Source organism: Ursus maritimus, unplaced genomic scaffold (assembly GCF_017311325.1).
Source record: "Ursus maritimus isolate PB19 unplaced genomic scaffold, ASM1731132v1 scaffold_14, whole genome shotgun sequence".
Lineage (NCBI taxonomy): Eukaryota > Metazoa > Chordata > Mammalia > Carnivora > Ursidae > Ursus > Ursus maritimus.
Window position 1 is genome coordinate 9,434,136 of NW_024423786.1, and position 62,127 is coordinate 9,496,262.

The 62,127-nt window shown below is 46.4% G+C and overlaps 1 protein-coding gene across 1 annotated transcript; it reads right to left on the reverse strand.

Moving 5' to 3' along the window:
• Nucleotides 1-2,488: 2,488 nt before the first annotated feature.
• LMCD1 (LIM and cysteine rich domains 1) lies at nt 2,489-60,716 on the reverse strand. Its single transcript, XM_008697934.2, has 6 exons — nt 60,561-60,716; nt 31,606-31,694; nt 25,458-25,713; nt 18,314-18,643; nt 5,161-5,376; nt 2,489-3,150 (listed from the first exon to the last, which is right to left on the reverse strand). The coding sequence occupies exons 1-6, from the start codon at nt 60,600-60,602 to the stop codon at nt 2,992-2,994; spliced, it is 1,092 nt and encodes a 363-aa protein (XP_008696156.1). The 5' UTR covers nt 60,603-60,716; the 3' UTR covers nt 2,489-2,991.
• Nucleotides 60,717-62,127: the final 1,411 nt, after the last annotated feature.

The window sequence follows — 62,127 nt, forward strand, 5'->3', positions numbered from 1 at the left end:
AAGGTAACACTGTAGGCTTTGAAAGCATACCACCTCCCGGTTCTGCTCTAGAATGCCACTCAGCTCTGGCGGTTCCACAGACGAGGCAGCAGTTGAGCTCAGTGTGGGGAACTCTGGGGAAAGGGAACAGCCTGGGCAATGGTGCAGAGGCAGGGAAAGCCTGGAGCATGTCTAGGGCCCGGCAAGCTGTTCACCTGACTTCTGAGTGGGGAGCAGGAAGCAAGGTGGTTCGGGGCCAGGAAAATTAAGCTTGATTGTAAGGCTAAAAAGTTTTGACTTTCTTCCGGGTGTGCCACAGGAAGCCCCTGACTGTTTTAGAAGAGGCTTGTGTTTCTGAGCAGTTCATGTGGGCAGCGCGTGGAGAAGGGTAAGTCCGTGGTAGGGAGACTCACTAGGAGACTGTTGTCAGTCTGGGCAGAAAATGTCCAAGGTGAAATATGGCCTCGGGGATGGAGGGAAGGCGATGACAGAGAGAAAAGACTGCGCTGAGTGACCCATCTGACAACAGGGGAGTTTCAGAGAGGATTTAGGTGTTCCAAGTGCAGGCATGGTGTGTCATTAGTAGACATGGGGATGACAGGAGCGTGTCTGGTGGGGTCTGTCAGGGGACATCACTCCTACGCACAGTGGTGTGGGCAAAAAAACCAGGACAAAATCAGTCAGGCATCATGCTGGGGTTTCAACAGAGGAGAGAGAATGTATCCAATAATCTCTCTGTCTAGTCATTACCACTGTTGCTTAAAACTCTCTGAAGGCTCCCCATTGCTCTTAGGACAGAGACTGTTTTTTTCTGTTGTCCACAAAATTGGTGCACCTCCTGCATCTCACACCATCCTCCCTCTCTGTAGGCACCACACTAGTTTTCTTTCAGTCCCATCCATGGGCCATGGTCACCACTGTATTTCCAACACTAGTAAATACGTATTGAATAAACTGATGTTACTTCAGCCACAGGACCTTTGCACATGCCATCTGCCCATCCATCCTTAAACACCTTCCTTTCCCTCTTTGGCTGCTCAGAGTTTATTCACCCTTTAAATCTCAGTTCAAGTGTCAGTTTTCCAGGAGCACCTCTCCTGACATCCCTGACTAGGTCCAATCTCTTTCATATGCTTTATAGAGGCATGTACCTCCCCTTTCTGTAATTTTACATTGACTTGTAGGAATATTTGCTAAGGCCCATCTCCCCCACAGACTGTAAAATCCAGGGGGTAGTGGGCACTGTTCTTTCTGTGAACACTCTATCTCCTGTACTCAGCATGGGTAATGGAACTCTGTAATGCCCAGTGGATATCTGCAGAATGAATTAGTGAGTAAGCGAATGAATGAGTGAATATTCCATTGGTGCCTCTGGGAAGGGATTGAGAAGCAGGTTATGTTTGAGAAGCACCTTATAGGATAGACAGAATTTCAACAGATAGTGTTGGTCTTCAAGAAACCAGCACAAATCTAGCAAAAGCACTGAAGAGGGCTTGATCAAAGGCAGTTGGTGAATGTCTAGGAGAAACAGGGAAATGGAAATCAAGAGAAACGAAGAGTTCCAAGACCAGAAAAACAATTAAGCCAGATTTTGGAAAGATCCAAATGTCGGGGAGGTCTTGGTTCTTAACTTGAGACACGGGGGAGCCATGTCTCAAGAAGATGACACCCCCAAAGCTTCTCCCTGGGGAGATGGACATAACAGGGAAGCAGGTAGCTGGAGACAGGAACTGGAAACAGAAAACCACCAGGCAATTGCAATACCTTTAGCCAAACGTGCGAAGTTGGGGTATTGTAGGTGAGAGATGAGCAGAGTGAAATTCGGGTGGGGAAATGAAAGAAACTTGGCAACAGATGGGAAGTTTAAGAATGAATGAAAGCCACAGGTGACTGGGCTGTGAGCTTGTAAGACTCATGTCTTTTTGTCTTTGGATCCCCCCATAGAAAAAGAGATTCCTTTTCTTAGAAGTCGTGGAAAGGAAACTAATCTGGGAGCTGCAAATGCTCAGAGAGGCCGTAAAAAGAGAGGAAATCTGGCCCAAAGACTTATTCTATTTGGCTCATTCAGTGTTCAGTTGGCAACATTTAAAAGCAGAGAGATTTCTCATAAACAGCCCATATTTCTTCAAGACTGCCCTCACTGGTCACCATGTCCCCCAGGGCACCCTTGGTTGAGCTCAGGTGGCCTTGTGTGGCTGCTCCCCAACACTCCCCCTGGCCTTACTCCCAGAGGAGTTCCCTCACTACCTGTGAGGGCAGCTGACCAGCTCCCAGACACCGCTCTTCACTGTAGCAGGAAACATGACGCGTTCCATCACAGATCTGGGGCTTCCGGGAATTGGGGTCAGGAGTTCTGCCCCGAGGACCTACACTCTCGAAATCTGATGAGACAAAGAGGCACGCTGGCACTTACGGCGCCTCCTGCCACCACTAGACGCTCAGGGTCACAGGGATCACCGGACACCACAAGGTCACTGCCACGGTGTAAATAACTACACCAGGGCGTATGTGGACTTGATCAAACTTTTATTGATACGTTTATCATGCCAAAAAAGTTTTTTAAAATTCAAATTCCATTTGAAAAGGAGGCCACAAATGATTGTTGGGGTCCCAGCCTGCTCCGGGACGAGGCCCCACGTTCATGAGAAAGCACGCACATGCTACAGCTACGTGATCTGATCACCGAGAACCATGGTCTGGGAAACTCCTGGCGATCCCTTGCAGGATGCCAGCTGTGTCTTTAGTTGGTAGCTGGGAAACAACAACAAAATAACTCCATTCTAAGACTTCTCAGAACATCGCTGGCTTTGAAACTATTGACCCTCAAGGATCTACCACCACCCAACCTAGAATATATGTATGTATGTGTGTGTATATATATATATTCCCACTAAAAAAATCACTGTTTTTGTTGCTTGCTGCTGGCACATCAGACCCTTAGTATGGCCTCAGCACTCCTGGCCTTCCTTCTTGGTGGGACCCCATGGATTCCGGCTGTGGATGGGTGGCCCTTCAGGAGCGCTTGGACTTGCTGCAAGTCGGGCACAGAAGCTGCCCCTTGGTGACGATGTACGCCCGGCCACTCAGCTGCTGCTCACAGCCCTCACAGACAAAGTGCTTTCGGTGCCAGGCCAGGTCTTCCACACGCTGGTAGTCCTCCGAGAATATGATCTGGGGAGGGGAGCAGAGGAAATGTACGACTCAGGTTCTGTCCCTAGTAGAGACAGTGAGTGGAGGACGAGTTATAGATGGTGGTTCGTCTTCCCCATTCTCCTCTTGACCTTTAAATGCGTCCCTGGAGGATTCTGACCTAAATCTCAGGCAGTAAGTACAATATCTGGCACAGGTCATGACTGCATCTTAGCTTCTTAGATGGAAAAAAAAAATTCTCTGCCACAGACAAGTTTTACTCTTTGGCCCAAATCCAAAGCCCAGGTGTGTTCTGAGATGGGATCACATACCCCATTGAAGACAGCCCAACGATAGCTAAGGGCCAATGGCCAGTCTTCAACAGCAAGGTCACACAGGGTCACGTGGGCTTGGAATAAAGTAACACTTTGGAATGTGTATATATACACTGAGGAGTCCCTGAGGAGAGCAGAAAAGCAGACTTATTAAATGTATTTTATGATTTGGGGGGTCAAACAGGAATCAGGGAACCAGCTGCATGACGTTGGGCAAATCACTTCATCTTTCTGTGCCTCAGTTTCCATATCTGTGGAATGGGGACATAAAAACTACCCATCCCACGGGGTTTTACGAGTGCTCTGTGTGTTACTACATATGCAGTACTTGGCATAGTGGCTGAGACATAGCCGATGCGATGTGATTGTCACTGACCTCTCTGAGCTGTTCTCGTCTCAAATGTAAAATGGAGATAATGACAGTCTCTCCCTAAGGGACCGTGGTGAGGTGTAAATGGCACATCACATGTAAAGTATGGAGCAAAGGGCTGACCCACTGTAAGCCCTTAATATTGGGTGGAGTGTTGCGACTCTAAATATACTGTTGTCCTCACAAAAATGAAGTTGTGGGAGAGGGGTGCCTGGGTGGCTCAGTCGGTCCAGCCTCTGACTTCAGCTCGGTCATGATCTCAGGGTCCTGGGATCGAGCCCCAGTCATCAGGCTCTGTGCTCAGCGGGGAGTCTGCTGCTTCCTCTCCCTTTGCCCCTCCTCTGCTCATGTTCTCTTTCTCTCTCCAATAAAATTTAAAAATCGTAAAAAATAAGGTTGTGGGGCAGGCCTGCTGACAGTCCTTTTCCCTCTTAACCTCTCTTGATCACACAGTATTAGATAAGACAGTCGTAGGGTTTCAACTTCATATAGAGAGCAACACGAGGGGAGGTGGGAGGAGGGAGGAGGCAGCTACTGGCTCAGAAAGAAGACGTTTCTAACTGTCGTATGTGCCAACGATGAAGGGAGTGAGTTTCCTGTCGTCACAGGCATGCAGACAGTAGTTACCATGATCATAATTATCACTGTCACTGTTAATATACCTTAGAGTTCCTCTAGCCTGAACTCATATTGGAGAGTCCAAGCCCTTTCATGGCATCTCTATTGTAACGAACTATAGAAGTGATCCTGAAAGTACAGGCTGATGGCATCTCTACTGTATTAAGCTAATGTTGTAGTACTATATCATAGCATATTATATTACATTGTAAGACTGCTAGAAGCTCCTGTTTATTAATTACGTAGGCCCTGTGCCAAACGTTTTCATGCATTATTCCATTTTATCCTCATAGCAACCCCTTGGGATGGGCCTATTTTCCTCCCATTTTATGAGTGGTACACTGAGGCACGGGAGTCAGGTAACCACACCACTAACTGTGCAGAGCCAGGTCTGAATGTGGGCAGTCTGCTTTCTGGCACGCCTCCCCCCACCATCGTGTTCTTCCGAGTACTTACTAAGTGCCGGGCATTGTGCCAAGGATCAGACCTGACAAGAACGATGTGTCCGACCCATCCCGAACAACCCCATGCGTGTGAACTAATTTCTGCCCCACTTTGCAAATGAGGAAACAGAGGCCAAGCGCAGGACGTGAGCTCTGAGCCTCAGTTTTCCTATCTGTGGATCACATTCTCAATGAAGCCACACTCACCCTGGCCTCTGGGTCCTCTCCCACAGTAGAGGGAGTACCCACCTCACCGCCCAGACCTCCCCCCACCCCCGGCTCTCACCTCATCGCAGCCAGAGCACCGGGGCCGCAGGCTCTCGCAGTAATGGCGGCCACACCAGGGTGCACCGTCCTTCCAGAAGTAGATGAGGTCCACCAGTGGCTCAGAGCACTTGACACACACAAAGCAGGTAGGGTGCCACTGCTTGCTGTAGCCTGCCCTGTCTGAGTAGACCACAGGGCTGTCAGCAGGCGCCGCTCCCTTGCAGAACTCACAGAACTAGAAGGGGAGGAGGACACCATGGATACGAGATGGTCAGAACATTTTGACACAGGTTCGAGTTTCCATGCATCTCTTTAATCCTGAGGGCCCTCCAGCAAGTTACTGTACCTCTCTGTTCCTCAGTTTTCTCATCTTCAAAGTGGGATAACAACATTGCCTACCTAGTAGGTTGTTGTGAGAACTGAATAAAGTAGTTGTTTAGGTCAGTGAGTCTCACACTTTTTATCCTCCAGGACCCTTTATATTCTTACAAATTATTAAGAACCACAAAGAGTTTTTGCTCATATGGGTAATAGCTGCTGAGATTTATCGTAAGAAAAATTAAAGCTGAATAAAAATTAAGTAATTATTTATGCATTTAAAAATAATAAATCAACATGTTAACATAAACATTCACAATTAAAAATAACTGTTTTCCCAAACAGAAAAATGTAGTGAGAAGAGAGGCACTGCTTTATATTGTTGCAAATCTCCCTACGGACTGGCTCACTAGAGGACTGTGGGATTCTCATAACTGCCAGAGCTCCTCATCGCTTGCATTATGTTGTTTTCTTTGAAGTATATGAAGGAAATCTGACCTCACACTGGTATGAAGTCGGTTAAAGGAAGGGAGAAGTATTTTAACAGCCTTTTCAGATAACTCTGGAGCTTCTTCCTTACTCTAAATCAAAACTGGGCAAGTGATAGTTTCTCAAAAGTCAATGTGGAGTCTGAACCGTATCAATCAACCTTTCATCCTGGTTACAGTAAAACCCACCGGATCATCTTGCACTTTGAATGGATCTTTTATCCACATATAATTATTTTTAATGAACTTTAAGTTTTAGAAGAGTTCTAGATTTACAGAAAAATAGTGAAGATAGTACAGAGAGTTCTCATATACCCCATACCTAATTTCCTTTGTTCTTAATGTCTTAGAGTAATAATGATATATTTGTCACAATTAACCAATATTGATATGTTATTCACTAAAGTACCAACTTTATTTAGATGTTCTTAGATTTTACCTAATGTCCTTTTTCTATTCTAGGATACATTACATTTAGTCCTCATATCTCCTTAGGCTCCTCTTGGCTGTGACTTCTCAGTCTCCCCTCATCTTTTTTATGGTTGTTTTGTTTTGGGTTTTTGTTTTTTTGAGAGAGAGAGAGAGAGAGTGCGTATGAGTGTGGGGGTGGGGAGCAGAGGGAGACGGAGAGAGGGAATCCCAAGCAGGCTCCGTGCTGATGTGGGACTTGATCTCACGACCCTGAGATCATGACCTGAGCCGAAACCAAGAGTCAGACACTCAACAAAATGAGCTACCCAGGCGCCCCTAGACTGCCCTTGGTTTTGATGACCTTGACAGTTGGCAGAAGCACTGGTCAGGTGTTTTGTAGAGTGTCCCCAATTGGGATCTGATGTTACTGTCATGATTACATCAGGAGGAAAACCACAGAGGTTAATTGCCATTCTCATGACATTGTATCCAGAGTACATACTTAATCCATCAAATCTTTTGAATCATTTTGGAGTTATGTCCTGCTCCTCAAAACTCTGGTGATGCTGACGCTTGGTGGCTCTAACATTTCCTTAAGACACATCTACGTCCAGCACTACGCTCAGGACTGTGCACGCCTTACTAATACCCCTTACAGAAACCCTGGAGAATTACTTCCCCTTCTAATTTAGCTCCCTTTTAAGGAAATCATTATTTCCCTCCAGACATGGCAAAACTGAGGTTCAGAGAGAGTCAGTGGTTGCTCAGTAATGTACAGCTGATAGGAGGCAAAGCTGGGATTTGAACACGGGCCAAGCCTGCCCCGGAAGCCAAGGTTCTTTCTACTCCACTGCGTGTAGGCGTCAGCAGACTGTAGCCACAGCCAAACCGGGCTGCTGCATATACTTGTAAGACCCACCAGCTAAGAATGGATTTTATGTTTGAACTCCAATTCAGTGAAATGTTTTTGCCCAAAAAAGAATTCCATTTTTTCTCATTAGTGGACCTGTATTATGGACTGAATTATGTCCCCCCACCCCCAAATTCCTGTGTTCAAGTCCTAACTTCCAATGTGACTGTATTTGGCCATAGGGCCTTTTAGAAGGTTATTAAGGTTAAATGAGGTCATAAGGGTGGGGCCCTAGTCAGACAGGACTGGTGTCCTTGTGAGAGAGCAATCACCTTCTCGCCCACCCTGCGTGCGCACAGTGGAAAGGTAGTGTGAAGACATAGTGGGAAGGTAGCTACGTACAAGCCAGGAGGGAAGGCCTCATCAGAAACCTATAGCACCTGGGGCGCCTGGGTGGCTCAGCCCTTAAGTGTCTGCTTTCGGCTCAGGTCATGATCCCAGGGTCCTGGGATCGAGCCCCGCAGCGTGCTCCCTGCTCGGCGGGAAGCCTGCTTCTCCCTCTCACACTACCCTGCTGGCGTTCCCTCTCCCGCTGTCTCTGTCAAATAAATAAGTAAGATCTTAAAAAAAAAACAAAAAAAAAAAACAAAAAAAAAAACCCAAAAAAACAACCTATAGCACCTGCACTTTGATCTTGGACTTGTAGCCTCCAGAATGAGGAGAAAATAAATTTCTGTTATTTAAGCCACCCAGTCTGTGGCATTCTGTTATGACAGCCTGAGCTGACCAATATAACCCGTATTACAAAAACCTATGCTTAATGCTTTTATCCTATGCTTAATTCTATTTTGAATTTCAGAAGTAGAAAACTTGGTGGAAATTTGTTTTCTCTCTTGTTACATAAAGTACCTACATGATATCATCTGTTTTAGCTCTTGGCCTACAACACCTGAAATATTTGCTACCTGGCCCTCCACAGAAACTGTTTGCAGAGCCTGGCTTTAGATGAGAACTTGATCTGACGAAGCACCAATTATAGGTCAGCCCAAACAGAAATACTATTTTGCCATGCAAAGACAAGTAGGCATATGTTAAGAGCCTAAACACTTGGTATCCTTAAGTTATAGACTTGAATTACATACTTAATATATATTTTTGCATATGAAGATGAAATAAAGGTTATGATGACGAAAAGTAGGGAAAGAAAACCAAACGACGAGGAACGCCCATGTACTAATAGGGGTCCCCAAGCACCGTAGTTGTTGAATGAATGGCTAGATAAAAAATGTGCTTGCTAATTGATTTGGACAGCCTGACGATGGTCCTTAGAATGTGCTGGACTTGTTTCAGTTATGCCCCCGAGAATGAACAGGGTGAGTCCTTTACCACAATGAAAACCCTGTTCCCCTGCACATGACTGAGTCCCAGCTCCCATGGAGCTCATCAGAGGGTCTAAACCAAAAACAAGTGATGAATCATCATTCACTTATTTTCACCCTCCCTTCGGCACAGCTGGGAAGTGTAAACTCTTTGGCAAGCGCTGTATGAGTACCAAGTGAGTTTTCTGTCTGGCTGGCTTTCTGTAGTTCACGGGATGAAATTTCCAGCCCTTTACCTCCCGCACAGAAGGGACTTAGTGTCAATCCACCACCCAGTTGGGTATCACTGGGATACACCAGTGGGGCTCCCAACTCCAGATTTCCCAGATGTTGCTTAACATGGAAGCAGGGAAAGGGATGAAAGCGCACCCGGGTGCGTCGGGGGCATCGGAAGGCGGCCACAACCCACAGAAGGAGACAGAGCGATGGGAGGTCACAGAGGCAGTTTGGGGGGCCGTGAGCCCAGGTTATGGTTGTGACTTCTGGAGGTAATGAGGAGCCATTACTGGTTCTTGAGGCTGGGGGCACTGTTTGGTTCACACTGTAGCGCGATAATTCTCGTGGCAACAGCAGTGTGGAGGGGGAAGGAAGAGAAATCCGTAATCGCAGAGATTCGTCCCCAGCATGTCCGAAAGTGCTGTCTCAAGGGCCTCCCTCAGTGAGGAGTATCCCTTCCCTCATTGTTCCCCCAGCATCCCTGGCTCATGGCCTCATTACTACCAGTAGCCTGCCCTTTTCAAAGCAAACAGTGTCACTGCCATTTTATGAAAACAAGATGTCTGGGTAATGAGCCCTGTCAGCATGTGTCAGGAACCAATTTCCTTCTCTGGACTCTGAGTTATTTTCTGTGCTCCTTTCCCTGTCATCTCAAAGGATAGTAGACTTGACAGTGTCCTGGTTCTGTCAGCCTGGTGGTCCTTCAGACATGAGGGGCAGGCTGGCAACCAAGAGTCAGAATGCCTAGCCTTTTTGGCTCCTATGATCCTGACCCTGCCTTTCTCTGCACAAACTTATTCTCCTACGACCTTGGTACTGAAATTGACAAATTGTAAACTGCAGTGGACGGTTGAGAGTGGGGCTAGCTGTGTGACTCTGGGCATGTTACCCAACCTCTCTATGCCTTAGTTTTTTTCACCCATCAAGTGAGGACACTAATAATATTAACATCATATAGTTGTTCTTTGGATTAAATGAGATAATTGAGTTAAAATCTCCTGTTATCCCTTCCCCAGTCCTCTTTATAGATGAGAGACCTGTGGCACAGAGGGGTTAAATCACTTTCCCAAGATGACAAAGACATGTTGAAGACAGGATGTGCTTTTGGTTCGGAGGCCTGGGGTTGCTTTCCATAACTCCAAGATCACTTAGGTCTACAGGAGGTCATTCCTCCTATCAGTGAGCTTTGTTTTCCCCATCTCCATTTTTCCCATCTGTGCATGGCCAGAGGATAGAGTTATGTGAATTGCATTGTCAGTCGCTACCCCAGACTCAACTACGGTCAGTCCCTTCTCCCAAACCACCCCCTATAAGACAGTGGTTCTCAGACCTGAGTCCACCCCAGCATGCCGTAAAGGGCTCGTTAAAGCAGACCATTGTGCGGAACCCCAGAGTGTCTGATTCGGACAGGTCTGGGAGGAGCACAGGAATCCGCAAGCTCCCGGGGATGCTGGTGTGGTCAGAGGACTCAGTTTGAGAACCACTACCATAGAGTGTTTAAAGATGAACTTAAAAATAAGCTCAGCAAACATGATACCACCAATTCTGTTCGGTTACAGCAAAAGCCAATTTGAATTCCTGAGATGCTTAAATTCTAGACAATTTTTAAGAAAGCCCACTGTGGTCATTCTCAGGCTACTTTCCCTGTGAAGAAGATAGTGTGGCCAAGTAAAAGTCCCTTGGGACTATGTTAAAAGGCATAGAGAAGAACATTTATCATTAGCATATCAGTTGGTTCTTATTCATACTCTCAACCATCTAAAATCAGAGCTTGCCCTTGAGAATCTGTCTAACATTTGCCAGATAGCTTAGTTTGCAGACTATTTCCCCCTGGGGGCAGGAGGTGTGGCACAAAAAAGGTGAAGTTTCTCCTTGTGCCACTGAAGTTTGGCCCTGGCCCTGTTCAAATAGAGATTCTGAATGAAAAGGGTCTAAATGAAAGGGTTTGAAAATTCTGTACTTTGGGCCTTTTGTGATGTGTAAAAACACCTGTTTGGAGAAAGCTGAGAAACATTTTAGATTTCGGTGCCTTGGGAGGTAAGACCCCGTAGGGAAATGATGTTGGCAAATTCTTGGACACACCTCCAACCAATGTATCTAAGTCCCTTCCTTTGATTGTGGCCCCTCCTTAATGACTTGCTTCTATTGAATAGAATATAGTGTGAGGGATGTTACGGATTCCTGAGGTTGGTCTTAAAGACAACACAGTCTCTTCCACTGGGGTCTCTCTCTATACACACACCTCGGGAGCCCTGAGCAGGCAGGAAAGGAATCCCGAGACCTCTTTGCCTGGGCAACCCTGTGGAGAAACCACACAGAGAGAGGGGAAGAGGCCCAAGGAGCCCCTCCCTGGCTGGTCCAGCCCAGCTATTTGTGTCTTCCTAACCTAAGCCACAGACCAGTGAGACAACGAGCTTCACAAGCCTCCAGCTCCCAGCCTGCAAGCTGCTCCAAATGATACCACATGGACAGAGATGACCTATCCCCACTGAACCCGGCCCAGATTGCTGATCTGTGAGCAGGACAGATGTTATTTTTTTTAAGCCTCTATACCTTGGGGTGGTTTGATATGTAGCATTAGGTGAGAAGAACAACCAATGTGGGCACACAGAATTATTAAGACTTCTGAAATGGGAGTAACCGAGACACAAAGTGTTTTAGGCAAGCAACAGTAGATTAGGGATAGTGGCCAAGGGTTACGTGGCCAAAGAATGATCTCTAAGGACGGAGCTGTGTTGGCCTTCAGAGAATGATCAACAGATATGGAGAACCCTCTGAACCAGCAATAATCTCTCTCTTAGGGTTGCCAGAAGTTCTGTCCCAATCATTCCGTTCTTTTCTGGAAGGCTCTTATCCAAAGGCCTACTCAGTCTAAACCCAGAGTGCCTTGTGAAAATCTCACTATTACAATATAGTAAATATTAACACAAGGGCCTTGAATTCAGGCGTTGGGTTCTTTCCAACACAAATACTCAACAATTTATTTATAAACAGCATCTCCCCATTTCCTCTTATGGTGATTATTCACCATCTTTGCTTAGCAGCCTCATGTATCGCAGAGTTTTTTTTTTTTTTTTTTTTTCATATTTTCTTTCCTTTTTTGGCCCAGTGTCATTTCTGGCATCTTTAGACTCTGCCTTCTATTCCTCCCCACACTGTCATCCTTCTGAGACTTGCCGTACAGACTGGGCAGGCTGGATGCAGTGGTTAGGGTGACGGGCTTTGGAATGAGATCACTGCCATTGCTTCATCACCGGTGAGCCCTCAGACAAGTCACCCACCTCTTTGAGCCTCAGTTTCCTCATTAGTAACATATGGCAGGCCCTGATTCATGGGAGATGCTTTACATATGGTGGTCACCGTTGTTAGTCAACCATTTCACCTCACGCTTCTTCTTGGGGCAGATAACTGAATATGGGGCTCTCTGCCGAGCTAGGTATTATGTTAGGCATTTCTAACTGACTCTCCCTTACCGCTTATCTGCTAAAGGGGGAACATGGAGCCAGGAAGGCCCTCGGAAGAGAGGCAGTCAGCCTGGGGTGTTCTCAAATCCAGCTCTGACTAGTGTGTAGGCAAGGACTGCTTCCCATCAAAGGAAAAAGACTGACATGGGATCATCTCTGTTGTAATGGCCATGCTTGGTGCCTGCAACTGCATGGGGGCTGTGGAAATAGAAGGTTCCATTCACTGGAGTCTTGGTGGGGTTTGGGGTAAGGTAGGCCTTAGTTTAGTTCTAGCTTAACTATTCATAAGCTAGATGACTAGAAAAAGGGGAAATTATATTTTGTAGGAGAATTCTTAGAATTCAGTAAAAACTATGTGAAGCCATTGGCATAGTGCTGGGCACAATCTAGACAGTTAAGGGATGGCAGCAGACATCGTCATCATCATCCTATTAACCTATAATAGCAAAATGAAGTTGGATAAAACCAAACTAATTCATAAAAAGCTAATAACCATCTTTTACAGTGGTTCTAGTTCTGGGGTGAGCAAACTACATCTGTGGGCCAAATCCAGCCCACCACTTGTTTTTACAAATAAAGTTTTACTGGCACACAGCCATAGTCATCTGTTTAGATCCCGTCTGTGGCTGCGTTAGGGCTACAAGGCCAGAGTGAGTGGCTGCGACAGAGACTGTATGGCTTGCAAAGCCTAAAATATTCACCATCTGCCTTTTACAGGAAAAATTTGCCAGCTCCTGTTTTAGTCAATGGAATATGACGCAGCCCACTCCAGAAAAAAAAAAAAAAAAAGATGCTTGTGAAGCTTATGTGGCAACATGGAAAAGTATTTATAGCATAAAAAGTGGGATAAAGGGAATTTTCTGTGGAAAAAAAAATCCCTTTAATGTCATTAAAATATCCCCATTGTAAAGGAGGGAGGCAGATGTTGAGAAGCTTGGTAACCATGGTGATTTTCTGGGCCTTTTGGCCTGGGTCCTCCAGCTCAGACAGAGCTCAGGATTCGGGGGTGGGGCGCTGGTTTCAAATTCCCAGAGAGGGGCTGGCAGGAAAGCCAGCCTGCCGAGCCCACAAGCCAAACATCTGCTGCACAAAGCTTTGGAAGTCCCTCGCCCACAAATATGTCCCTTGTTGGGGCAGGAGTCGGGCTGAGCAGCCAGCTGCTGTAAGTTTCCATCTGAGAGGCAGACCTTGATGGGAGGGGCGCTGCGGGGAAGGGGCTGGGTGGGGGGCACCCGGCAGGGATGATAAATACTAAAGGGTGGAGATTACACCCAGTGCTATGTTCTGGCTCTCTTTCCCCTTTCTTCAGTTACAAGTTTGGGGTGTAGGGAGAGGCGGAAATTCCACGCCCAGGAAATCCGTGTATTTCATTTCTGAGAAAATACCAAGTAAGCATTCTAAGGGCGGGGAAATGGTTTGGTGGGGCTGTTAACAATCAGAGCATTGAGGTCATTGCCCTCGCAGCCCAGGCGCTCATAGGTTCCATCCAGGTGGGAGAGGTGGGGAGCAGAGGGCCTGGAAAGTGGATACGGGGCTTTGCCATTCTGGAGTGAATATTCCAGGTTGCTGGCATTGGCAGGTCCCTGGCCATGGAGCCCTCTGAAGCCCTCCAAACCCATGGGTGGGATTGGGGTGTGGTGGGAAGGTCCTTCCATTGTTTTTGGCACGCAGACAAGAGGCCCCCAGATTCTTCACTGGACTGGGCTGTGGGTGACTCCAAACATTGCCGCTCATCTAGCAAACCCAAATACATGCACCTTTGTGGCATTGTCCCCACCAGCCCAGGGCCCCACCCCAGGGCTGCTCAGACCCCTCAGGACCGGTGACACACAAGGACCTGGGATGGAGTCTCAGCCCCACCTCTTATCAGCAAGCCTCTTATCCTCTCTCTGCATCAGGTTCCACATCTGTGAAATGGGTTAACAACCCCCTGACCTCTCCAGCTAGTTGTTAGGAGGGTTCGAAGACATGAATGAGTCTGCTGGGCAGTAACAGGCCCTCTCCCTCCTGCCCCCCCTTCCTTGCCAGCACATATACCTGGGGCAAGTAAAGAGAGGGAGGTGAAATATTTTGGGTTTTTAACTGGCATCACTGATTCAAAGGGCATGCTTTGGGAGTGACAGCAGCTGAGTTAGCCCCTGGGATTCTTCTCCTCATGAAGACAGATACCTGCGACAGCATTTCCCAGGTGTCCTGCCTCTCCTAACGTCAGTGTAATAATGACACTTTCAGAGGGCTGCTCAGAGGTAGGTAAGGGCAGCCACAGCTCTCGGATTCACTCTTCAGATATGCCTTGGATGATGTGAATTTGCCCCGTCCCTTCAGGGGGAGGCTGTGTGAGGGCCCGGAGCTAGAAAACTGGGGTGCATATCTATGAACCGGACTCAGATCTGAGTAACAGCTCAGCCCCAGCCACACAGGGGAGTTGGGCTCAGAGGGTACTGTTCCCACCAGCGGGCTGGCCTGGTCCACCCATTGTTATATGGCCTCACCCCTAACTCAGTCCCTGGGGGCATTTCCACATGGGCGATTTGGAAAAGGCTTCTGGCAACAGTGTTCCTCTGGTCTGGATAACCCTTTCCTCTGAGCACATTTTGGTGGAGGGGCTTGGTGAGGAGGACTCCACGGTCTGGCTCAGCCGTTGCCGGCTTCGGGCCCCTCCCAAGGTCTCTGAGGGAGGATATCACAGTAACAGGCTGACAGCAGCTTGACGGAGCCAAGCGAGCTCACTGGAGGACCGCCCTGCGGTGTAGGCCGATTGCAGCACAGAGGAAAGGGAGCTTGTGGCCTCAGGCTGCTGAGTAGTGTGGTTGCATGGGGGTATAAAGCAGTGTATAGAGCAGCTCTGTGTTTCCAGAACTCCCCATGGACCATTCAAGGAACGGGAGAGTGTTGTGCGGTGTCCTCAAAGCTGGACTCCCGAAGCCAGAGGCCAAATATGTCTAGAGAATGCCCGTATTGTTCTCTCTTCGATCCTCGCCATATGCCAGTTTAGTGACATACTTTTTCCCGAGCTTATATACTCCTTAGCAGTGGTTCTCAAAGGGTGGCCCCCAGACCAGCATCAGCATCAACCTGGGTGCTCAGTAGAAAACCTGGGTCTCTGGCCCCACCTGCCCCTCCTGAGCAGGGAGCTCTGGGGTGGGGCCCAGCCCTCTGGATTTTAACCAGCCTTCCAGGTGATTTTACTCTGAGAACCACTGCCAGCATCTACCATGGGCTCTCAGAAGTCCCATTACAAAGAAACCCAGGTAGTTTTGGTCACTCGAATGTCTCCTAAACTTACATGGCCATGTAATCCTTTATGGCCTAATATCCATTTAGCTTTCCAAGGAATAAGCTTTGGGCAACAAGAAAGATAGACTTGGGGTCTGATGGAGGTTGGTATAAATCCCACAGCTTTTCTTCAAGGCCTTTTCTTCAAGGCCTTTAAATCAGATACTCTAGTGCTTAGCGCTACCTTCCCCCATTGTAGCTGCTAACAATAGTAACCTGATCACTGGATGATAAACCAAGCTATGTCACCAATATAGTTCTAGGAAAATAGTTTTCGTGTGTCCTTCCTTTTGCCTCCATTTTTTCCCCCTAAATCGCCTCTTGGATTTGGGGTGTCAGCCTGAGTTCTACAATTTCCTCCCCATATCTGGGTTCTCAAATTGAACACCTTGACTACTTCTGGCAAAGTTCCCTGTCCTCATCGGGGAAGCAAAAATCAGGATTCCTGCCTGATGCTTGGCTCTGGTAAACTGTCCTATGCTGCCCATTATGAGAAACAGAAGGCACAGCACACAGGATGGCCAGCACCCATGTCCACTTAACTTGGCTACTCACTGGGGTAAGGCAGAGCAGTCCTGGGAGCACACCCACAGCTAAGTTTGGGGTTGCTGGGGACACACTATCTATGTTCTATGTCTATCTAGCTACCTTAATAAGATTTGCTCCCTGGCTTCAAGGAGATAAACAGGAAGTTATAAATGAGAGCACCCAGCCTTCTTCCTGGAACAGATCATGAGCAAGGTTTTATAACTCTGCATCATGTAGTAGGAAAAGTATCGGATCTGGGTTCTACTCCTTAGAAACTATGGGACCTTGGAAAAGTTACCTACCCTTCCTCTCTCAACCTCTGATTCCACACCTGTAAGATGGGGTTGGTGAAATTCACTCTACTAGGCACTTGTGTGATAAACAAAGATCCTGAAAGAGTGGGCAGTGTATCTGGCTAGCACAAAGCAGGTGCTTAATAAATGTGAACTTGGATCCCATCATCCTCCTGGGCAACATGGCCATCTAGATTGTCCCCATCGTTCAAGGCTCTATTTAGTTAGAACACTCACTTACTCATCCATTTGTTCATTCATTCATGGTTCACATATTTATTGAGCACCTACTATCTATATCAATGGCACCTGCTGAAGATACAGAGATGAAAAAGACAAGCCAGCAGCACCTAGAGGTGACACAAATACATGACATATAGACATGAATCCACTAATTACATAACTAGTTATCTAAGCAAGATTGGGGTTAGGGTAAGGAAGGAGAAGGCCATCTTCCCCAGCCGGCCCAGCCCAACCAATACGGGCTTCCTTCAAATTCCCTGTTTATTGTCTGATCTTGTTTATGTACTTCCAAACTGTCACAGCTACTTCCTAAAGTTGACAGTAGGCAGAGACCTGGGATCTCAGGGCACCTTTACCCCACCTCCATGCTGTACAAATATGTGGGGCTGAGTCAAGGATAAAATATGTTCTCAGATCAGCATCTCTCTCCTGGGCATGGCAATTGGGAACTGTCACAATGACTTGAAGAGATCGCCTTCCAACTTGGAATTAGGTAGTATTTATGCTTGAAGGACAGATGACTATGTGATAGAGGGCTGGCTGGAGAGGAGACTAGTTTATGAAACATGGTAACTGGATCTAAATTTTTTTTAAGTTGCTGGGACATATATTCTTCCTGAGAAATGGGTCTTTTCAACACCATTTCCGAATTTGTGGTAGGGAAAATAAGTTTTGTCCTTTTGTCTTCAAGTTCTCAGATTAGGGGCACCTGGGTGGCTCAGTGGGTTAAGTGTCTGACTGAGGTCGTGATCTCAGAGTCCTGGGATCGAGTCCCATGTCAGGTTCCCTACTCAGTAGGGAGTGTGCTTCTGTCTCTCCTTCTGTCCCGCCCCCTGCTTGTGCTCTCTCGCTCTCTCTCTCTCAAATAATAAATAAAATATTTCAAAAAAAAAGTTCTCAGATTAACAGTGTGTTCTCAGATTAATAGTTCACTGGATGGCAAACTCAGATGAATGTGCCAACACATGGGGGCTGGACATGTAGGACGTAGGTTTTAGATGACAAGTTTGAGTCACTGCAGGGAAGAAGGAGCCTGGCCCTCTCTGAACGCAGTGACACCATTATTGGGGCTTCCATTTCCCTGGGATGTCTGGCTCACACAGGTGACTGCCAGCCTGTTACCAGCAAGGCAGGTAATTTGCTTGAGGGCTCCCTGTATTTATCTCCAAATCTCAGATAGAGGCAGTTGAGACCAGTTGGCTGATAGGGGCAAAGGGAAAAGGTAGAAGGGGACCAGAGGCAGGAAACGGCAAACATCAGTCCTCAGTGGCACCTGCCTCAAGCTAGTCCTTTTACCACACTCTCTGGAACCCAGGCCTTTTGCACACACTCCCCTCTGTAAGGCAGCGTAGGCCTTCCCTGCCAAGCCTAAAGACTTGGATGCATCCTGGCTATTCTTCCCAGGCTGGTTAGGCCTCAGCTCCTCCTCTAAGCCGACCCTCACCCCAACCAAGGTTAGATGCCCTTTCTCTAAGCCATGACAGTTTGGTAGTCTGTGACCTCCTGTGGACAATGAGCCTCTCGAGCATGGTGATTGTGTGTTATTTTCTGCAGGACAGTGCCTGGCCCAGAGTAAATGAGCACCACATAGCTGCCGGCGGATGAACGCATGAATGAATGCATGAATGAGGGGAAAAGCCTGGAGCTGGGGCCCTGCCCGCTGGTTGGTGGTTTCAGCCACACCGGGAGGCAGGGGAGAGACTTACGTATTCTTTGGATGGGTCGCCGATGCTGCCGTTGGTGGTTGGGGCGGTGGTCTCCGTGCCCTCTGGCTTTTCCTGCTGCTTCCCCTCCTCCTTGGGCAAGCCCCCCTGCCCAGGGAGGGCCACCTCTCCCACGCCCAGCGCGTCGTTCTTGTACTGCTTGACAAATTCTTCCATCACTTTCACCTCGTTCTCCAGAAGTCCACGGCAGCGAGCGGGGTCCTGGTCGTAGATGGGGAGCTGGTGCATGAGCTGGCGGCGACGATAATAGGCGCCCTCGGTGCCTGTCACTGGCTGCTTCTCCTTCGGGATGAGCTCCATGTACTGTAGGCCCTAGTGGGGAGGAGATAGAGCAACCGTGATTTGCACACCCACACAGGATCTGGAACTGGTCAAGTTTCCAGCATCTTTGGGTTTTCTGCAGAACCTGAGGATGGTCAAGGCAGAAATGTCATGAATCTGGCAACACCCAAGAGAGGCCTAACTTTCACTCTGCCCCATGTTGTCACAGATTTCACATCCTGGATGAGAATGGGGTACTTTAAGTCAGTGTTCATTTTAGATTCATTGGCTCTCTGGCACATGTTTGGTCTCCTTCAGCACTGAACATTTTCACTTCATTTGCCTCTTGGCAACCCTCCTGATTAAAAAAAAAAAAAAAAGCCGATCTAGTTTAAAATTGCTTTTCTTAGAAAAGTATAATTAAATCATTATAGGCATAAGGTATTTTATGGTTTATTAATTTAAAAACAGGCAAAGACACCTTCTAATAGAATGAATTGACAAGGTCTCAAGGTAATAACATTTCCACATCAATATGACTGGTAACCATCTGAATATTAATATATCCATAGATAACTGTCCAATTTGGCTTTTTTTTTTTTTTTTAGTGAACAGAAATCTTATACTTGGGTGGGTGCCAGAAATAGGGAGATTCAGGGGAGATAAATGTCAATGTCAGACAGCATGAGAAAGTATGAAAGGCAAATTGTTTTCTTTGACAACTGTTCTCGGCTTCTGGGCCTGCCCCTGACTGTGACTCTGACATCCCTACCAGGTTGCCTGATTCCCACAGCCCAGGTGGCTGTTTCCATATTAACCCTCTTGGAACCTGCCTGCCCCATATCACATCACTTGGGGCTGGACTCATTTTGGAACTGAATTGTGTTAATCAACATGGAAACTTATACAGCAATTCATAATAACACCCCCGTCATTGCCTGATGTTAGGGAGTAGGGGTGAGGAACCCGAGGGAGGGGTATTTTGGTCCAGAGCCTGGTTTGCTGAGTTTCATAATAAATGAATTCTGGATGAGAGCAGTTTTGGAGAAGGGAGAGGCAGGTGACCCGCATTCCCATGGGACTCATGAAGCGAGTGGCGGCTGTGATGCCACCTAGGTGGCTCTCTCCTAGATCCTGGAGCACCTGGCTAAGCCGTCTTCTGACTCTGTGGGCTCATGGTACACCTGTTAATTTCCCTTCATCTGCACAGTCCCCAGCACTTTTCCAGGTGCTCTGCTGGTCAGGACAGGAAATTTGACCAGACAAGAACTGGCCTGGTGGTGGATGTGGTCTTGGGATGTCAGGAAATGTGGGGTTCTAGCTCCTGCCCTGTTGCTGTTCTCTGGGTAGCCTCAGTTTCATAATCTGCAAAGTCTGGGGTAGACTGCATGATCTTCAAGGGCCCTGACCCCTGTGAGAGTGTGTAGTGACCTCACGCAGTCCTTACCTCAACCAGGAGAGAGAAGCGGTGGCACGGACCTGACTCTACAGCTTAGGAAAGTGGCTCAAGGAGCCCATGGATTCTGGTTGGCCCAAGAGGCCAAGACCCCGACCCCCGCACATGGAAGAACAAGAAGCACCAGGGGGCCACACAGCTGACTGCGTGTCTGGCAAGGGCTGAGTCCTGACTCTGTCTGTAGAAGGCAGGGGGGATGTGGTTTTTCTCTGGGTCAGTATGAAGTTGCAGGGGGCTTTCAGCAGGAACATGCCAGGCAGGTAGGTGTGAAGAATCTAGTCTCACACTTTGGGGTACATAAGAATCACTGGATGGCCTTGTGAAAAAGCTTCCTGGGCGTACCCTCAACTCTGATTTAGGAATCTGTGAGGGGCCTAGAAGTGAGCACTTTTGCAGGTCTTCCTGGCTGAGTGTGAAGCAGAACATCTGAGGATCGGGGCCTCTCTGGGGACAGTGGGTGGTGGGACAGGATGTGACCATCAGAGGACAGGGAAAGCAGCAGACCAGCAGCCTACAGGCTGGGGCAGGGCACAGCGCCCTGGGGAGAAGGGGTAGGGACAGCTGTGGGGGGCAAATACCTACCCCAGCCATTCCGATTTTGTGTCTGGGGCCTGCCCTGCTCCCAGGATCTATGGAAGGATTTTGGAGAAATAGAAACAAGAGCATTGCTCACTGTGCCAGAATGGGCACCCAGACTCGGCCAACATCTCACTCATTCCGTGTTGAAGCAGTTCCAGTTGCATGGCTGATGGAGCTCATGGGAGCATAACCTCTTCTCCTAAGGGGGCCGCTGACTCCCAGGTTGAGTGGTTGAAGGCATGGTAAGAGGAGCTACCCCTTACATGGTGCTTCCTATGATCTGGGCATCCTTCTAGGTGCCTGACCCATGCTAACGCATTTAATTCTCACAGAACCCCTAGGAGGAAGGAGCTAATAATATTACCCCTCGAAACACCGAGGCACAGAGAAGGAACCTCTCACGACTCGTCTGTGGTAGGGACAGCTTGGTACTCAGCAGGTTGGGGCTCAGCCACGTGCCTACGACTTCTCCAGAAGGTGAAGGATTTGCCAAGAGAAAACAATGTCCCCCAGTCTCTAGGGGAGTCTCCTTTGGTCTCTCCGTCAGGGTGAGGAGGCTGTGTAAGCACTGCCTAGGGCCATGGTCCCCCAGTGTCTGGATGTGTCTGAGACTCCACCTTCAACAGCAGGCATCCCTCCCTGCTGAGCGTTACAAGGAACACTGCAGCAGAAATCCTGCAGCAGAGGCACTCTGCAGGTGCTGGCCACCTGCTTGTTGATCCCTGCATTCACTGTCCTTTCCTGGCTCTGTCCTGGCCACAGGTGTTTGTGGCCCGCAGAGCTAAAGGATTCCTGGCCAGGGCCCTGGAGACAGGGAGTGTTCCTTCCCCAGGAACCCAGTGTTCCCTTCGCAGCTCAAAGCCCCGGCCGGGTACCGCAGCACCCAGCTGCCACTGGCGGGTGTTCTGTGATGGCTGGCCTCGCCTGGCTGGCCGGAGCAGCGGATTCGCACACCTGCGACAGACTCTGTTCATTGACCCTGGGGAGGGTATCAGAGTCGGCCTCAACACGCCATTCAGACAACCACTGTCGGTTGGTGTGGGCTTGGGAAGGGGCTGATGGGGACAGGGGGCTGGGTCAGAGTCACCTGCCTGTGCCGCTCAGAGCTTGTAAGAGAATCTCTCAGGAATCTCTCCAGGAAGCTGATTAAGGTCATGTTCCCAAAACCTTTAGCAAGAGGTCTTTTCTCAGAGCAGCTGGAAAGGTTGGTTTAGGTTTCAGGTTTTTCACAAGGATCTTTCTGAGTCATTTGTGCTTTACTGTCTGGCTGGGACATCCTGGGTGAAGAGGTTCCCAGAATCGGGCTTTATCAGGAGAAGAATCAAAGGGCAGAGAGAAAAGTGGAAAAGAAAGGTGCTTTATGGGGCACCTGGGTGGCTCAGTTGTTAAGCGTCTGCCTTCGGCTCAGGTGATGACCCCAGGATCCTGGGATCGAGCCCTGCATCAGACTCCCTGCTCAGCGGGAAGCCTGCTTTTCCCTCTCCCACTCCCCCTGCTGGTGTTCCCTCTCTCGCTATGTCTCTCTCTGTCCAATAAATAAATAAAATCTTTAAAAACAAAAAATGAAAAGGTGCTTTATTCCCAGGGTTGGGCAGCAGAACACACATGGACTCTGGAATCAGAAGACCCGATCCCGCCTGTTCTTTCTCTTTCTCCAGCTGTCAGGCAAGGACAGACAACAGGCTTCATGGTACATGTCAATCCTAGTCAATAGTGGCTACTTGAAGTGCTGTGTCGAGGAGGATTCTGAGGCCCAATGAGGGCTCCATGGGAGACAGTGCCCTGACTGACCACCAACGTTTGCCAGGGGTATGGGAGTGGAGGATGAGGTAGGAGTGCCACACCTGCATAGGCTCCTCAAAAGCCTGTTTGCTCTCCCATAAAATGGGGTTATTATGCACATAGGGACTGGTGAGGAGTTGATGATATATCTTTATGTGTATATCTCTATCTATCTATCTATCTATCTATGCAGAATGCTCAATGGATGCTGGTTCCCTTCCTCTTTTCCTCCTGGCCTCCCCCCAAATCCTGGCTAGAGTTCAAAGATTTGCCTAAGTTCCCTCCCTATTCTTAGAAGTCTTCCCTTAAAAGGGCTAATCCAAGATACCTGCTTCTTTCTTCCTCTCCTCCTACCTGTTTGGTTCCTCTGGCCTGGCTTGGTAGGGAAGAGCCTAAGCTTTGGAGTCAGGGAGGCCTGCGTCCAAGGCCTGGCTCTGCCATTTAAGCCACCTATGGGCCAGTTGGCTAGTTGTGTCACTTCTCGGAGCCTCCCTCTGTGGATAAGCATAGTTATAGTACATCCCTAACGGTGTTGGAAAATTAGATGAGACCGTGTATGTACAGCCCTTAGCATACTGCTTGGCACACATAAGTGCTCAATAAATATTAGCCATCAGGTTTATTGTGACTAGTCCTTAAAAGCTTAAGAATTTCTCCGTTTTTCATTCTGGTTGGGAAGGATGGCAGCAAGATCCAGTCCCATTTCCAAAATATAATCAGTCCTGATCACTTGGTAATTAAAAAAAACGTCAGGAGGGTGAATAGGAAGGGAGAACTGTCCAATCTCAGAAAGGCAACTTGCTCAAGCAGGCCAGATGCGGGGCAGACAGAGGGCCCTTTATAGCGTGTGGTTTTATGAGCCAGCATTAATCACAGCCTGACGATGCCTTCCTCTGATTAGTCTGGGGCCAAAGTGTTTGGGGTTTTCACCAGCCAGTTCCTGACGCCCACAGCTAGCTCTTTTACGAGCTGCTTGCTTTAGTTTCCACTGACATCTTGGAGACCTGCTTGATGGCTTACCCAGACCTGGGCGCTGGAGGCAGACCCGCACTCAGAGCTGCCCGGCATGTCCCGGCACTGCTGTTGTTGGACGCCACCCTCTGTGGCCCGGATGTGCCCCTGCCTAGCCCCTCCAACTGGCAAAGGCCAATTAACCATGCTGTGTTTCCTTACATGTAAAATGATTCCTACTTCACAGGGTGGCTGAGCTCACAAACGCTGACATATTCTTTTAAAATATGTCTTCAGAAAGTATAGCTTTTTAAAAAGCATCTTGCCAATCTCCACTTGATCTAGAAGGGATTCCCCCCTCTTTCCCCCATTTAAGCTACAGCTTAGAACTGCACTGCTCAGACTCTCTATGGTGAAGGCTCAGGTTTTTTTGTTTGATTTTTCCACCTATTGCAGAATGATTTGTGGGCTCACTGCATGAGATGAGAATGTAGCTCATGCCACATGAGATTTCCACGTGAGTCTGACCACAGTGGAATTCTGTTCAGTGAGAGGAGGTCTCTGATCACATGCTTGATGTCAGTTGCTACTAAATTTCCCTGACATTTCTTCTCAATTTCTGTACCTCTCCTTGTGGGCCAATCCCAGGATTTTGTGGTGCAGTGTCAGTCCACAGACCACATGTGGCCAGGAGGGTGACGCAGCACAAATACTCATCAAACCTACTATGTGTTCTGCATGGTGCAAGGTGCTGGATAGGATGGTGCGCAGGACCGGCATGGTGTCTGCCCTTGATGATAACTAAGCAAAGACACACATCAGACAACTGCAGCTTGCAATCAAAGCTTCTAAAGAAGCATTGGCGAACTGAGAGAGAAAAAATGTAGCGGAAGGGTAGGTGGCATCTGCTGTAGATTGGGTGGTTCAAGAAGGCCTGCCTGGGACCTGACTGTCAGAAAGACCCAGCCACGCAAAGAGCAGGGAATGGACAGTTCACATAGAGGGAACAGTAAGCGCAAAGTCCCTTGAGAAGGGCAAAAGCCTAGAGTGTTCCGGAGCAGGAAAGAGGACGGTCAGGGCACTGTAAGGTAATGAGTGAGGGGTATAGCTGAAGCTGTGGGAGGAGCCTGTGGGGATATGAACATGTAGGATGCTGAAGCCTCTCCTTTTTTCCCCAGAAGAGATTTAATTAAAATGCCAGGCTTGCATCTCTAAAACTGTAGGACTTTTTCATCTCATTGATTTGTGGAATGCATCTAGGCCCTTGCTATTCCAGGTGTGGTCTGGGGGCCAGCAGGAGTGGCATCACCTGGGAGCGTGTCAGGAGTGTGGCGTCTCAGGCCCAGCCCCAAGCTTACTAGATGTACTTTGGCAAGCTGTGCAGAAGACGTACATGCTTGTTGAAATCTGAGGGGCACTGGTCTGGTCTGTTGGATCCTGAAGGTGGCTGCATGTGGGATGACCTGAGGGGTTAATTGCCCATGTCTGGTGATCCTGATCCTGCAACCTAGAGCTTCTGATTTACTGGTCTGGGCTGAGGCCTGTGCATGGGGACTTGTTAGGGGTCTTTGTCATGGTCAGCCAGGGTGTGACCTTGTCCTTCTCTGGGTGCCTCTTCCTCAGGGTTGTGTAAAGCTGGTTTGGTTCTCCCTTCCAAGCCCAAGAGGCCTCCACTGTTGGAGAGGAGAGAGGACTGTTTCTGTGCTCCTCCACGGGCCTGCAATGGGTATATCCCAGGCCACTCTGAGGGAAGACGAACATCTCACACATGAAGACAAGCACTCTGAGTTTAGAATGATAAACCATCCTTTGTCCAGAAGTGGGGAGCCCAAAGGGAACCATGGACGGCCCTGGACTAGAGCTGGAAGGGCCTTACAATTCAGAGACCCTTCTATCCATTTCATGGATGAGGAAAACCAAGGCCCAGAGAGTTTTCACTTCAAGATCAGATAGCGAGGCAGGAGCAGGTTTAGAACCAGAGCTATTCCTATCATTTCTATAATCTTGCCTTCTTCTTACCCTACCTTTGAAATTCAGGCATGACTAAGATTTACAAGGATAGGAAAACCACCACTTGGTTGGAGGAAGCTGCCTTACCAGTTTCTGGGTGACTCCAGGCGGGGCCCACTCATAGGTGATGGTGTCAAAGGTGGGATCTTTCCCAGTGGCAATGGGATTGGTCATGATCATCCGATTCCTCTTGTAAATCCGGATGCCGTCCCCGCCTTTCACCCGGGCCGTGAGGGTGGAATACTTGGAGTCCATCAGCAAGCGGCCAATTTTCCGATCGTCTTCCAGCTCATTGCTGAAGCAGTGGTCCTCGTGGCTGCATTTGCACGACTTGCATATTTTCCTGGGGTGGGAGGTGAATTGGGACACATGAGATCAACCTCCAGAGGAAAAGAGCAGAGTCTCCTGCTGGTAGCATCTGCCTTTTTTGAAAGCAAGTTCAAGGTTCAACTTTAGTAACTTGGAAGGGCTGGCAGCCGACAAGTGGTAACCTGAGATCAAAAGGCCTCTGGGATTGGGAACTGCATTTGGGAGACTATCAGTCTGTGGGGAATATGGGATGTGACTTTTGCTGGCAAAAAGAACAGCACATTTTTACTCACTTTGGGTATGACAGCAAAGCCTGGTTTATTCATTAGAGATGCTCGAAAGCAGGAGTCTTTATGACCTGTGGGGTAAACCTGGCCCACAACCTGCTTGTGTAAATAAAGTTTTATTGGAACCCAGCCATGCTCATTCATTTACATATTGTCTGTGGATGCATTTGGGCTACAATGGCAGACTTGAATAATTGCAACAGAGACCGTGTGGCCCACAGAGCTTAAGATATCCATGATCTGGTCCTTTATAAAAACGTTTGCTGACCTCTGCTCTAAGGAATTATTGAAATTGTCTCCCAAGATCCATGATCCTTGGAGCTTCAGCAACTTTCAACTCTTTAGCATTCATACTGAAGTTAGAATACAGCTGGAAATTTTCTTCAAGAAATGGGTGGATAGGACCCAGGGGGAAGGGAATGAGCTCAGAAAACCCCTTGGGCTGGAGAAATTGATGTTCACTGGCAAGGCTTTGTGGTGAGGCTCAGAGAAGGAAAAGCATCCTGGGGAAGTGTCAAATTCACTTGAAAGCCGTATGGTTCTCTCTGACAATTAAAAACTAAAGCAACTGGCTGCTTTGTGCCATGCTGTTCAGGTTTCAAAATCCACAGTGTTCCCAGTATAGGGGAAAACCGCTTCCCTCCCTTTCTGGCCTGACACCTGAGGTGTGCTCTATCTCCGTTGCTCTCACGCATGAGATTTAAGAACTTGTTAAGTAAAGTGAGCAACGTCAAGACCTGCAACAGGGATGAGGCAGGCCCAAGCAAGAGACGTGTCACTGCATAGCACAAGACCTCACAGCCAGGCATGCCCAAAGCAATCCTCCTTTTTTCCATCAGTCGTTCTTTTTTTTTCTTTTTTAAGATTTTTAAAATTTATTCATTTGACAGAGAGAGAGAGAGAGAGCGCGCGGCAGGCAGAGGCAGAGGGAGAAGCAGACTCCCGACTGAGCAGGGAGCCCGACTCGGGACTCAATCCCAGGATCCTGAGATCATGACCTGAGCTGAAGGCAGACACTTCACCAACTGAGCTACCCAGGCGCCCCTTCCATCAGTAGTTCTAAACTAAGGTCACACCCCCAGGAGGCATGTGGCAATGTCTGAAGACACTTTTGATTGTCACTGTCACAATGGGGTGCTACTGGCTTCTATAGCGTAGAGGCCAGGAAGGCTGCTAAACATCCCGTAATATAGAGGACAGCCCCCTCCACAACAAAGCATTGTGCTGTCCAAAATGTCAATAGTGCTGAGGTTGAGAAACCCTTGCCTAATATAAAAGGAGGGAGGCCCCAGTGCAACCTTCCAGGAGCCTATAGTTGGGGTGGGAGAGGGAGAGAAAATCCAACGGACACTGTAACAGAGAGTAAGGTTGGGCCCTGTGAGGACTGCACATGCTCGGGCGGGGCGGGGGTTCTGCTGGTCTGAACCAGGGCACGTGGAAAAAGGCTCAGGGTGATAAGTATGGGAGACAGTGGGTTACAGAAGGTTAAACACATTTCTCCAGTGCAAGGCTGATTCTTGTTTTTAATGCTCTGATATACAGCGTGACTTTAAGGCAGGGAGAACTCAGTGTTTCCAGTGTTATCTGAAGAGAAGCTTGCAGTCCAAGTTCACGTGCAATGGGCTACAATTTGAGAAATGGTAAAATCGATGACCTCAAGGATAATTCCAGTATTTCAATACAGAATATGACCCTGAAGATGATGCAGGGCAAAACAAGAAGTCTTTTCTTTTTGTTCTCATAAGAAGGGATTATTCATTTTACAGAATTGGGGCATTTTATTCATAATAAATATCCTCTTGCCTCTCCCTTTTACAAGCCAGGCACGAAGGAGACTATCTCTCTAAGGTAGGGGATAGCACAACCAGTTTACACATGGGGAGTGACAGCAGCAGAGGGGGAAGTGGAAGGCGGAAGAGGAAGGAAGTAAGGGAAAGCCTGGTGTCCCACGAGATCATCTGAGCCCCAATGCCTTCCATGTATGGAGCTGGGTGGGGAAGCCGCCATTTGCTTTTTTGGTTCTCAGGATGCTGTTAGAGATGTGGCAAATGCAAAACATTTTGAAATGGAAAATGTTGATGGATATGAGATGTTCTTTAAAATTGGGTCAATGTTCTTTTGCCCTTTATTCATACCATCATGTTGCCAGGCACTGTTGCTGGGATTCTACAGATGAGGAAGATAACCCCCTACCCCACTCTACTCTTTCCAGGCACCCAGACTGAAGGGGGCACAGACACACCCAGAAAGATCCTCAATCGTATTAAAATGGCTATTTCTGCAGTCTGTCCTGGGCTACCTACAATGCTGGAAAAGGCAAAGCCTTGAACTCTAATTCCAGCCTGAACGCTTGTCCAACACAGGCCCACGGTCAAGTTTCTTATCTGACAGTGAGAGAGTTGGTCTACATCAGGAGTTGGCAAACTACACTCCATTGGCCGAATCTGGTCCATCCCCTATTTTTGTACAGCTTTTGAAGTAAGAATAGTTTTTATGTTGCGACATGGTCGAAAAAAAAAATTCAGAAGAAGATTACTATCTTGTGACACAGGAAAATGATATGAAATTTGAATTTCAGTGTCCTGAAATAGAGACTTATGGGAACATAATCACATTCATTCATTTACATGTTGCTTAGGGATGCTTTCACCTACAAGGGCCAAGTTGACTAGTTGTGCTAGAGGCCATATGGCTTGTCACACCGAAAATGTTTACGAATAGGCTGTTTACAGAAAGTTAGCTGACCCTTGGTCTATTTGATGAGTTTTCAAGCTTTGCTGCACATCTAAATCACCTGGGGAGCTTGGTAAACTTGGAGATGCCCCCCCATGGCCCCAGCTAGTCAGGTTCCATGGGTCAGGAGTGGGATCTGGGCAGGGTACTTGTAATCCTGTTCAGAGGTGATTTAGATGCCCATCAAAGTGCCAGAGTCCCTAGTGGGTGCCTTTCAGGAATTTAAGCAGCTCTGGTTGACTTTCTCTAGATTGTCTCCTGAAAAGCACAGTGGGCAGAGTTACCAGTAAAGATTCACTGCCCCGGGGAGAAGAGGCAGAGTTAACACTGTAATTCCCGGTGTAGCCACCTACACCAGCATGGAGACAGGACCTCATCAGAGGGGGTGCCACGATGAGGACACGGGGAGAATCCAAAGAACGACCCCTGAAGAATGTAAAATTGGGTAATCTGAAGAGCCAGTGGTCTGTCTCCCATTTTTCATACTATGTCCCCTACTTCCCTCAAACTGGGGGTTTTCTCTACTCACTGAAGTCAGTGTGCATTTTAAAAAAATAAAGCTATTAGGATTATGATAATATTAAAAAAAAAAAAAAAGAATCCCTGCAAGGAAGAGACTTTCTGTCGGGCTCTGTCTGAAAAGCCTGGAGTCCTGGACATGTGTGTGCCCCTGCCCTGAAGGGCAGGTCAGCATCCTGAGGATGGCTCAGAAGGCCAGGGGACCCAGCATGTCCATCAGGGAAGCAGGAGGCTGCAGGCTGCTCGGGGAGCCTCCCCTTCTGTTTTCATGAAAGTCTGCTTTTGCCTTCACTCTGTACCCTTCTCTCCAAGTAATTCTACCATCTGCGCCACTAATACTAATTACCATTCTAATTCTGCTAACCATGTCAATCACTAATTTGATTATAGACAGCTTGCCCGAAACTGATTTTAAAGCCAAAAGTGGAGTCTAGAGCACATGGACTCCAATGTTCCCATTTTTCAGATGGGAAGGGTGAGGCTTACAGAAGGGAAGTGTTTGTTCAAGCTGAGTCAGCACGTGAATTTGTCCTGTGATTATTAGTCTAGAGACTTGCTCATTAAAGCAGGCTGGCTGTCACTTCGGTCATTCAAATATCTTTCAAACTACAGAAAGTTGTTTGAGAACTGGAGCATAAAAATTATTTCATGTGGTTTCACCCCTAAGGTTCTGGGACCTCCCTGCTCCAGTATGACATGAATTTAGGTCCCCATTAAAGTTATTCAAACCAAAGACAACACCTGACATTGGGGGCCAGAAGCTATAATCTGCATTTCTCAAGGATCAATTTACTTGACGTTCAAGTCCTTTGTAGAATGGTGGGGGAACGTAGGGATTAAAACAATGCCGACATTCCTGCTTATAGTCCCGAAGAACAAGGCCCAGAATTCCTCTCTTGCCATAAACAGCTAGAAAACCAGACAAAATATGTTGAATGAACCTTTTCAGATGTCAGGCAACAAGCAGTAAGGGACTGATCCTTAAGAGGGGAAAGCATTATCAAACTGAGTTGGTGGGAGCATTCAGCGAACCTTATCCCTACCCTAAGGATTCTAAAAGGAGCTATCCCAGCTGTCTTCGGAAAGCTGATGAGGAGTCAGCATTGTTCTGTGACACCCTGAGGGCAGATTCAGGACCAGGGGGTGAAAGGATAGGGAAGCTGACTCTCCTCAAGCCCAGAAAGGGCTCCAGTGGCCAGAGTAGATGTTCAGGGCATTCCCCCGATGGGGAGTGTGTTCGCTGTGGGAGGAATTTGTGCAGGTGATGGAGTGGGGTTTGGACGACCTTAAAGGTCCCTTGCATCCAGAAGACTATATGAGCTCCTGTGAGGTCCAGGGCTGTCAGGGAATGGAGTCAAGGAACAGTTTTGTGCTTCGAAGGCTTACGACCCACAGTACTGCCAAGTGTTTGAGAGCATGGGGGTAGGTTTCATGAAGACCCAAGTTTGAGTTCTGCCATGTACTGGACATCTCCCTGCTACCCACTCTGAGTTTCCTGACCTGAAAAATGGAGAAAATGCTACCTACTGCTCAGGGTTACTTCAACATTTAAATGTAAAAGACTTGGTTCAGCTCAGCAAATGTTTTTGCAATTGCCCTCTCACAATGGAAGTCAACAACTCTGAGATAAAAACCTCCAAATTTTCCTCCCCCATGGAGTGTCCAAGGAAACCCTCTGGCAGAGGAGACAAAAACTCCCTCTTTGTTATCGTGCCCTACAGAGATTAACCTCTCTCTCCCAGGGCTGCGGGGACAGTCACAAAGGCTGTGCCCTACACACCTCCAGTGGGCGCCCTCCATGTAGATGCTGATGGTGATAGCGCCCAGGAGCTTTGCAGTGGGGCAGCCCTACCTCCGGTTTTCAGAGTCCTCAATGAAAGACAAGAAAAACTCTGCAGATCCCAGTCCAGCTGGGTCTTATGGCCCTGCCTTGTGGGTATGAATGCACGACGGCCTGGTTTTTAAGTCCTGCGGACACAGTGACTTTTACTTCTGGCCCAGGGGCATCTGAGATTAAAACAGGGGCAATGACATAGTATGGGGAGATCAACCACATGCACCAAGCCCCAGGATAGAACAATCCAGAGAGGACCAGGCACGGACTAACAACTGCCCGTATCTTCCCAGTGCAGCCTTGGTGGGCTGAGTTTGGTGGCCTCCGCCTTGAAATGGTGTGTGAAGCACTAAACTCCTTCTCATCTTGGCTCCCAAGGGCTTCTCTGTCATTTCTGAATTAGGCCAAGCAGGAGTGCATTCACTCCGGAGCCAATCCTCCCCGAAACGCATGCATCTTAAGCAGTCCCAGCAGAGAAGAATGACCAGGGGTTCCCAGAAAGGACAGCCAAGAAATGAAGGCCGGCAGAGCCTCTCCTGACAAACTCCGTTACCTCCATGGATGTGGCTCAAAGCCTGAACACGTCCCCTTGCATTTCAAACAAGGCACACCTCTTGCTGACTGCTGCTGGCCCAGGGACATCTGGAAAAGGAGACAGAAAAGAGGGTGTTTTCCTTCTAAAAGTCTTGGACCGGGGATCGCTTGACCTCTAAAAGACTTGGCATGCCAGCAAAGGGATTGTGTGGGGTTCAAAGGGCTCGAGATGAATAAGCCATCAGTTACTGTTTACCAAGAATGGAGAAGACCAGCCAGGGAAGTGGCCATAGGGCAGGCAAGTGTGGAAGGGTGGGGCCCTTCCCAATAAAAATGGAACGAGGTGGGGGCTTTCGGTGCTGTTGCCAGCCAGCCACCAGGGCCCCGCTGGAAATCCCCTGCTAGTGAGGGATCATCTCCTCCTTCTTCCATATTCACCAGCTCCCCTGGTCCACTTGTCACTGGAATGGAATCTTCCAGCGAGTACCTCCTCTCCCTCCTTTGTGATTTATTGATAGGGTGTGATTAAACCAAAGCTACAGGCACAAACAAATGTTCATGCTGCCAAATGTTTATAGCTCAAAGCATAACTTAAATATTTTGCTAAAACACGGAAAATCAGGAGCATTTGAAATCTGGTGGTCCTTTGGAAGGAAAACAACACACAGGACAGGTTTTATTCTTTGTCACCAGCTGCTGCTGCTGCTGCTGCTGTGTTGAGACCCAACTGGCTCTCCAATGGGGTCTTCAAATCAGCAGCATCATGGGAAGCTTGCCAGAAACACAGCCCCTCAGCTCCCGCCCCAGCCCTTCTGATTCAGAATCTGCACTTTCACGAAATTCCAGGAGTTTTTTATTACATTAAAACCGGAGAAGCAGGGGGTTAGTGTGTGGATCTGCTGGCTGAGAAACATACCTACCCCTCCACTGGGGGTGGGGAGGACTTACTACAGTTATGCACGTGTATTATGGTTTTATCAAGAATAAGGCTTCATCAACTCATAAGATAAAGGGATAACCTCCTCACTCAACAGACTGTTGATTCATTTAACCATTTATTTAGCATATGTCAGGCACAGGGATACATCATAGGACTCGGGTGTACCCTAGAGGTACTCAGAGACCAGAGGGAGATGGAAAGACACATACTTATCACCTGCTTCTGGAAGGGATAAGTTTGAGGCAGAGGGAGCTACCTGTTATGTAGCAGAAAGGCATGGACTTTGGAACCTGGGAGACGTGGATTCCAAACCCAGCATCGTGACTCAAAACGCATACTGGCCTTGGACACACTGGGCTTCAGTTTCCCTACTTGTCAAATGGGTACAAAGGTAATATATATAAAGTGCCCGTTCACACTGGGTACTAAAATCTGGTAGTTGGTGTTATTTTGCACGCAGACTTTAGGTGCATAGAGGAAGGTGTGAATAGACCTGTATGGGAAGTCCAGGGAGGCTTCTTAGAGGAGGTGACTCTGGATGGGGGTTATGCAAAAAGAGCAGGCAGAAGAGGAGACGGGGGTTCCAAGATGGGAGAAAATGTGCAAGGGCAAAAAGACACGAGAGGACATGATGGGTGGGATGCTGCCATCTGAGCATTACTCCTTAGTCTCTTTGCTCTTAAGTGGGGGGAAAACAGGCAGTGGAACTTGGGAGACCGTCTGCATCGCTACGGTTAGGATCCGAAGAAGTACACGAGAAGACACACTTATTCTTCACCATATTTCTCTTCTGTACCTCAAATCTTCCCACAGTGACCCTCGCTCCCCATCTCTCACTTGACAGCTGCTGTTTGCACACGTGCTCGCGGACTGCGCTGTTCTGATACATGTTCACAACTCTGCAGAATAAGGGCCGTGCTGCACGCATTGGAAAGAGAGCATGTTCACATCTGCCTGGTCAGTGCTAGATTCTTGGTAACAAAGAAAAACACGAGGATGCTCACCATCAACTCATTGTCCGAAGCTGGGGAGCTTCCCGTCACAGGCAGAACTTTGTTCTCTAGAACCCTGGCATCCAGCACCGTGCAAACCTCCACCTCTACTGCTTCTGACTCTTGTCACCTTGGCTTCTACCAGTTGAAACACAGTGATCCTTTCACGCTTCATGTTTGAGTGATTCAGTGGTTATTTTGGAAGGTATACAACTTATGAATAAGGCTTCATTGTTGGATCATTTTAGAAAGACCCAGAGGCAGCAAAGCCTGGAAACTGAAGAGCTATGTGGAAGCATTTCATAAGTGGCAAAGCACCCTGCGTGCGAGCACTGCTGTTCTTCTAAAGAGTGGCTGATTTAACAGGCATCCTATAAGGGGATTAGTCCTGATGCTTGGCCCAAGAGTTGAGCTGCTGGCTCAGGGTTTGCTTAGAAATAGTGATGCGGGGGCGTCTGGGTGGCACAGCGGTTGAGCGTCTGCCTTCGGCTCAGGGCGTGATCCCAGCGTTATGGGATCGAGCCCCACATCAGGCTCCTCTGCTATGAGCCTGCTTCTTCCTCTCCCACTCCCCCTGCTTGTGTTCCCTCTCTCGCTGGCTGTCTCTATCTCTGTCAAATAAATAAAATCTTAAAAAAAAAAAAAAAAGAAATAGTGATGCGAGGCAGCAGCAAGCCACAGAGCATGGGCCTGCGGGGCAGGGGGCTGGCTCTGTGGTGCCAACTCTGACATTTATTAGCTGTGCAGCTTGAGGCAACTCATTTCCTCTCCCAGCCGAAGTTGCTTCTCTGTAAGATGAGAAAACTGGCCTGGATCGAGGTTGCTAGAATCCTGTTCCACAGAATCCTTGTTCAGTGAGATGTTGCAAAGGGGTTGTTGATGGCTGGGAGCGCGAAGGATTACATGATCAAGTAAAAATGGTGGACACTGGGTGTGTGCAACGGCTTTCACGGCCTCTGAGGTGCTAGCCCATGTGAAGAACAAGACAAGAGGTGGGGAACAGGCAGCTATTTCAAGTGAAGAGGTCCAGGCTTTGGGGTCACAAGGTCTGGATTTTAGTCTTAAATTTGTTCCTTTCTTCTGCGGGACTTGGGCAAGTGACTGGACTTGGCAGAGTCTCTGTTTCTCCCTCTGGTAGTGGAGATAATAGGAACCAACCTGCCTCATGGAGCTACTGTGAGGGTTAAATGGGTTGCTGCAGGGAAAGGGTTTGGCATGCACATATTATGCACTGAGTGTTTGTTCTCCTTGTCAGCACACCTCGTGTAAATGGTCTGAGAGACCCTGAATCAGATGTTCTAAAAAAAATTCCCTTTCCAGCTTCAGAATTCTAGGGAACTTTAGAGGAACTACTTTCTTTTTTTTTTTTTTTTAAATTATTTATTTATTTATTTGACAGAGAGAGACAGCCAGCGAGAGAGGGAACACAAGCAGGAGGAGTGGGAGAGGAAGAAGCAGGCTCCTACCGGAGGAGCCTGATGTGGGGCTCGATCCCATAGCGCCGGGATCACGCCCTGAGCCGAAGGCAGACACTTAACCGCTATGCCACCCAGGCGCCCCTAGAGGAACTACTTTCTAACTCCACACCTCATATACTTTCTTACTGTCTCCTTTGCTTCATATGTCTAAGTGTTGCCTCTCTGACTAAGTGCAGGAAGCAGAGAGTTGGCCTTAGTCTCCATCCTGCTAGTGGGACAATTTCCATGGCGACAGAAGTCCGTGGGAGAGAAAAATAAATGGCCTTGCAAGGAAGAAGCAGATTTGGGCCATCAGGCCACACTTGCTGCCAGTTTCCTGGCCGACTGCTTAACACAATAAATAGCCATTTGTCCCCTACATGTCATTCATCCAGGAACCAGACAGACCTGGCTATGTCGGACACAGAAAATGATGATCCTGTTTATTGAGAAGAGGAAAACATCAACCAGAAACAGTGTTTCAAACAAGATATTCTGGTTTATAAACAGTAGGTTTCTCTGATGTGGACTCTGTCTTGGATGAAAGATGGTGCAGTGGCGGCTCACAGTGGCTCACAGTAGCTGGAAACAGAAGAGCTTAAAAGGAGCCATCACTTTAAAAAAATGGGTTCCTGGAATGTAGCATCTATTCCATCTTTTTTCCTGAGGGGAGATAACATGTTTTGACAATTTTCTTTGGCTTGGGAAGAGTAGGATGTTGTGGAACTGGAATAGCATCAGGGACTTAAAAGGACTTAGGCCAGGAGCCCTGGGGACACAACGGCTGGAGAACAACAGGGCCTCCTCTCCACTTTGAGCATTTCCTTCAGGTGAACCCCCAGGGGAAGTCTTACAGGGGGAGAACAAGGTAGGACAGACATGAAGAAGGGAAAAGAAGAAATGCAATATGGAGTTTAGGAATGGACAGAGGACATGGGGTTAGACAACAGAAACTCCCCTCCCATATGTAACTCGGTTTCCTTCTCTCCAAACGGGTTTTCCCTGCCTGTTTTTGCCTCCACAGGGCTGTTGTGAGCATTAAATCAGATTAAAAGGTTGTTTGTAAAGTAAAATATTTACCATTATTAAAAAAAATTATCCAAAACTTGAGCATAAGGCAGAAAAGTGGGTGGCACGTCCTCTCAGTGTCATATGGTGGCAATAATCCCCTCAATGATTATCTAGACATATTTACTTTGCTGTACTCCCAGACTTGGTGAAGCTACATGTTAATTTGGAGATTTTTGTCTGGTAAAGATACAAATACAAGGAGTTTTTATCTTTTTGAAATAGATAACCTGGAAGGTTATGGTTTATTGTCGTGTTGGGCATTATATCTAGTTATGTACCTAACCCATCAATCTTGTCCTAACATTAAATTGCCTATAAATACCCAGCCCCTCAAATCCTTTTTGAACGGGTCTAAATATCTTATTGATTACTTCATCAACTAATGAGTTGAATAAAATCTTTGCTAAGTTTTATTTTATATTTGCACAGGAGTCGTGATTTTACGTTTTTGGAAATTCTATCTTCTCATCATCACATGACCTCCTAACCATCCCTGGGTTTGCTTTCTGAGCTAGGGTGTTCTGAATCTTAACACTAAATTCTATTCCAAGTCAATCACGCTGATTTGTCTTTTATAGGTAAACTCTATAGGCATATGTGTCATTAAAGATTATTAGCCACCATGCTTTGCTACTTGAAAACAAACCCTTTCCTCCCTACCAAGGAGAGACGTGGAGTAAGGGCAGTGAAGGGTGGGGTGAGGTGAACATGACAAGGTCCGGAAAAGAACTTCCATCATACACAGAAAACAACAATCCAGAAACTCCTCTCCTGCTATCACCAACTCCAAAATGTGAACAGCTTAACAATCCATGGAGTGATTTTACTTACTGAAGCATTCTTTTCCTGAACACTTGACAACCCTGTGGAGTGTAATAATTGTTCCTAATCAACAGAGGATGCATGACAGAGAGCAGAAGCAACTTGTCCATTCAGAATGGTCTAGACTGGAGATCCTATGGAAAAGGGGGGGGGTCTCCTCACTCTACCCTTATCTGTACTGGGCTTGAAGCAAAAATGTTATAGCTTTCTTAATGATTCCGACTGAGCTAACATTTATCGAGTACACCTTATGTGCCAGGCATCTGCCAAGCATCTCATAATATTTATGCTTGACGAGAGGTACTTTTTGTGACTTCGTTTTCAGATGAGGAAGCAGGCTCAGAGAGGTTAAGTCTCTTTTTCAGGATCCAATAGCTAGTGAGTGGTGGAGCCAGGAAGTGAAACCAGGCGGGTCTCACTTCAGAGCTGTGCTCTCCTCTAATCTGCTGTGGTACTTTCCACTAAGGGTACAGCACTTGACAGTTTACAAAGTGTATTTACATTCCTTATCTCACTTGGTTTTCCCAACAACCTTAGGATGTAGACACTTTGCATTTGGCTCATGAAAAAAAAATGCTCATAGAACTGATGGGATTTGCTGCTGCTCAGGACATAATTCACACTCATGTCTTTGGAATCCAGATCCTATGATTTCCTACCACACTGGGAGTCTGCAGACCTCAGACAGCCTCCTACGAGTCTAGCCTTGACTCTGGGCATCAGGCCAGTTGGATCCAAACAGACGGGACAGTGTGTCTGTAGGAGTGGGAGGTCCCGGGTTAGGGCTGGGGGCAGCAGGACAAGGCCATGATCACCTTGGTCCCAAGATTTCTACCATCCAACCCAGTTCTGCTAAATAAACTAAAGTACAGATGTTCAAGGCAATGGACAGGTCTCAGAGGCAGCTGGAGAGGCAGTGGCCAGAGGAGAACATGAATCAGAACCACAGGCAATGCCTATGGCAGAAAAGCACCAAGGCACTGGCTTCCCCCCTGGAAGCCCAAATGAAACACAAGAGGTCATGTGTGCTTAGTACCAGACCAGGGAGCTGGAGCTCATGCTCCAACCCCAGGCCTGCAGATGACTGGACAGACAGTGGCTTGGGGTCAGCATGCTGAAAACTGTCTTCTAGAAACTGCTACCACTTAAAAAAAGAAGAAAACCATAATAACCAAGAAGCAAGTCATTTCTGGGTTTATTCCCAACTCTTAATAGTTTGTTTATATTAAGGATACTAGCACCCATCTCATTGTGAAGTTGTATTGAGCTGCCTTTAAAAGGATAAACATTGTTGAGTGTTAGATGTCACGGGGCTCCCATGATGTGGTCCACCTCACTGGGCCAAGTGTATCTATTTCTACTTCCATATCATCTACTCCTTCTACCCAGTACTACTACTTCTCTTTCCAATCACCCGAGCCTCTTACACTTCTCCTAAATATACACTGGGGTTTTGGTACATGCTCATCTAAACCTCAGAGAGCTCACCCCCACCCACTCTTTAGGGACCAGTCAAGTCCCATCTTTTCCATAATAAAAATAGTTAATAGCAGCTGTAACGAGTACTAGGCTTTGCAGTTTCCTAGTCACTGTGCTATGCCTGAGCTCAGGCAAATCTTACACCACCCCTTTGAGGTAGGGGTCTTGTGGTGGTTCGCAAGGTGTGGTCCCTGAGAAGCACCTCAGAACTTGTTAGTAGTGCAAATACTCAGTTTTCACCCCAAACCCACTGACACAGATACTCTGCATAGGGCCCAGTCATTGCTGTACAAGCTCCCCAGGTGATTTGGACGCAGAACTGAAGTCTGAGAACCACTGATCTTTGCTGGCATCCCCAGGCAGTGTATGAAGTAGCTGAAGGGAAACCGATTCTTGGTTGGCCTGAGACTGAGTCAGAGCCTGAATGTAGGACTTTTTGTGCTGAAACCAGGAAAGCTCTGAACCAACCACGATGTGCTGGTCTCCCTAATTAAGACTATTCAAAGAAGTCAAATTAAGGTGCTGGCGCTTAGATTTGAACCCAGGTTTCTCTGAGTCCTCAGTCTCCATTTTAATTAAACCAATGCACCATAGGTGATGCCAGGAAGACTTTCCCAGATATTTTGGGGTGCTTACACTTATTTCTCAAAGAGCTCCTATAACTGTAGAATTACAAATGCAGTTGGAGCCAGGAATTAGAAAAAGAGTGTGCCATGAGTTGATACTTTAGTAGGGGGATTTGGCCTGGTCTGCGTGTGTTTGGAGGTAGTGACACTCTGATTAGCCTAAAGATCAGCCGGGCTCTAGCTAATAGGAAGATTCTGGTCTTGCAAGTCTGGCGTGAGCCTGATATTCCAGTTCTGCTGACCTCCCAGCAAAAGCTGCTGCTGCCGGTCTGGGGACCACACTTTAAGGAGCAAGGGGCTACATCAGAGGTTCCCAAACTTTTCTGCACATTAAAATCACCTGGGGAGCTTTTACCACTTCCAAATTCCAGGCTGCATGCCGGAGCAATTTAGCCATAATCCCTGGGGATGGGCCACAGGCTGCGGTCATTTGTACAGACAAGTTTGGGAACAACTGGGTCTCCCCATTGTACCCTCAGCCACTACAACGTGGACTCTGAGGCTCTCATCTCATTGGTTCGACATCTTCTCCCACATTCTACTTCCAGACCACCATTCCATACAAGGGGTGTTTTTAACAGCACTCCTGACTTTCGTTATTTCATTTTGGTCCCTTCTTCCCCTGGCACAAGCCCGGCTCACAGGCTTTCATGCCAAGTGCAGGAACTCTCTTAACAGTTAGACAGGAGGGAGACAACAGCCCTTCCTCTGCTTCTAAATTTCATTGGCTGCCTGGCTCCCTGAGGGACTCACACTGATGTTGAGACCCTTTGCCAGGCCTGAGGTCGGGGTGGTCCCCCCCTAACCCAAGTAGGGACTGAGAGGTCCTGCCAGACAGAGGTGCCCAACCTAGGACCCCTACAGCCCAGATGGTCACATGCTGCATCATGGAAAGTTGTCCACTCCCCTGCCCCCCCTTAAGAAATGTGAACATTTTGGAGAGTGTCCTGGTTGGGAAGTATAATGAGAGCCTTACATCCACTTCCCCATTCAAAAACCCCATGGTCTTGACAAGGTCTGGACTTCTTCCATTTTTTGAAGCTCCCCAATGATTGGAAGAATGAGTTGCTAAACAGCCTTACAAAATCTTAACAGAGTAATGAAATCAGTACACTAGTATAATAACTGCCCATCCTTGATGTCAAAATGACATTTGTGCCCTTCCTGAACACAAACCGTCCCTGTGACATGTCCTGTATGCTACCAGAGATAGAGACTGGGGCCCAGGAGCCCAGGGAAGCTGGCTGAACCGCACAGACTCTTTCCAGTCTGTCTGCTCTTACATTCGGGGGACTTTGGGCATCCTGTTCCATAATGTATATTTATTTTCTTTTCATGTAAAATGGGCATTCCCTATCTTGCTCCCTCCAATCTTAGGCACAACTATTGCTCTGTGTTTGTCTTCTGGCTCCTGGCTCACTCCCCTCCCTGTTGATGCTTGTACTCTTCCTGGGGAAGCCTCAAGCTATGGCTTCAGTTTGTGGCCAAGAAAACCCTGTTTCCCCAAATAGGACACGAAAACTGGGATTTGTAGCCCCAGTCCTGGAGGGTTCTATTTTTTATCCCACTTGGCCTTAAGATGGCTGGCTTAGAATATGGTACGCCAGAGAAGTGAGCAGACCTGGCTGCTGGTGGTCTTACTTGTTCGAATTTCCATTCTGCACTGACTGACCTATGCTCTAATGCCATGCAAATTAGCCATGGAAACAAGTTGGGGTACAGCACCTTCTAAAACCAAGCAAGTCTCACAAAGGCAGCCACAAAGACTGTGTCTACATCAGAGATCATATCTGGGGGGCATGAATATTCTTCAGGGGACTGTGTGTACATGGATGGGTGTGCAGATGTGGGTAAATATATGTGTGGGAATGTGTCCAAATCTACTGTTTCTACCCCAGGGTTGCTCCTTGGGCACTTCTAGTCTCCTGTCCGGACAAGCACAGACGTAAAGAAATCACTTCAACTTAGATACCCTTTTCCTGAATTGTGTAATAAGGATAAAAATGCACAGACTAAACAAATTGAGATTAGCCCAGCCGATCTCGTACTCAGAATTCTATGGACGGAAAACTTGTTCTTTTTCCTTTTTGTTTTTAAATACCAATCTTATTTAAAGCAACAGAAAAGGAAAACATTTGGTGGGTGATGAGCTGATGGCAGAAATGCTTGAGTTGTCAGTATTTCAGGGTACGGATTCGATTATCTTTCCTAGTCAATGGTTTGTGTGTATTAAATTGATTCCATGGGCCAGCTGTGGTTGACAGAGTTAGTCTGATGGATTTAGCCCAGGATGTTAGGAGTATCTAGTGTCCCAAACAAAGTTTTGCACAAATGCCCAACAAAAGAGTACTTTTTACTCTCTACTAAGAATTTTTTTTTTTTCCTCTTCTGTCAAGATAGTTTGTCCAGGCTTGACTCTAGAAGAATTTGTGTTTGGGACAAAATACACTATCCTTCCCTTCTCAACACATCATGTTTCACAGGTAAAATTAAGTGGAAATCAGGGCAGCCAGCGAGGAGAGACAAATTCACAGAATCCAGCACATGCTAGAGTATGTGGGAAGTTAGCAGAATCCCTGGTGGTCCCAGCCCCTTCGGGGTGGTGAAAGAGGCCTGTCGCTCCCCTGTCTCCCCCACAGCTGTCCCTGAAATGGGTCCCAATCCCTCTGTTCAGGGTGCTTGATGAACAGTGCCCCTGGGGAAGTTCTGGAAACCACTGGCCAGTAACTCCTATCACTTCTTCAGGAAGCTCTCCCCTCTCCCCTCCCCTATAAGCTCCTAACTGCCATGGAGGACCTGTTACACACCCTTCCACATGCATGCACACACACACGTGTGCATACATCTCCACACGCACATGCAAACACAGCCCTCTATGGAACGATTCTATACTTGTCATCATTTGTTTGGTTCTGTCTTCCCCTCCAGGGAAGGAAATTATTGGGGATTCCCAAGATTCACATCATGTGTGAACAAAAAGGGTTAACACAGCTATGAAAACTGAGTAGAAAAGCAAATCCATATGTGGACAGGGAAATATGAAATGAAAGGTTTCTCTGTTTAAGACCCTGCTCTAGCCTCCTTCCCCATCCCCCCTCCTCCTCTTTCAGGCAACCTTCACTGACTTGAGGCTGGTTCCAGAAAAGCAGGAATGCCCAGACCCTGGGCCATGAACAGAGTAGGCACACGGAAGCCTGCCTTTGGGCAACAGCTGATCCCATCCGTAACTGGCTGCATCCTGAATATCTCCTCCCGAAGAGAACGAGCAATTGCTATCAACCCTGTTGTCAGGCTTGGCTGGCTGAGTCTGTTCGTAATGTCTACCTCCTACCACATCATTACTTGGCATAATGGAGCAGACACTGTCGGAGCTCCGCTAGCCGAGATAGGGGATTATCTACTCCTTTTTCTTCCCTTCCGTCTGCCTTTTTGGTAATTTTACTCTTATTATTTTTAGCACTTTCATCAAAAATAGGCAAAGAAGCAGTAAGACTCAAATTAGTATGTTTTCCAAGGGTTTGCAGCTCTTGGAAAGGCCTGGTGTGAGGGAACTTTGGCCAGAGGAGCTCTAGCCATTCCAGGAGACAATGCACATGGCTGGGCTCCTTTCCCCCTCGGCACTGGCCTGAGCCCTTGAAGGTGGGCAGCCTCGAAATATTCATAGAATATCTCTTATCTTTCAAAGGTGAGGAGGCTGGACTCATTTTGAAGAAGAGGAGTATGGAACAAGACAGAAAGTTCCAAATCCTACATTGAGCAGTTGATGGCAGGCTGATGGCATCCGTGTGATGGCAGGGCATGAAAAATGCAGGAAATCATCAGGCCCTGCTCAGGACTCTGACTCCTTTGTTTGACATTCCTTTGGCAGAGCAAAAATGATGTTGACCAAGGGAGGGAGGAAACCAGCCTCTGCACCACCAGCTTCTTGCTGACAGCTGATGGGTATGTGTGGTTGAATCCAAAGCAGGTCCACAAATTTTATGTATGAGGGACCCCGCTGGACTGAAGTGATAGGATTTTTAGGATTGAACTAATATTTTCCTTTGACACCAGCTCCCTTTGAATTAGCTACAGACGCTGCCCACTGACAAACCATTCTCTCCCGTTTTTGAGAATTACCTGTTTTTAGACAAGTCAGCCCATTATTTGGGGGCACACTGCTTATTTGAAATAGGCAGTGGGAGGAAGGTCTTCCTACCTCCCCCCACGTGCAGACTTTTTAGGGATCTTTTGAGACCACTAGGTTCCCAAAGTGTGGGCATTGTTTTCATTGACTGCGAAAGGGATTCCCATAGCGTAAGAGTGGGACCCGGCATTTCTTGCCAAACTGTTTCCAGAGGCTCTAATGCTATCTTTTTAAAACTTGTCTTTTTTCTTTCATGGATAGGCCCTGCCAGTTCTTGGGAAGATGTAAGTAAAGCCACGAGTCTCACTATGAGCCAGAAGTAATCCAAACCCCTTGGGAATTTTATCAGAGATTTACCAAGTGGTTTGAGGGAAGTTAAGATAAAAGAAAATAAAGTCCTTGTAGGGTTTCTTTACTCTCCCCTCCCCCATTTCCTAAAGGAGAACAGGCTGTTGGTGTCTCCAGGCCTAATACCTTCAGGCCATACTTGGAAATTAAAATCTAATTAGCTTCACGGTTCTTAGGTTTCAGCCCTTAGTAGACTCCTTCTCCAGGATAAGACTGCCAGCTTGAGGCTGGCAATACTGAACTTATTATATCTCCCCAGTTTTATTAGACCCCTGATTTTAGCAGTCTAATGTCTTAAGAACATCTTCCTATAAGGATGTTAATTTGGTATGTGTGTGTGTATGTGTACTTGTGTCTGAATTCTTGTAGCATTACTGATCTAAGGATAACACACTTTTATTGAGTTAGTTGTGAAAATGGAGAGACTTAGCAAACCAAGTTGGAGAATTTTTAATCTTGCTTATCTGAATCTTAATATCGTAATAGTAAGTGTGTCATGTAAAAATACAGCACTGTTATTAAAAGTCTGGAGGCTTTGCTTATGCAAATGATTCCTGCTGGGAATCTCACATGTAAATTCTTAGGTTAACTGATGACCGTGGAAGCCTTGACACACACACACATTTCCTTCAGCCAACTTTGGTGCCTTGATGTTAAGAAACCACTTGTGTTTTGAGTGCCTCTAGCAAGATGGTTTCTTGGTTTAAAACAAGTACCCTTCTTATAAATGACTTCCCTCTTCTTTATCTTCGCATCATCACGTTTTCTTTTTTTAAAGATTTCATTTATTTATTTGTCAGAGAGAGAGAGAGGGAGAGAGAGAGAGAGCACAAGTAGGGGGAGCAGCAGGCAGAGGGAGAAGCAGACTCCCTGCTGAGCAAGGAGCCCCGTGTGGGACTCCATCCCAGGACCCTGGGATCATGACCTGAGCCAAAGGCAGATGCTTAACCCATTGAGACATCCAGGCATCCCTATCATCATATGTTTTTCAAACTAACGTTAAATACATTTTCAAATATTTCATCCTTCCCTTGATTTTCCCCCTCCATAATGAACTAGTTGTACATACTTTATACAGTGGAATTCTATCTTTAAGAAAAATCTGGCATGAGGAAATCATAGATTCTTAGAAATGAAAACACCTTAAAGAGTATTTAGGTAAAGTTTTTCTAAGCCTAGTTTTATGAAACAGAAATTAGCAGATGGTCATTCACTTTGCCAATAACTCACTTTCAAGGACTCACCTTTGCAGCTCATCTAACACAATTAAAATGTAAAATCAGAACTACAGAAGCCAAGTCACTTTCCAGAAAATGATCTCTTGAATAGTTTTAGGATATTCATTTAACCATATGCCCCAGCAAAGATGCCACGTTCCTCTGAGCCTGCCCATATGCAGTACTCTCTGCTTTGAACATTTCTCTCTCCCTTCACCTGACTTCTATTTGTCATTCAGGTACCTGTCTCACACGGTCTTAGAAAACCCTCTATTTTGTACCGCTTTGTAGTACCCATCATGATTGTAATGATTCAATCCTGAATGGAACTCTTCAATGACATTCTCTCCTGCTAGACTGTAAGCTCTATGGGGGCAGGGTCCCTGTGTAGCGAGTTTATTGCTCTAACACCAGTGCCTCAAGTACTGCCTTGCACAGAGTAGCTCCTCAGCGAACATGTTTGACTAGCTTCTTTTATAACACTTTCATTTGTGCCTTCGATCAGTGCTTGTTCCGTGTTAATGTGAAAAGCTATTGCATAAAGGTATCCTTCATCCGAGGCTGATGCCTTGTGGGAAGAGTTGAAAAAACAAGAATCCCGCTGATTTCCTAGTTTCAGGGATTCTAGCCTCCACTGGTTGCCCGACCCTTTTTGGCCCTCCTCAAGGGCTCCCGCCTCCCCTCTAAGGTTCTAGCACTGGTCCTTACCTCCTCTAGATTCTCAACATGCTTCTCTCTTAGGCATTGATCTATTCGAATGGCCTTAGGTATTCTCTATGGCTCTCAGTGTTACCTGCAGGAGTGTTTTCAGCTCCTGAAATCTCTTTGTGGGTAGACTGATGGAACCGCACTCTTACCTTCTTTGCCACCAAACTCACTGGTTCTCCCCTGTTAATGTATTCCTGCCGGTCCAGTCACCTAGACCTGTGGTCTGAATTCGGGTCAGTTATTCAAGGCAAGTAGACATGGAAAGAAATGCTCTTCTTTTTGGGCAGAATCCAACTTTTCCTCTTTGAGGGGCCCATTTCTAGTTTGTGCCATCCCGTCTGTGGTGTACCCCTGAAGGTAGGAGATGCTCCCTGGATGGGAGAGCCATTTTCTGAAACTTCTGGAAGGTGACTCATCAGAGAGAGAAAATCAGACTTCTCTAGAGCAATTCAGAATTTAGCAACCACAGGCTACTCTATGAAACAGAATATATACAAGCACTGGGAAACTGAAAACTCAGGTCAGCCCATGAGAGTCGTTAAGCTCTGTAGACTTTCCGTGGCGTTTCTGGTCTTGGCTCATTGCTTTGGAATATCCCTTTATCCACTTCTGCCCTTGAAATGATTTGCTGGCGGGGCACTGGGGGAGCACCATTCATGTTGGAGCTGGAGGAGTTGAACCCAAGCCCTGGCTACCTTATCACTACCCATGTGACCCTGGTGAGCAGTTTCTGCTCTCTGAACCTTGATTTTTTTCACCTTTAAAATGGATCATAATTCCTACCAGCTTCATGGGGCTATTGTGAGAATCAAACATGATACTGCATGTAAGATGTTGAGAAAATTGTGAAGTGCTATAGAGATCAGGGATAATCGAATATTAGGTGTTTATGAAACCCTATGAATTCTGTCCTCAATACACCACCTGTGTGATTATTTGTTTTTCTTTAAACAAATTACTTAAAAAAACTTACTTCTTGAAAAATAAAAACCTTACCCTTAAAATGTATTAAAACAGAAGGTAACGGTAAAAAATACAAAAATATGAAACATCATTGAGTTCAAACTAATACCATTGTCTTTTAAAAGGTCTGAGCCTGAGGGCTACTCTCTTCATGGCCCATCTTTCTGGAACCCTACAAACATGTTACATATAGATAAGAAATGGCATAAAGGGAAGAGGGAGAGCTGTGGATTGAATTTCATCCATTTAATTCATGCTCATCATCTAGCTATGTCACCAAGGCAATTTATTTAATCTCTCTGAATCTTACTCATCTGTAAAATGAGATTTCTGTAAACATTAGGAAAAAAAACTATGTACCACAGTGCCTGGCCCATGGCCTGTGCTTGGTAAGTGCAGTTCATATGCCTTGTGCAAGAGAGGAGCTTCTATTTTAGTCCCTCATATCAAGGGCAGAACTTAATGAAAGTTTTTTTGCAATTTTGCTTCTGAGGAGTATGGAGTGACTAATAAAACCGAAGAGGGCCATTTGTCAACTAGCAAAGTAAAGAAGTGAGTTAAAGTGATTAACCATCCAGATTTTAGAAAGGTGGGAAAAGTACCAACCAGCAAAGCAATTTCACCCAGCTAAACCTTGAAGAGACTTACCCACTCTTTCAAGAGTGTTCGTGGTGTCCAGGGCTAGGCTAAAATTAATAAAGCACTGAGAGGTGGTGATATTAAGTATTTTTTTAAAAAAGGAGTGCCAAATCTAAGTTTTCGGGATGAGAAGAAATATGATGGGTCCAGGGCCTTCTCAGAATTTCTTGTACTTCAAAGAGCATGTACTTGGCAATGATTCCGCTACTTTCCTGAGTTTGGTCAACGTGGCTGAGGGAAGGCAAAACTCTTAAAATCCACACAGATGGAACTTTTCCACTGGCCCTATTTTGGTATAAATATTCATCAAGGACTAGAAACTTAAAGTCGATATGGGTCTGAGCTATGAGTGGTTTGGACTAAACTTCAGCCAATTTTCAGTCGTCCCGCTGGCTCTTGTCTCTCAGGAGGGCCAACTCTCCTGAGATGCGGCTGCTGTTGTCCAGAGACCTGAGCCAACTGCCTCCCCAAACCATGGAAATCACTGGAGTTTGTTCTCAAGAGACTTTCAGCCAGAAAGAGGGGGACCTCAAGGGTCAGATGAAGGTTCAAGTCAGTCGTTTGAAGGAAGGAAACAAATCAAGGTTTGGCTCATCCACCATCCTAAAGCCAATCCTTTCGTAGGCGAGTCGGCAGGAGGATAATAAAACTTGGGACCAGACATTAAAAATTCAGAGTCTGGTTTGGAATGGTGCCTTCCCCAACCCTCTCACTTTCATTTCCTTTTCATCTCCAGATTCTTCCTACATCTGCCAAAGAGTCTCCCTCCCATGCCTCCGGCCCCACTCCTACCATGCCAGTTCTAATCTTGAGCCATAGGTCAGAAGGTTTTCGATTAAGCCACATGGATGAGGATCCCACTGAGGGGTGCTGGTCTCACTCTATTCCATGTCTGTCTTGTATCCTTTGCCCTCATGTTCTCTGTACCTCTTTCTACCCCCTCAGGATTCTTTGTCTCTACCAGTTTCCCAAAGTGGTTGTATCTTTTTAAAAATTTTTTAAAGATTTGAGAGAGAGAGAGAGAGAGAGGGCACGAGCACACACACGTGCATGCACACGGGAGGAAGGGCAGAGGGAAAGAATCCTCAGGCAGACTCTCCACTGAGCGCAGAGCCCCACACAGGGCTCAGTCTCATGATGCATGAGATCATGCGTCAAGCCAAACCAAGAGTCAGACGCCTAACCAAATGAGCCACCAAGGTGCCCCAGCAAAGTGATTATATCACTTTACATTCTTCCCGGCAACGTATGAATTCTAGCTGCTCCACGTCCTTATCAACACTTTTGCTATTGTCAGTATTTAATTTTATTACTCTTCTGGGTGTGCAATGCTATCTCACTGTGCGTTTGTGTTTTTCTGATGATTAATAAGGTTGAATATCTTTCCCTACACGTAGTAGCCATTTAGACATCTTCTGTCACATGCCTGCCTGTTCAAATCTCCATCTATTTCTTTAAACTGGACTGCTTTTTAAAAATTGATTGAAAGGAGTTATTTATATATTCTGGATATAATCCTTTGCCAGATATATGTACTGTGAGTATTTTCTCTTTGTGGATTGTCTTTTACTTTCTTAGTGGCATCGTTTAATGAAAGCAAGTTGGTTTTGGTGACCAGCCTTCATATTTATTTTTTGAGCATTCTCTCCAGATGGAAAAGTCACCAGGATATAAAATTTACATTACTCTCTTACTGCTCTAGCATTCCACATAGTAATAAATTATGACAACTTGGCAAATATTTTTTAAAGCTTTTTAAAAAGATATTACCTCTGCTTATCAAGGTTTTCTTCTTTTCCTTCTTAGTCTTCTCTGATTTCTTATCATCTCCCCCTGCCTCCTGCCCTTTATAAATGAGGTACTTTACATGTGGTACAGTGCAGATTTTTCATGAGTATTTATGATGTGGGTTTGGAGTTCCTAGTGCTTTAGGGTTGCCTATCCCCTTCTCTTCTGTCATGTTTTTGTACTGTAAAAGCTCTGCTCCAAGAAATAGAAGTGACCTTCCCAACTGGGTGCGATTAGAAGGAGAGGTAAATATGCTGCTCAGATGGAGAAGGGGGCACAAGTCACAAAACTCATGTCAAAACAAAAACTGGGAGCTGTCTGTTGGCCATCTCACTCAGCTGAAAGCTGACAATAGGTCTCCCAGAAGGCAGGAACTAACCAAGGAAACAGATGCTTTGACCTTCATCCTGAACAATATGTAGGACTTGGTTAGTTACCAGAACTGGAACATTAGAAAAAAGTGGTCACTGCATCCTTGACCTGGGGAGCTAGGGAAACAGAAGTGATGGGAAAAAGTTGCAGAGAGAGAGATTAGCTCACAAGAACTTCTAATATTTAGAGGGGTTCAAAAAATAGGTCCCGTCAGGAGCTGCACATGCTGGTCAGTGGTATTCTCAGAGGATCTGGCTTTTCTGTCCAGTTCATCTCATGTTTAAGGCTAAGGATGGGATGGTTGAACAGAATAAAGTTTTAAAAGTCTTTCTGAACATGAAATGCTATGAGACCTCAAATTCTTACCCCAGCTCTTCTACTAACTAGCTCTGCGACCTGGAGCAAGTCACCTGACCTGCTAGATCTGTTTCCTTGTTTGCTAAATAAGGAGGATGACCTAGGAAAACTCTGAAGCCCTTTCTACCTCTTAAAAATTAATTGTAATGGCTGAAATATACAGTACAAGCATTATTCGAATAAGTGTATCATGATTTCCCTTGTGATGGCCCCAGCCCTGGGCTGGACCCAAGGAAAGGTGCAGAGGCGGGTGACAACAGCCATTCTCAATAGCATGAATCTTATTACAGGGTGTCTCTCCCTATGGGCTGTTTGGGCATGTTGGCTGTGTAGGAGGACAAGGAAACACAGCTTTTCCATTAAACTTTGCTTCTTTTCAGGTCCTTGCAAACACAGGCATGATCCCCATAACTTCATTTTCCAGATAACTGAGAGGAAATCTTCTGGGATTTTTTTTTTTTTAACATATCATATACAACTGACAAAGATCAAGAGCAATCATTCCAGTGGCATTTTGACATCCAAACCATGTGTTTTTCATTTCGATGCCTCACCTGCTCTAACACATGGCAATGAGGAACCCACACTCTCAGGCCAAGTGAGAAATCTGAAGAACTTTACAGAAGGTATTGTTTTGATGTAAGATTCTGGATCTTGTTAAACAAGTTCCGTATTTCAAAGGGTTGATTTTCTTTCACTTATTTCATCAAAGAGTCCTAGTTGGTATTTTTCCTCCAAGTATCAGAGTTTAAAGGTGAATAAAACTTGGGGTGCACAAACACGCCCTGTGACGCTCTGGATCACTTTCATGCTCTGCTCACACGTGCAGTATGCTGAATTTCACGGGGTGTGTGTGCGTGCGTGTGTGTGTCTGTTCCTTTCTTCCTATTGATATTGCATATTCTCAGTTATCTGAACCTAAATCTTCCTGCAAAAATTCAAACTCAGAGGGGGTGAGTTGGCTGCATTTCCTTTGCTGGAACTGAGAGAGTCTCAAGCCACTGCCATAAAGCTTTCTGGGTGCCAGTTTGGCAGGGCCTGCTATCCTGATCACTCTCAAGTGTTCTGGTTGAGAGGCAAGAGGAGCAAGTCCTCAGATGAGAAAATAAAAGACACATACGTGGGGATGGATGCATACATGGAAATAGATTTCCCCACAGTTCAAGATGGAGGACATTCCCCAAGTTAGAAGTCAGGTAGGATGGAGAATATACGTGCCAGACTTGGAAAGCATAAAGCTGGACTATGACCTGATCCTAACAGCTCATTTATCCTTGTCTCTCAACACTTGGCTCAGATGTCGTCTCCTGGGTAAGTCTTCTCTGACCTCCCAGGTGGGGTGAAGTACTGCCTCCTCTGATCTCCCTCAGTTCCACACTTGTACCTCTGCTCGAGGTTTTCAGGCACTGTTCATTCTCTGATGGCCACACTGGCTGTTCCTTTCCCGAAACCATCAGCTTCCGAGACTCTTCTCCTTCTACTTTTCCACTTAACAGCTTAGTCCCTTTGTCCTAGCATATAATAATTGCATATAATACATGTTTGCACGGACTGACTTCTTGAAGTGTGCCAAATTGGAAGTGGAGAAGTTTCACCAAAGTAATATTTTTATTATCTTTACCATTTCGCTCTCATGCGCTCTTTTCATAGTGATGGTAACTCCTGTTTAACATACAACATTATTTGTCAAGTACTGTGCTAAGAACTTAACAGATTGTTGTTGAGGACAACTTTTAGGCCCGTTTTACTGATGATGAAACTGAGGCTCAGAGGTAATGTGACTTGTTCAAGATAATAGGAAGTGAGTGGCCAGGCTGAGGTTTAAAAAGAGCCTCAGATCTCAATCCACTACAGCTATATGTGTGGATGTGTGTTTATATATGTACATATTTGTGTATATGTGTATAGAATACTGTTAAAGCTTTATTTTGACAGAGGTCTTAATATATTTGGGCTCCTTTGGTTGTCTGACATGAAAGCATCCCTTCTCAGAACAATAGTTTAAATGCATGAAATATGTAGGATTACAGAGGATAGTACCAATATATAAAAACAGGTCTATGATTTAGTAATATACATGCCTTTATTAAGTTAATTAACAAGACTTAGCAGTGGATTTATTGTTATTTCAGAACATGGGCAAGTATAAGTGGTACATTAGACATCTATCTTAGCTGGAATAGGTATGAAAGTATTAGATTCCATCGGTATCAAGGGCACAGGGCCTATATCCAGCTATCTTTTTCTAATGTCAATGTCTTGTACAACAGCTTTATTTGGTTAAAAAAAAAAAAACAGAACAAGTTAAGGGGCTGCTAAGCTGTCAGGGCTTTTACCTTCATTCATAATTGAAAGAAATGCTGAATCAGAAAGAGGTCGGGTATATAAAGGTGCAGTTTTTCTTCATTTACATTCCTTGATACCCTCAATTCTGTCCACAGATCCCTGGTTAAAAATGTCTCCTCTATCTGCTAACAGGATTTAAAAAAATTTCCTTGACTTCCTCTAAAATAAGCTCCCAAATGCTGACCCCTGCCCCTGTTATGGCCAGATCCCCTTAACAAGGACACCGGCTGGCCACAGGAATGTCTCGGCAGGTGGATGGCCCTCCTCCAGGATGAGGGCAGGGCTGGGCACCACTTTCCCTCTACTTCTTCCAGCCAATGGATTAGCCAGGCCAGTCACCTTGGTAGTCAGCCCCATGAATCAGTACCTGGACATGCCACTTAGTCATACAGCCCAAATAGATGCTGTCTTCTTAAGGGCAGGTTATAGGGGTGTTAGTCAGCCAAAAGGCCCTTTCTCCATGCTCCTGTCCTTTGGTGCCCCTGCCATCAACACCACTAAGGACAGAGCCTGGGGTGTTGGGCTGCCTCTGAGGACATAGGCTGAGCACGGACAGTTTGTCCAGCACCATGTCTGCAAGGCAGCTGAAGGGGCTGCTGGTTACCAGAAGTACCTGAGAGCAGCCAGTAGTTTCCCCTGGCCTCAGACTTTTCACCACTAAATACCCTGTTTAAAATGCACTAACTAGGGGGTGCCTGGGTAGCTCAGTCTGTTAAGCATCTGCCTTTGGCTCAGCCCACATCCAGCTCCCTGCTTAGCAGGGAGTCTGCTTCTCCCTCTCCCTCTGCCCACCGCCCTCACTCTCAAATAAATAAATAAATAAATAAATAAATAAATAAATAAATCTTTTTTAAAATGCAGTAACTGGGAGAATTATCAGCCTCATTCCTCTGTTACACTGTAGAAATGACTGGGGTCGGATGTGGCTCAGATGTGTGCAGTGTTGGGAAATATGAGGGCGGGTAGCAAAGGAGAAGAATTAAGTGTGTAGGGGTGTGTGTTTGTGTGCGTGTGTGTGCATGTGCGCATCCGCACACACAATACAGGTGGTCAAGGAATACACCGAATCATAGAACACTGACATTATTTGGCCTTTATGCTACCTTTATGGGAAATGAATTTCATCAGACTCAAGTTTACATGGCAGGGACCAAAACTTTCTTATTCACTGACTTCAGCACAATGCCTGGCACATGACAGATGCTGAATAAATATTTGCTAAATGAAGAGATGAGTGACTATTACCTTGATTTATAAGCAAGACATCTGAGGCTCGGTGAGGGTGAGTGCCTATCTAAGATCACATGGTTGGGGCCAACCACTGGTCTCAGGCAAGGGGAGGGCTGCTTTCTAGAAGTGTAGCAACCAGCCACCCAAAGCAAATTGTTGCCATTGTCACGATTTTGCATATGATGCAGCCTGAGTATATTTATGGCTAAGTCTAAGTTTAGCTACAAAGAGAAAATCCTGCAATCTGATATCTTAGAAGCCACATGTGACATGACGTAGGTAAGTTGAACTTGGTTTCCATGCTCCGGCGCTTAACTACCTACGGGATTTCTGTGCTGTACTGAGGAGAGAGGATACCAGGAAGCAAGAGGAAATATTTTTTGAGCACTTACTAGGCATCCAGGCACCTGACGTGCTTTATCTCATTAACTATTGTTTAGATGTAGAACTATTGTTAACTCTCTTTCTCGAATGGGGAACCAGAGGTCCAGAGAGGAAAAGCAACTTGGCAGAGGTTGCAGACCTAGCAAATGGCAGGACTATGAGTCACACCTAGATCTCCATGCTTGCAAAGGCTATGTGTTTAACCACTTCTCAATTGGCCTCTAAATCTTGTGGCCAGAGCTAAGTTCATAGCCAAAATGTTCGCTTGACCTTCTGAAGTTTGAAGGTATGAAGCCGACATGAAATTAGAGTACTCTGGGCATGGAAGTGACAGAATATAGAACATACCCTTTCCCCCACATTCATAAAAGATGCTGTGAATCAGTGCATCTTTCAGCTACGTCTCATGTAAGTTTTGGATATGCTATTTCTCCCCCACGTCCCAATTGCAACACAAAGGGACTGACCAAGCCAATCCCTAGATTCTGCTCAGCTCTTTTAAGTAATGATTCATTTGCATTTTTCTCCAAAGATTAATTTTATAAAGAATCTAATGTTTTAAAACAGAAGGAGAAAAAAAAAAATCCATAAACAGATCATGTGGATTTGAAACAGCCGCCATGGGCTGGACCCCAGTACTCCTTTGTGCTTCCAAAGAGTTACTTGCCAAATGGAGCCTTTGCTTTTCTCCCCCTCAGCAATCTTATTTCCTTTTAAAGCATGTCCTGGTGGGGGCTTGGCTGTGTTTTGCTTGGTCCTGATTCACGTGTTATTGGGTAGACCATGAGTCAGGCTGACCAGGCATGTAGAGATACACATTCCAGAGGCCAGGCTTATCCCCAGGCTAGAATTTCCTGGAAGCTCTGGGACTGGGATCTCTAGGATTTTTTTATTTTTATTTTTATTTTTTTTTGGTCAAGGGTCACTGCTTCTTCAGTAATTTTAGGATACTGTTGTATGCTTCTTTAGACTATCTGTCTACCAGCCTCCTCCCTTGAGAGTTCAATCAGACATCTAGAAAACCAGGAACCAGGTGAAATCTAGAAAGCCCTTGTTCTATACCTGGAAAGGGCTTTGACTTATTGTGGGTGACAGGAGACACCGACTAGTGACCAAGAACTACCAGAGAGGTACAAATGCCTGTTAGCATTTGGCAAATGCTGGGCAATTCCTGAATCAGATGTGTAGAGAGACCTTGATCTCTGAGTGAAGCGCGCAGTGATAATCAGAGCTCCTCTCTACCAGACTGCTACTTCTGAGGAAAGCCTTATTTTTTCTTAGAGTGGAAAGAGCTTAAGGTTTGGGATCAGAGAAGAGCTTAAGGTTTGAGTTCTTAACCCGCCATCATATGATCACTTAGTCTTAACTTACCCATGTGGAGAAAGGACATTCACATTTTTGCATGGTAGTCCTTAAGGCTAAATGGGAGGTGAGAAATGTCAAGTGCCCTGCATGCGCTCAAGAGAGGTCTTTCCTTCCTTTCTGTGGTCTTTCCTCAAATTTGTCAATGCTAGCAGACAACAGATGAGTCTTCCTTCAGAGTTCTTAGGGGACAGGAGTCCAAACAAATGATAAAAGGAAGACCAAACATGTCCCTTCTGAGAAAAAACAAAAAAGGGTTTGCTTCTCATATAAAAGGAGTAGACAACGAGTGAAGAGTTGATCTGGGAGTTTGACAAAGCTTTGTACTTGTTTTATTGTTTCTGTTTTTGAGAAACCACCATCAAATTTCTTCATCAGATATTTAGGCCTAGATACCAAGTTTAAGTGGTGGCCACCGAAAAAGTCTCAGTGAACATATGAGACCTAATTCTTGTTTGTTATTTTATTTAAAAGCTTTATAGAAAAGAATTCTGGAGCTGCAGCAGATCCAGGCCATTGATATATACAAAGCTCCAAGAATGGGTTTAGGACATCTTGAATGTTCCATGTGAAGTTACAGAAATATCATAATCTCGAGGGACTCCTGTCAAATTGGTTGGTGGCCCTGGACCTGGCAAGATCGTGGCAGCTGCCAGCCAAATCCTCTTCCTGATAGCAACTGAAAGGGTGTGTGTGTGTGGGGGGGGGGAGTACTTCCATAAAGAACAACAGTTGTCTCTTCCTTCTGGATGTCCTGAAAAGCTGTTCCACAATTCTACCTTCAGTGGAACAGAGTTTTAGGCCTGTTTTTCCAGAATCACTTATTATTTGGGAGACAGCATGGTGTATAGGAAAGGTCAGTGGACTGGAGGGAAAAGGAAGAATGGTCCTCATCCAAGGTCTGCCACTTACTAGGGAAAGTGACCTGTCTAAAGTCACCTGGTAAATAAATGCTTGCGGTTATTAGAATGACTCAACCCCTGCCAGAAAGCGTTTCTCATAATACATGTTTAAATGGTGTTGGATGAACACTGGGGAGTTAAGAACTCCCAAGGTCTATACTCATCATGCCAGATTTCCACTTTATTATTCACACACTATTCACACTATTTTGAATGTGCAGGTTGGAAAGAAAAAATGATTCTTTCCAAAGTCAAAGTCAAATCGAATACCTCTTCTGGAGCCCTGTGACTCCAGTGGGTTGCACGAGAATTATCCCCTCACTTCTTTGCTCCTTACCTCTTCCTCACCAGAAGTGGTAGGCATTGCGGTGGGAAGAATGATGCACATGTGAGTCTGTGTCAATGTCCCTCCTTCCTGGTCCCCAGCTTTTGCTGAACTCAGCCTATTCTTTTTCTTCTTTATTACTTTTGGCCAGTTAATATGGAGAGAAGATCAAACTACGGGCCCTTCAGAGGGGAATACCAAAGTCCTTTTCCCACTGTCCTGCTTATAGCATGGTGGGTAGGCCCTGGCTAAGAGAAGGTCTTGGAGCCTAGGTGGCTGAGAGTAAACCCTAGAGATGGTCTGTGATTAAGCCTTTCCCTGCCTCCCATCTCCCCAGATGGTGGATGCACTGGTGAAAGTCAGTCATCAGCCCCCAACCCCATATATTCACACACGTCTGCACAATATGACAGGCATCTGTGATGTACAAAGTAATGGCTTCAGCATCTGTTTTCGGAGATTCTTTAAGAAGGACTTGGATAATTTCTTTCTCTCTTTTAAAATAAGTCCTCTCTTTTGGGCCAACTTGCTTTTATACACCTATGGGCATGTCTCCAGTGCTTGGCTATTACGGTCTTTAAGTGACAGCTTAATATATTTTTAATATTGAGGGAGCCAACAACAATTCTCGAGGAGCTGTGTTTACATTGGATCGGCTCGCTCAGGCAACGTGCCAGCAGTGTTGCACGTCGCAGGAACTGGAGGTGAAAGCAGGAAGGGCTGAGGACAGAGGGGAGGATGAAGCTGGAGGACAGGAAAGCCAAGAGGGAGGGGATGCAGAGAATGGTGTGGGGAGACGCCCAGCTGAACCTGGCATTGCACTTAGAACCATCATTTAATGCTCCTTTGACATCGCGTTGAGGGGTGAAAAAGAGAACCTTTTGGAGCCAGTCCACTGGCACATGCACAGTCCACAGTGAACATGCTCTCAGATCTCTTTGTTCTTGTCCTTTCTAAATTCCTGCAAATGGCTCCTTGGCAGCCAACGGGCCTGTATTGTTGCAGAGCCTAAATGGGCTTCAGCACATCTTCTCAGCAATCTCAGATAAGGAGCTTGACCCCTCTGGGCCTCAGTTTCCTTGCCTAAAAAGTGAAAAGAGCTCCCTGTCCTCTTGCAGGCCTAAAATTCTGTGACTCCAGAGTGAAATGACTGGTAATCTCTGTTCCATGTAAGCAGATTTTGTATCTGTTGGGCTAGAATGAAGATGAGATCAATGTTCAGCTTATCAAGACTGAGCAACTCACTTTGGTTCAGTGGAATGAAAATTAGCTGCTCTTCAGAAGGGATAGTCATAAAGAAAAGTGTGTCCTTCATTCACCAAAAGACTCCTTTCAGCATTCACACCCCCATCAAAATATACCATTGCCACCAATAATAATAATAACAACTAACTCTATTTGAGAGCTGCTGGGCTGAGCCCTTTATATACATTATCTCATTTAATGATCACAGACACCTTGGGAGGTAGATGCTGCTATTGTCTCTCCAATTTTCAGATAAGGACACAGACTTAGAAGTTAATTAGGTAGTACACAAGAGCACACAGCTAGTAAGTGGTAGAGCTGGGGTATGAACCTTGATTTGGTTATAAGAATAGTAGTACCAGTATTCTTAAATATGTTTAATAAACAATAGAAGAACAAATCCACAGTAGTGGTTGATTTCACTGAAAGAAATGGCATTTGGCCTTCAAGGCCCTTTATTACCAAGGAATGTTGACTATTCTCAGGGAACTCTCTGTTCTAGGAAATCTTCTCTTTCCCAGTAGAAAAACAAATGATGGCTCAAGAGCAGCCATTGGGAGCATTTAACTTAGCACAGATGAGAGAAGGCAGGTAACTGTTTCTAAGCTCTGCCGCTAACTAGGTATGTGATCCATGGTGAGCCACTCAGTTCGTCTGGGATTGGTTAGACGATCTCTAAGGTTACTCCAGGTTTTGGATTTTATGTTCTCTTGAAGACCTTTTTATGACTTTCCAGCTGCTAGGGATTCCTCAAACCCCACTTCCCCTTGGGGTTAGGGCAGTAGAGACAGTCTGTATGCCATTTTAAGCCATTTCTTATTTTGTAAATAGGACCCTTGCAACTCCAAGAGTCTATGAAATCTTTTCAAAATGCTTAAGTGTGATTATGCATCCTGAAGCCAAATGTTATAAAACCCCCCACTGCTGTAGATTTAAAGGGTAAATATGCAATAAAAGCTTTTCAACATGCTGTTGGCATGACATGGTGTTTAATCACTATTATAACGCTCAGCAAGGAGAGTTTCTCCCCCACTCCTTTCCCTTCCTTTGACTTTTTGAGTTGAAGACATCGGTTAATCTACATAGTGTTGATTGTCCTCCTCATTGCCACGGTCCCAAGAAGTTAAAAAAAAAAAAAAAATCCACCCTTTCATCTCTACCCACCACATTCTTTCTCTAAGCCTGAAATTGGATCTAAATGGAAAATAAACCCTTTGCAGGCCAAGGAAGTTGGCACTAGAGGGTGACAAGAAGGGGAACATGTTCCACCTCTAATCCAGATAATCACACTCTCCGATGCAAAAGAAAATAAAAACAAGGCTTCCTCCAAGTGGTGGCTTTGGTCCTCAGCAAGGAGGAGGGTTTCCATGTACTGGGTCTTACTTCACCTTTTATCTACCCATCAGCTTGTAGTAAAACCACCCCAAAATCATCTGACTTTCTAGAGGACCATGGGGCTCTGCCCCTTTAGTTCTAAACTCTTTTACCTCAGCTGAATTTCAGGAGGCAGTTCAGACACACAAATATCCTGGTGCTATAACAAGCTAAAGAACGTTCATGTACAAAATGTACTGTCCGTGAACGCTATGGTCTTAGCTGGACAGATATTCAGTGGTTCACTGGTAGTTTATTGAGTCCTGCTGTGTATGGTATGCTGTGTTGGAACAGAGATGAACGGTTTGTCTTCAAGGAGTTTAGAAAGATGTATAAAGAAATAAAAGCTGTGCATGCATGACTTGCTACTAGGTAGAAATTAACAGGTAGCTTACCAAGGTCTAAAGTGTTGGGAGAAGTCCATAGAAGGAGAGAGGACTTGATTCTCTAAATAGTCTGGCAAATGTGATGGGACATGGTACATTCCAGAGAGATGCCCTGATTAAGTCTGACTTGGTGTACACATTCAGAAGGGTCTGCTGGACTCTGTATGGGAGTCTGGGGAAGGTCAGCTGTGTACTGGTGCAGCTATAAATCAGATGCATGAACTCTGTGCCTCTAAGTTATGTGGCTTGCATTTTTATTTTGATTCTGACATACATTTGGGGTTCTTTCTTTCTTTCTTTCTCTTTCTTTCTTTCTTTCTTTCTTTGTTTTGTTTTGTTTTGTTTTTGCCTCTCATTCTACTCCACAGGTAATGGCAGAGGTCTAAGGAGGACTTTGCCCTGCAAGAGTTTAAAAATGACTGATGAGCACTGGGTGTTATACGTGACTAATGAATCACTGAACACTACATCAAAAACTAATGATGTACTATACAGTGGCTAACTGAACATAATAAATAAAATAAAAATAGAACTACACTATGAAAAAAAAATTGACTGCTTTGGGAGATTAACCCACAGTGTACTACTGCTGTTACTGATGCTGGGAGAGAAGAGGGACTATCATCCCCAAAACTGGAGACAAGAAAACAGAGGCACAGAAAAGTGATTTGGTCAAAACAGTACAGCTAAAAAGTCCAGGGCCAGGGTTTCAGTGCCTATGGCTTTCCATATGCTCCACTGCCTGCCGGAACCAACGCTCTATAACCCTGGGCTTCAGTTCTCCATTGGCTTAGACTGTCTGTGTCTCTGCCCCCTTCCAGCTCACTTGTCCTCTAAGCCTCTGGCCTGTGCCCTCTCCCAACTGCATCCAGGTAAGTAGCCGGTGGGTGTTGGAGCTACAAGCACAGCTGCAGGCCCCTCCTGCAGTAATTCACCCGTGACCTTCTGGGCTCCTGGCCAGCCCCTCCTGAAAGGGAAACGTGCAGACCTGGGGACAGAAATTAGTTCCCATGTGCTGGAACTGCTGCCATGGCCAATATCACCAACTAAAGAAACACGTGTGTGTGTGTGTGTGTGTGTGTGTGTGTGTGTGTGTGTGTGTGAAAAACACAAAACACCAGGATGACCGCAAGAGGGAAGATTCCTTATGAGTAAATATTACCCTCCCCCCAACCTTCACCTCATTACCGGGAGGGGAAGGGAGGGTTTTTTTCCTCTCTACAGACAATAGGATTGCTATTAAAAAAAAAAAAAAGTTTTACTTTATTTAAATTTTAATTGGCATCATGGAAGAACTAAGATTTTTTGCAAATACTTTACACAATGGCTTTTAAGAGTAAGTTTTGGGGTGTGTGCCAGTTAGTTCAAGTATGTATTCCCAACTGTTCTGTTTTCTGGGAAGTCTTGGAATTTAATGAGTTTCATTCTTATGTCTAGGTAAGTCTCCGCGAAACCTGGGGGAGGGACACGGGGAAAAGGAAGAATGTGGGTAAGTTCAGGCAGATCGCAGCTCACCTTTTGAACTCCTTGCTTGAGGTCCTTAGCCACCTTTGCCATCTTCTGTGGTGCAGGAACAGCGCCTAGCTTCTCGGGCAGAGGCGCGAGGGCGCGCAGCGGGGACAGCGCTGGCTGAATGGCCAAGTTCGCGGGCCCAGGGGGAGCTCTGCGCGCTGCCCCGCGCCGCGGGGTCCTTTAATTGGAGAGCGGGACTCCCTCTAAAACGGCGCCAGCCAATCCTCGCGGGCGCTCGCGCTCGGCCAACCAATGGCAGAGCGCGGCTCCCCCCTCCCTCGGGGCGGCCTAAGCCGGGCCGGGCGGCTGCGGCTGCGCGAGCGCTGCCCTGACGTCAGTGCGGCCGCGGCCCCTGCCTGCCCTGGCGGCTCACATCTGTCCCTCGAGCGAGCGGCAGGAATCCGTCCCCACGCCCTTCTCCTTTAAAGGACAACGGGCAGAGGGTGGGGAGGGCCGCTGGGCCCCCGCGATCCATTCAGGTCAAAAGGGAGAGTGATCAAACAGGAAGGCTGAGGTATTTTTAGTGAGCTGGGTCCAAAAATAAATGCTGAGCCGTGTTCCCCTTCCCACCCTTTCTGCCTTGTCCTGGGGGGAGGGGGGTGCGGGGCGACGGGGGAGGCAGGTGGTGTGCGGCTGCACTGACTGGGCCTGCTAACTTTCCCAAACCGGGGCAAGTCCTCCAGTCACCAGACAGGAGGTGACAACACAGTGAGATAGGATTTTTTTTAAAATTAGTATTTGTAAATTATTAATCTGCCTTTCACAACTTGCTTTGTGTAAATCCTCCCAATTCAGGGAGGAGAATACAGTCCTGATTTTGTACGCGCTGAGATGTACATCTTCCTAGTTTCAGAATTACCTTAGGTGTTGTTATGACCGTGATGATGGTGATTATCATTTGCATTTGGTAGATGAGGCCATAGGCTCACAGAGGGTGACTGGTCCAAAGTTGAACTCTTTGGCAAAGCTTTAAATCTGAGTTAGCGAGAGTGAGAACTTACCAGGGGAGAAGGGGCACAGGATGACAAGAAGCCATAAACGAGGAAATTCTAGTTAAACTCCATAAATTGGGCTATGGAGATCTGGACAAGCAAGATTCTGTCTGTGGATTTCTCACATCCTTGGGGTGAAGTGTTTGGCAACATCTAACATAAGTCCTGTAAGACAGTATGAGCAAGGTCTTCCCTCACTATGCCATCTCGTGTGCCTAGAAATCTACATTTGTATACTGAGCCAGTTCCACAGACCTGGGGTCCCAGAGGCATTTTCTTCTCTACCCGACAGAGGACCGAACCAGCCCCTTTTTACCCTGTGGAGAATACTGCTCTGTCATGAGGTTTTCCGTCCTGTAACTCACGTTCACAGTACCCCCTGCCAGAACAGGGCTCAAGTGAGCTACCATAAAGCTAGGTTGCAGGGAGGCTGAAGGGGGGGGTGTGTCTCAAAGTACTTCATATGACTGATTTAGGGGGATGGGGAACTGCAGGTCACATTCTAGGGCTTTCTCTCTTATTGGAGGTACTTTCCTTCTTAAAGCCTCCTCCGTTTTGGTTCTTAACACCTCATCATC

Coding starts and splice junctions, on each gene's coding strand:
- LMCD1 (XM_008697934.2), bottom strand. CDS start 60,602: ATGGCAAAGGTGGCTAAGGACCTCAAGCAAGGAGTTCAAAAG. Junction 18,644..25,457: donor CTGGAGTCACCCAGAAACTG/GTAAGGCAGCTT, acceptor CCTCCCCACTAG/GGCCTACAGTACATGGAGCT. Junction 5,377..18,313: donor GCGACCCATCCAAAGAATAC/GTAAGTCTCTCC, acceptor CTCCCCTTCTAG/TTCTGTGAGTTCTGCAAGGG.